This window comes from Watersipora subatra, chromosome 7 (assembly GCF_963576615.1).
Source record: "Watersipora subatra chromosome 7, tzWatSuba1.1, whole genome shotgun sequence".
Taxonomy (NCBI): domain Eukaryota; kingdom Metazoa; phylum Bryozoa; class Gymnolaemata; order Cheilostomatida; family Watersiporidae; genus Watersipora; species Watersipora subatra.
Window position 1 is genome coordinate 11,677,804 of NC_088714.1, and position 72,089 is coordinate 11,749,892.

At 33.6% G+C, this 72,089-nt stretch overlaps 1 long non-coding RNA gene across 1 annotated transcript; it reads right to left on the bottom strand.

Moving 5' to 3' along the window:
• Window positions 1-20,145: 20,145 nt before the first annotated feature.
• LOC137399220 (uncharacterized) lies at window positions 20,146-23,565 on the bottom strand. Its single transcript, XR_010979130.1, has 3 exons — window positions 23,515-23,565; window positions 22,910-23,080; window positions 20,146-20,257 (listed from the first exon to the last, which is right to left on the bottom strand). It is a non-coding gene; the product is annotated as an uncharacterized lncRNA (long non-coding RNA).
• Window positions 23,566-72,089: the final 48,524 nt, after the last annotated feature.

Here is a 72,089-nt window from a genome sequence, read left to right on the forward strand (position 1 = left end):
TAATCTGTAACATTTTTTTGTATAAAAAAAAATTCATTTCTAAGGTTTAATTAAATGAGTGTGGCAATGTTTTCTTGGTAAACGGAAGTAGTACAGCACTTACGTAAACCTCACATAAACATAGATAGCATATAAACATTCAATGCTTGCATAAACATGCATAAACTTGCATAAAAATTTAGTTGTTGCAAAAGCTTACACCAAGTCATAACTGTACTCATATTTGCAGATGCATCAAGTGAGAAATAGTTAGCACAAAAAATTAGTTTTACCAACTCGAAAGCAAAACTTTTAAATAGTTATTTGAGCAAGTATTCAAGTAGTGTATTTAATTAAAAATTGACTCTATACACAAACATTACGATATAATGTGACCGTATAAATATATACAATTTCTAAGGGGTATACCTGCTTCAAACAGCTTTCAAACACAGCCTCGTTGAGTTCAATAAATGAAACAAGTATATCTGCATTGAGCTGTCACCATAAAATTATGCGGCTCATTTCTTTTTCAGTTCCAAGTGAGTATCAGCCTTTCAACAGTAATTTTGATCATTTTCCTAAGCATAAATTTAACTGTCTTGAGCTGCTAACTCTAATAGCGATCTGCATTATAAAGATTTATTATTGAAACAGTATTATCTGCAAAAACAATTTTAAAAGTTGGTTCTTGCAAATCAAATTTGCTCTTTTGTTTCATGAATCATACTATAAATATTGAGAAAAAGTTGAAAGTTTTATGTTGGTTCGGTTTTATTGCCACACAAGCTGTACTACCCAGTGTTGCTCAAGCAATAAAAGAATCTTTGAACAAATTTTTTTTCATGCAACATACCGTATACAACATTTTAAATGTACCATTTTAACTTTTAAACTTCGTATCATGATAAAATATTTTAAGCAGTTCAAATAAATTAAAAGGAAAAGTAAAACAACCTTACTGTAAAGGTTGTCTAGCTTTTTCCAAACTAATTTAATATTTAAATTTCATATCATGAAAAAAGTGTTTTGTTAAAGCAAATTAAGAAAAAATAAAATTGTAAATGGGTTTAACTGTAAATGTGAAACCGCTAGTGAGTAATGGTTAAATATAATCTCTTTAGATATGATTAGCAATGACAAATGATTTGGTATATGATTATATGATTTCAGTTTGTTTCAGTGTTGCCATCATGACCTGAAAATATTGCATAGACGTATAGAGTTGTGTAGAAACTCCTAGCAATTATTTAATGCAATCACTGCCTGTTAAAAATTTTCATCATTAAAAATAGTAATGAAACAATATGTTAATTTTAGCAACTATAGGTACATATATTAACTCTGGTGCCATCTGTAAGTATGATCTGCAAAAATGCAACATTACAAGGTTTTACGTGTTCAGGTTCTCACCTTCAAGACAGAAGCGTAACATAGTGCTGGATCAATCTTATATAAATTTAGCATATTAAAAACATACTTGAGAGAAGCTTTCACATGAATTTTAGAAAACTTTTAACTAGGTTTTCATCATTGTAGATATAATTGCAAAACTGTTATTTCTAGAAAGATTAATTTTCATACCGTTTTGCGGGAAAAAAAAGCTCTAGTACAGCGAAGTCAGAAAAAACATTGTTTCAAAGAGTTGACAGAATTCAAAGAACTTTAATTAGCACGTCATGTAGCTTGAAAATACCTATAAATTATTGTGCCATCAACATAATTAAGAAAGCGTTGTATGACTTGGAAAAAGTCTTCAGAACAGCGGAAATTAATTAGTAGAGCAAATAAGTGTTGATGTGAAATAAATAGCAAGTATCTAGTTTACAAAACAGATGATTTGTAATGACACAAATGATACAAACAGAGAAAACCCTATAAAAATGGTATTTTGGGGTAATCATTACAACTGCCAAATTTTAATTTCTAAAGAATCTATTGTTGATATCGTTTTGCCGCGAACAAAAATAGCCCTAATTCGGTGAGGACGAAAAAGCATCGCATTTGATAGAGCTCAAAGGGTTCATAGAGTTTAAATTGCTACATGAATTTGGTGTGAAAAGGGAAGGGAATGTAGACCTTAATTAGTATAAGCATGCAATAAGTGAATTTCCATGGTCTCGCAATCGAATCGCTGGATTATTTAATTGTGTTCACAATCTTTGTGAATTCAAGTTCAACAAAATGTGGAATTTTAATTCCAAACTTTTAATGGCTATAGCTGGACATACCAAAAAAGACGACAGATGGCGGATAAAACAAACTTTGAGAAATATTTATACAGATTAAATAAACACATGAAGTATTTTTAAAACATAAGTTTAAGTAGCTCATGTCCTATGAGCAGTCACATAGTATTTATTTAGCATACGCATGCAGTTTGCTGAATTATTGAATTAAATTTACCATGCAACTATAAAATTTTACTATTCAGGTAGTACCCTAATTTAATGTCATTTACATGTACTAGTAAAAGAAGATTTTGATAAATTACATAACTTTGGCAGAGATTATAAATTTCTTGCAAGTCCTATAAAAATATGTTAATTCGGAGACATATACCAAACTTCGGAAAATAGTTTACATCACACTCATGACAAACTTGCATTAAACGCATTTTTGAATGACTAAGATGTTTTTATTTTAAACTCAGTTTTTCGTTTGCCTGTTTCAATTATGCTAAGTTTTCAAAAGCTTTGGTACGAAACAAGCTTTGACCCTATACCTACAGTGCTAATTTTACAAAAAAAGCTGTTAGTTGAACCAATGATAAACAGCCCAAGGATAGCCGACAGCTCTCATATGGGCGGAGTTTAGTGATCGAGGTCTGTTGGGATTGCGCTGGCCTGGGTTTCGAAGCTAACGCAATTCTTGCGGGGCAGTCGTGTTGCCTTGTTAGGTTTTGGAAAACACAACTCGCTGTTATCGTTATCATTAGCTCATTCAGTCAGTAGACCTCGTGGTTCACAATAACAAACCTTGAATTTCTACAATGCAGGGGTAATACCTAACCAAAATAATAGATTCATGCAAAAGAAAACACTTCAAACTACCTACTTTTACAAATTTTGAAACTGGTTATGTTTGTAGTATATGCTTAAAGTTGAATCTAATTTTCCCAAACTTACACAAACAACTGCCTTTTTTCCCTAGTTTTTGATTAATATTTTGCTACCACTAATATAAAATGACAAAGTCTTTTATTGTTGTCACATTGTTTTACTTTGCCAATAAGATGAGAGAGCAGGCAAAGCTGTGCAGTGTAGTTTTCATACTCAAAATCTAAATATTAAACCGAATTTGGGCTATTTTACGAATGTGACTATTAATATCACGAATGCTCGTAAATGGCAGCTGACTGATCATAATGGTGACGATATTGGGACACTCTAATTATTTGACAACAAAAATAAATTCAACAGATAAGTAAAATAACTACTATAGTTCATAATATCTGTAAATTTACAAGGGGCTTTATGCAGCATATTTGTTTGTTTGGGTGTCGTGTTCGGGCTCATCCCAACAGCGCTCAATCATTAAACCCCGTTCATATGAGAGCCATTGGCTATCCTTGGGGGGCTGTATATCATTGGTTAAACTCTGTTTTCATTGCAATTATAGTTTGCTGAAACCTTTTTTCTGAGCCTGACAGCATCAACGGTGCAATAAAGATTATGGGCTGTTCCAAGTTATAAATTTGGCAACAATTAATTCTAAATCTTTAATAGAAGCCTCTTAAAAAGAACTAACTTAAATATAGAGCTATAAATATACATCTCAGTGTTTGTTTTTTCGTTAATATTTTTGTTTTCATCTTTGTGTCTAGTTTTAGCAGTTAGAAACTAGCAAGGAAATATCTGCGTTACATGGAATTTTATGTCAGGGCCACGCATTCACACGGTAACAAGTTAACTGCTAGACTATACAAGCTACAATGTATCTACATTGTATCTATCAATATATATACAAGCTTACTCAAATTAGCAATGGTAACTGCATTACGTATCTGTCACTGTTTATTAACTGTTTTTATTCCCGATGCAATGCCGGGCATTCTCCTAGTTTATAAACAAAGATCACGGAATTGCAGTAACATAGTTTGAATCATTACTGTACATTTATTTAAACAAATTAATAATTGTGTCTCTTTTAGTTTTTTCTTTATTAAGTGCTCGATTTGCTTATAAATCAGCTAAGAAAAAAGCTGTGCCATCAACCTAAATCATACTAACTTGTTCGTTACTATTGATGTTGTAAACAACAAAACTTTTTTGCTGGCAAATCAAAACAAACAAGATGCATGTGTTTGCTGAAATTGTGTAAAACTATATAATAATAGTCAGTTTTAGTATATTGCAAAATATTGGCAAAACATTAATTCTAAGATACTGAACAGGAGTTTTTTATTGGGATATCTTAGTCGCACGAAGTAATAAAAAGCAAACAAATATTATAGGTAGCTTATCCACTCATTCGTGGCTAGATCTACACTAAATGTAATGGCGAAATGATTTCACAACCTTTTTTTGGAGTACAAAGCCTGAACTTTAGCTCATTTGCATATTCTGGCCTACTTTGAAAATAGCCTGCTGACAATGCCGTGTTATTTCCGACAGCTTTTGTATAGTAAGCATTCCTTACAACCTAGGCAAACTTTTCACCAATTTAGACTTTATTTGCAAAGATTCTTTAAAAACAGCATATTTGCTCAAAATTCTTACAAATATGATTTATGTGTCAGTAGGTCAATAAGTCTCCATGAATGGCTTAGCACAATATCCTTCAGCAAGTAACACTAGATGGAGCTGCTGGGTATAATTCATTGGTTCATTTAGGAGCCATTGTTAGTAGATTCTGTTTGTAGACATTTCATGTGTGCTTTTTGAGCAAGCCAAGAAAGTTTATATTTAGAGTCATTTATAGAGTTATCTATCTGTCATCAGTCGACTGTTATCTTTATTCTAATTGACTCAAACTGACATGCAGCTAAGTGAGCTTAAAATACATTACTTAGATTTTCTGATTCTGTACAACTGTGAGCGTCATTCTAAACACTAACTCGAGTGTAGCATGCCTTTAGCTAGAGTTCATGTTAAAGCCGGGACCACATCTACACTGCATCATTCTTTTCATCATAATCAAGGGTTTCTCAGATCTTCGGTTTGCTTGGCGTGCCCAAGATCTTCTCTTCTATTGCTCTTATTATATTAAATTTAGGCCAGCTTGCTCAGCCAATTTAGTTTCTTTCAGACAGATAAAAATTAGACAATAAAGTACTAAAGACAAGCTTAAGTAGCAAAGACAAATAACATTGCAGATAAATAATGATTTTTAATATCGGAGAAAGGTTTGTATCAAGATATCATAATTACATGTCGAATCCAAAACCTGTCATGTAACAGGCATTTACACAAGATTTTGTGGTCAAGTGGTTCAGCAGTCTTTCTCTGGAGCGCTGAACCTTGGGTTTTTATAACCAGACTACATGCTTTACAGACTACATGTGTGGTGACTAAAATATCTAGTAGTTTACCTTTGAAGTGGATAGCCATTATATGTTATGGCCAGGCTATCCATTTCATATATTTTAGACAGCTAGCAGGCATTATAGAACAAATTTATAGCTATATTGGTACGACAGAGAAAAATAACTTTTCGATAGAGACATGTTCTTACATGTATATATGTGCATGTGTATTTAAAATGTCATTCATTCACATCAGGCCCATTATTTTCTTTATTATTGTTTGGATAAGAAAACTTTGAACTAGGCACTTCAAAATCTACCCTGTATCTATAAGATGGCTCAAACCTTAAGTGAGACATATGCACTTTCTTCTCTAATGAATATAGCTGTTTCAGACTATCAGTCATTACTTGAATGTTATTCAGGACCACATGCTTCTTTAAATGAATCTAATTTCAAAAAACACTTTATTGCAAAAAACAATACTGCTACATGTAAAATATTGTTATATTAAAACAATTTTTTTTTTAATTCAAAATTAAATGACTTGTACAATTTTATGTACAAATTCATGTAAAAGTTTTCAAATACAATAATTTTTATTTTGCTAACATTTGCCAGTATACATACATGTAAATAATACATGTAGTAGCAGAATTACCAAACTAAGAAAACTTTTGTATGATGAATGTGACCAAAAAGACTTTGTGCAAAAAAACTACAAAGTATGCTAAAACTAATAGATAGAATAGAGCTTTTTTACGACTACAGCAAAAATTGGAAACTAAATAAAATATATATTTTACCACAAACTCTATCACAATATCATTTTAATAAAGGTCGTCTTGTTTCAACATTGTGTTTGCAGTACAAGCATGATATATCGACAAGCAGCAAAGTTCGTTGAAGGCGTTGAAACAGTTCTTATTGCAGAAGCACACTCTCAGTTCAAAATGTCTACAGAAAAGATTTGCCTCACGACACTTCACGCATTCAAACTCTATATACACTATTTCCTCATCAAAATATGAGCCTAAAAGTAGTAAAGCAGCATTATTCTACCAAAAGCCAATCAGTAATAATTCCTACTTGCAAATTAGGATTTTCAGCACAAATCATTCTTTTAAAAGGATAAATGGTAAAATGTGCAAATTATGTAAGCACTCTTCAGAGCAGTGTTTGCAAAACTAGGAGGCTCAAACTAATCCAAATAACAGGAGTAATTGAAACAAATACCACTCGAACAAAATTTTTCACCCCACAGTAATAGCAAAAAACCACATATTGATAAAGCAACCCTCGTTTTTCCATATATGACAATGAACAGTAATAGCTGTTGTTTGTTCAAGATAATGGCTAACCCACAAAGCACATTCATTAGTTCATCTCAAAATGGTCTATATAATAAACATACAAGTTGGTTGTCCAAATAAAATAGTTCTTAAATTTTATTTATTGTAAACTAATATTAAGTACTTCAAGAAAAAACATAAACTTTGTAGTGCAGTATAATTATCTGCAAAAAAAATAAATTGTGGTTGAGAAGCTGCTCTCCACTAAAGATATTATTTAATAAAAAATTACCGGAAAGCATTAAAAAGTAAAATCGGAGTTTAACAATACTATTGCAAGTCTACTTTACTGCACTTTAAAACGAACCAGCTGTGAGATAAAAATTTAAAACTAAAAATTTGCGTAATAAATCTAAAATGGTATCATTAAATATCAAGTGAACTGAATGGTAAAAGTATATAACTGGTTTTATAAGCGTAGTGGTGAGAAAAATTATCAGTAAGATGACATAAGTTATGCTAAAAATATTGAAACAGAAGCTCTAGAGAAGGTGACAAATAAAGCCATAAAATATGAGTGAAAAATTATGTTGTTTATTAATTATTCATATTATGTTTTATTACATTTACAGTAAAACCTCTATTTGAGCGCCACTACGAGAAAAAGGTCAAAAATACAAGCCCCACCCTCTTTATGAATGGGTTGGGCCCTTTTGTCTATTTTGGATTTTCATGAAACCATAATATCAAGTGATCAGTAAAAAAGTGCCCGTAACATCGTGTTAGTAATGGATCAATTATATTAATAACAATTAATTCTACCGTTGTACAACTTTGGAGATTCTGCTTTTTTGTTCAAACTTTGATAGCAACACTTTACAAATAATCAATAATAATAATTATAGTCTCAGGCTAATAGTAGTTCTTTGTTTATCACAGTCTTGATGCTCGAAAGTGCATGTACTTATCCTTTGTTTTGTTTGTGACTTTGTTCTGTCATTGTCGGCCATCTTTGTAGACAACTTTTATCATAGAAAACATGGAGCTTCTGCAATTAATTTTGTGAACGATGCTTTTTTTTTCAATTTTATTATTATAATACCAAAACAACCCCAAAAAATACTACTAAATAAGAAAAATGACGATCGATTTCTACAGATATGGCAGTCTTTTTGCAAACAAACACATGTGCAAAGGGATTGAAGGCGTAAAAAAAGCGATGAATATAAAAAAGTCTAAACTTAGGTTAGTAGATGAACTTGGAAAACAACACCATAAAAACAATTATTATCTGTCTCAGAAGAATAGTAGCTCTTTGTTTAACATGGTCTTAATACTTTGTAGAACATGCATATTATATCAACAGTTTGCAAGTTTTGGGCCAAAAGTTACATTTACGTAGCGAGCAAACCTTTATTAGTTCCATCTCTGTTAAATACAACGGGTAGAAACTTTGGTCTCCTAAAATTGTCAAGACACTTATATTAACTACTTCAGCAGTGCAAAAAAACTTGAGGCAAAGAACTACCCAACTAACAACGACATTCCTTGGATGTTCCGTAACGTTACGCAGAAATAACGTTCCAAACAAACATTGTCATAACGTTCTACAAACGTTATTTGATGATCATTGTAGAATTATGTTCTAACAATGTCGCAGGAACGTTGCATAGAATGTTGTGTAAAAATATTATCATAACGTTCAGCAGAATGTTACAGGAATATAGTTTGCTAACGTTATCATAACGTCGTTAGAGAACATTATTAATGAATGTCCCAGGAATGTCCCAGGAACGTTACTCTGGAATGTTCGAGTGCAAACATTCATGTAACATTGGCTTGCAATGTAACTAGAATATTATGAGGTGACATCATATTTACATTCAAATAATTGTCCCAGAAATGTTTCAGGAAGGTTACTTTTGAATGTTCGAGTGTTAACATTCATATAACATTGGCTTGCAATGTAGTTGGAATATTATGGTGTGACAACATATTTAACTTCAAATGAATGTTCCAGAAATGTCCCAGGAACGTTACTCTGGAATGTCCGAGTGTTAACATTCATATAACATTGGCTTGCAATGTAGTTGGAATATTATGGTGTGACATCATATTTAACTTCAAATGAATGTTCCAGGAATGTCCCAGGAACATTACTCTGGAATGTTCGAGTGAAAACATTCATGTAACATTGGCTTGAGATGTAACTGGAATATTATTGGGTGACATCATATTTACATTCAAATAATTGTCCCAGCAATGTTTCAGGAATGTTACTTTTGAATGTTCGAGGGTTAATGTTCATATAACATTGGCTTGAAATGTAGTTAGAACATTACGGTGTTACATCAATTGTACTTTCAAATGAATGTCCTAGCAATGTTACAGAAATGTTACTTTTGAATGTTCGAGGGTTAACATTCATATATTATTGGCTTGCAATGTAACTAGAATATTATCGTGTGACACCATATTTAACTTCAAATGAATTTTGCAGCAATTTTTCAGGAATGTTACTTTTGAATGTTTGAGTGTTAACATTCATATAAAATTGGCTTGCACTGTAACTAGAATATTATGGTGTGACACCATATTTAACTTCAAATGAATTTTGTAGCAATGTTTCAGGAATGTTACTTTTGAATGTTTGAGTGTTAACAATCATATAACATTGGCTTGCAATGTAACTAGAATATTGTGGTGTGACATCATATTTAACTTCAAATGAATGTTCCAGGAATGTCCCAAGAACGTTACTCTGGATTGTTCGAGCGTTAACATTCATATAACATTGGCTTGCAATGTAGTTGGAATATTATGGTGTGACCTCATATTTAACTTCAAATGAATGTTCCAGGAATGTCCCATGAACGTTACTCTGGAATGTTTGAGTGCAAACATTCATGCAACATTGGCTTGAAATGTAACTGGAATATTATGGGGTGACATCATATTTACATTCAAATAATTGTCCCAGCAATGTTTCAGGAATGTTACTTTTGAATGTTTGAGTGTTAACATTCATGTATTTAGGTTGCTTTGGAGATGTAATGTTGGTGGAATGTTGTATAGCTTAAGGAAAAAATATTGTCGACGGTTATGCTCGGTACATTATAGTAACGTTGTACGCAATTCATTAGAGGATCATTCTGTGAAACACCAAAATGTTAGAAATTGTCTACACAGTTACACCCAACTAATGTTCTGGACGAAAACGTTCCTGGGATGTTAGCTAATATCTTTGAGGCAACATCATGGAAGGCATGCTTGTGGAATATTCTGAAACATATTCTCCCCATGTCGTAGGAATTTTGCACCAGATCATCCGCTCAATGTTACATAATGGTTAAACTCCATACTATTCCGAATATATTAGAAAACAATATTATGTGAATGTTTACACCCAAAAATTTCAAAGTAGCAATACTGTAACATTGCTGGGACATTCAATAACAATGTTTTGTAACAACGTTATAATAACGTTAGCAAACCTTTTCCACTAACTTTCTAGCTAAAATGGTACAAAAACGCATGATTTAATTTTTGGAAGTTTTCACCCTTTCATAACAAAAAATTATTTAAAATGATGCAAATTAAAGATTTTATAGATTTTTTATCACAGATATAGAAACAAACAAAATAATAAAAAAAAAATAATGATAATTTTGAATGATTTATGTAAATGAATTGAAAAGTCACTACAAATTTCAATTTTCGCACTTCATTAGGCGTATCGCGAAAATGACTAGGGTCCATTAAGCTTTCTGGGTGCAGTAAAGTGTCATACCATGACGCGACAGTGTGAGTGCATCGCAACTGACCACATTTTGGGACTTTTTGGGTGGGTTTCAAGTGTTATGTGCTAGTCTATTTTACAGTAGATTAAAGCTATGTCTGACTAGCTAATGAGTATAAAATCATTACTTTCGTTGAGCGAACCCAATGCTCAACCCTGTGTCAACAACTTTTCTGCCTTTAAATTTTGGTTCAGCTCAACGAACCAATGCGGAAAGGAAAGCGATGCGTAATAGCTAAGAATACTACTATATACTACTAAGTTGGAAAATCCCTACGCATTAATGTCCCATCAATGTTCTAGGCGTAACCTTCCTGAGATGTTAGCTAATAGCCTTGAGCCAATATTATGGAAAAAATGTTCGTGGAATATTACGCAATGTTCTCCCAATATTGTGGGAATGTTATGCGAGATCATTTGCTAACATTCCAGCAATGTATTTCCCGCAACGTTGCTGGGATGGTGTGGGAAATACGTTCCAGCAATGTATTTCCCACAACATTGCTGGAACGTTGTGAGAGTTACGTTCCAGCAATGTATTTCCCACAACGTTTCTGGAACGTTGAAAATGTGTCTACAAATAATCTTGTGACAACGTTACGATGAAACGTTTCTGGGACTTTTTGGAACATCCCTGGAACGTTCTGGGAACGTAAAATTGTTAGTTGGGTAGAAGATATTGTGAGAGGCATTAGACATTTACAAGATGTCCACAATGAACAATCGGAACAGGGCTCTCCATACAAACGATAAAAATACTTCAGTTTTAAAAATGCAATTTATTGTTTTTGCTCGTAATATAAGTATGTTTCATTTAGGTCATTTGTTCATGAACATATATTTGTACCATTTTATAGATTATCAATATATAGCTAATAAATATTCATATTTATAGCATGTTGTTTAATGGCATCCTTGCAGCTATCTTACATATAACACAGCTTACAAAGGGTTGATGCCCTTAGCTCCATTTTTGGTGCACATCAAAAGCTAGTTTTGTCTGCAACTGTAGCAAACATATCAATGAGTGCAATGAGCGTTTACGCAACAGTATTAAATATAGATATAAAGTAAAACTGTTTTCAAATGTAAATTTGAATTGAAAATAGAAAACACCAACAAATTGCAAGAAAGACATAGACTATCACATAATTGCAGGTATATTGCCAGCAATAGACATCAATAGGAGGAGATATTTTTCAGTTTTTGATGCACATTTATTAAGAGATCTTTGACAAGTTAGAGGCAAATCCACAGATTTACTGAATCTGGAGGTTTTAACATAGTTTCACGGGAAACAAAGAGCAAAATATAAGCTCGTCCGTAATTATAGGGCTAAATTCATCTTCCAAAAATTCTGACGGGTTGCTTGAAAAATACACTGCCAGCCTCTATTTGAATCCCATCCCTAATTGACAGCCACTAAAAAAGAAGGGTTGAAAAATAGAGCACCATGGTGTTCAATTAGAGGCTTTACGGTACGCACCACAATTACTGTGTGTGTGCGCGCGTGCGTGTTCTTGTGTGCATGTGTGTTTGTGTGCTTGTGTGTATTCATATTTGCATGTGTATTTGTGTGCATGTTCAGGTTTGTGTTCATGAGCGTGTCAGTATGTATGTGTGTGTGTGCGCACGCTCGGGCTCATGCATGCATGTGTGGTGATTAAGCAACCACTTGATTACTATAAAAAAGTTGGTCACATTTTAGATTGTTATCTTGCTTACTAGACAGACTGATAAATTATTACCTACATAATTACTATGCTTGTTGAGGCTTGACTGCAGTTTTCTGTTTTTTGAAAGTCTCTTTTTCTATAAAAGGCTTGATATTTGAATAAAGTTAATCAACCGAAATTTGTTTTTGCGTGATACGTAAATGGATCAAATTACAGACAATGCAAAATGATAAAATCATAATTATTAAAGCGTGAAATTATTAATACTTAAAGATCTGGTTGCGTAAAAAATTTGATTAAATAAATTAAGACCCACAAAAGGCTAAAACACCAGCCACAATTTGATGCTATTTTTGTCTTTGTAGACCAACCTTGTCCAGAGATATATGCGTTTGAATGAGGCCCTCTCTTAAAAAGCTCACGTTCAAGTGGGTGCTTAATTTGTGACGTCACTAGTGATACATCTGAAAAGAAACCCTGAGCAATAAATATGAGGTCACTTCATTAGCCAATCATCAGCGTGAAATCTTTATATAGGTCGTAATAAATGTTATCACTCGTAAAACGCGTAGTCTGTGATCTTAAATTTAGGGATTTTACTCTATTATTAAACTGCATGGACATCGATATTTACTAAATTATTTAACATTGTTACATTGATGAATTACTCAATCGACACGTTTTATTGGCGTACAACATAATTGTAAAAATTGCTATGAAGTTAACACGAAAGTGACTTCGAGTTTTCTGGGCATCAGGTGGTTAAAGTTCTACAGAGGAAGATTGGAGAATGGAGGTAAATTTATCTTTTACTTTGAGTCTCCTATAGCGTTTTCTGTTGAGTTTGCATTCAGATTATATTTTCCTGTTTGAGGCTAAAATGTAATTTCCTGCGCATGCGAGATACAAATATATAATATAAATAGGAATACAAAAGCTTAGATTGATGAATATACTAAAGATAATATTTTAGTACTCATTAATACATGTACTCATTAATAAAATTATAACTCTTGGCTATCACTAATCATTGTTTTATATTTTTTTATCGGTTCGCCTAACTACATTTGCTTCAAATTTTATGTGGCAGTTTTACTTAGTAAATTAGATTTATGATTTGATTTTAGATGTTCACTTCTCACTTGTAGAAAATGAAGAAAATCGATTGATCAATGCAAATCTTTTATTTCCAGAACCAAAGCTTCGAATCGTTGGCTTGGTGTATTTGTGCCTTTGTTAAAAAGTTATTCTTTTTTAAAAGCACACTCGGAACCTATCTAACTTTCAATTTGAAAGCTTTCAGTAGATACACGTTAGATTGACATATCTATGAATGACATATATTTATTGAATTTGTTTTACTGATTACAGGATGTTTATGTTGTCCCACCCGCCGAAGCACCTTTGTCAGTGTGGAAACTGCCATAAATGGGAAAGGGAGACTGGAATGTGTGCTGCATAAACCATGATGTTTTGTTTGAGTTTGTTGCAGTAGATGAATTTGTCTTATTGTATCAGCTAAAACCATGTGAGTGGCCACGACTTGATATTTTTAATAAAAGCTTGGTGCGGAGATGAAAATATTTTTGCTTGCAAAAATTATATAATAAAATTATATTGTTGAAGATAATGCAAAACTTGATTTGCAGATTATTGTGGTGAATTGGATACGGTATATGGATGTTTGCAGACTTGGAGGATGTGAGTTCAAATCCAGTTTGCAGCATATTTCTCATCCATAAAACTCTATCCCTATGTATATTATTTTCAAAGACGCAGCTTGCTTATTTTACTTACGGTAGTAAGAAACTAGTTTTTGGTGAAGACAACGAAATGCAGCCCCGCCTAAATGATGGGCGACGGGCATAACGCGGGCGGGGCTTTTAAGAGGCCGTATATCGTTAGTGTGGGTAACGGCGGAACTGTGCTGATACAAAGACCTTATTCTACATAGTTTGCTTTACAGAATTACCGTAGACCGGTAGAATTGGTAGTCGGTATTCAAATGTTCACACAGCATTTGGAGAATGTGAGTTAGACGAATTTTCAACTTTTGTTATTTGAGGCCTTTGAAACATTCATAATAATCTATCTGTGGCGGAATTCAAAATTTCCTGTTAGTCAACATGAGCAAATACAAAATAAAATATATGCCAATAGAGCTGCGTAGGACTAGACTTTTATCGCAAATTGCCGATGCGAATACGGGATATATTGACAGATATATCACGCGTGACATCATTTTGGGCAAGTCTGGACATGTTTTTTTGGCCCGAGCATTTTTACCGTGATCAGATTTTTTTGATTTTAATCTTCAAATGTCTTGGCAATGAAATTGCATAACACAGCAAACAACACATCAACTTGAAAAGAAAAAAAAATTCTTTCTTTTAAGATCAACTCAATTTTGACGCAACTACATCTTTAAGTACTAACAATCTACATGTACTATGTTGACTCATAGATTATTTTATATGTTTGAAACTATAGCCTGAATGAACTGTTTAAAATAATAATCCTGTCTGGTTTTATTCATTCAGGTATTCTTAAGATATATACCTATGTGTAATAAACTTTCAACATTTTTTTTTGAATCAAAATTAAATTTGTTTCATTTCCATTTCTTAGTGTAAGTATCAACCTCTTATTCTTGTCTACATGCATGAACTACTTATATGCTTCTAGGACCCGCTTATGATTAATCAAACTTTTTCCAAGTTTAATTGCAAAGGTACATATATTGCTTAACGTTTAAATTTAAAATTATCCAAATGAATTGAAAATCTCAGAGAAAACGGTTTGAAGGCGGAAAAAAATCATTCTTGAACATTATATACTAATACTATACTCAAAGTATTATCCTAATATTTTGAGAGCAATATTTTGCTATACATAGTAAAAACTTGTTTGTGTTTTGTGGTTATCTGGTCACTATTATTGGTTAGGATTCAACCCATAACAGCTTTCATGGCACTATCTTTCAACTCTTCATTATGCAATTTTTTGCACTTAATGTACAATTTTTCTCACCTTTATCTTTTTTTTCTTGTTGCTCATAATCAAAACTGCTGTTATAGTAGAGGGTAGCACTGTAGTTTTTAAATAGCCCGTCAGAACTTTAGAAAAATAAATTTAACCTTCTTACAGGCAAAGCAAATATTACTTATATTTAGCACTCTCAGAATTCAAAATGGTCAGTGGCATTGTCCCTTTTAGGTATGATAAATTTACTACACCTTTCATCCAACACGTAGGTCTTTGGATAGGTTTGCATTAGGAAGCTGAGCAATAGCTCTGTTTATCATTAATTATCACTTGCAATTAACTTGCGGTGATCTTGTAGCCTGAATTGCAATTGGTTGAACCTTTAAATTTTGTTATTTTAATTCAGGTTTTTTATTATATAACTTTATTTAATAATATTGGATACAAGCTCATTGCACTTGTTGATACATATAGTCCAGCCCGCAGCCAAAACTAGTTTATTATGTTCAATGGAAGAAAAGTTATGAGCACATCACAGCAGTTCATAAACCAAATCGTAACGTCATAAGGTAAACTTTGATAGCCTGAATTCCTGAGTTTCATCACAGCAAAGTACTCGGTTTAATGGGAGCCAGTTTTGCCAACAAAACTGGCTGAAAAAATCAATGAGCCGAAACGATAAAATGGGTGAAGCTTTATGCCCATGCAAGCCTATGCAAAAAGCTTAGATGAGAGATATACGGCAGAGATAGCAGCGGTTTCTCTGTATGTTGTTCTTTTTAATTTGCACACATTGAAATAATTTATTTACATGTACATATATTGCACAAATATATTCATATTGCTGCTTACACTTGATGTCTCTATTCGTGCAGAGGAGTAAATAGAATGGCAGTTTTCTTGATAATATGTGCAGCTGTGAGATTATGGATCCCAGCTCCAATGAAAACAGAAAATGAGAATCTGAGTGAGAACTTTTAGAGATCAATTATTTGACCTCTATGCACAAGCTGCATACTACCGAGTACCGATATGTTCAACACGAAGCAACAAAAAGGGCAGCAATATTAAATTAAAAAGCACTGAAAGTGTGAGATGATAGCATGTCAATTCACAAGTATACCTGTGGTCATAGCCATTTGGTGGAGGTTCTAGCAAACAATGGAGACGACGAGTCACTCACCAGTAATCGGGGATGTGTGTTGGTAGTTTTATTTGACCGCAACAGACAAGTATATTTAAAAAATTATTTAAGACTTATGGATAAAGTAGATCCAGTCTATAGCCCACTTCTAGTTATCTATTAAGTCCAAACAAGAAAATCAAACAAAAAAGGAGATATAGTTTTTTCCAACAACATAATATCGCATTAGAAAGGAGAAGCATCCGTGATTAGGGTCTAACTTTGTACTCATAGCAAAACTATGATAGTATTGATACAATTGCTAGTATTGATAGCTGTGCTAGCAGTAATAGTATTGCTAGTGGGGATGGTAGTGCTAGTAGTGTTAGTACCGCTAATAGTGCTAAAAATGCTAGTAGTGATAGTAGTAGTGTAGTAGTGATAGTAGCGCTAGTAGTGATAGCAATGCCTGTACTGGTAGTAGTAGTAGTGGTAGTAGTGGTAGCAGTGATAGTAATGCTATTAGTGCTAGTAGTGATAGTAGTGATATTAGTGCAAGCAGTAATAGTAGCGACAGCAGGGATAGTAGTGATAGTAGTCATAGTAGTCATAGTAGTTATAGTAGCGCTAGTAGTGATAGTAGTTATAGTCTTGCTAGCAATGATTTTAGAGATAATAGTGTGAGTAGCGCTAGTAGTGATTTGAGTGATAGTATTGCTGGTACTGATAGTAGTGACAGTAGTGTTAGTAATGCTGGTAGTGCTGGTTGTCATGGTACCACAAGTAAAATCAGTACAGCAAAGTTTTCACTCAAGTTTTCAAATGTCTGTTGAAGATTTCAGTGCAGAACTGGAAAGAACTCTCTTGAATTTACAGAAATTAAGACTATTATAAATACTTTTAGTTTTACAAAGCCCATTATTATAAATTGCTCACCATAAGTCAAGGAGATGCTCAGAATAGACCTAACAAATGCATACACATAAAAAGCGTGAACCGCGTGTAAGATATGGTACTAGGGATATCATAAGATAGATCTAGTTATCTCGTAGATAGATTATGAGTATTTTATGCACAATTTCCTCTTCTTCATTTTTATATTTCTTTTTTCTTGTGGCTCTTCATCAGGAGTGCTGTTAAAGTAGAAGGTAACGTTGTACTTTTCAAAAAGCTTGTCAGAACTTCAGGAAGATGAATTTAACCTTTTTCTGGGCGAAGCAAATTATGCTACTATTTTGCACCATCAGAATTCAAAATGGTCAGGGGCATTGTCCCTTTTAGTTATAAAAAATTTACTACACCTTTCATCCAACTTGTAGGTCTTCAGAAAAATTTGCTTTAGGAACCTGAGTAATATCTCTATTTATCATTTTTTATCACTTGCATTTAACGTATGGCGATCTAGTAGCCAGGATTGCAATAGCAATGCTGAATACAAGCTCATTAGATTTATTGATATATATGCACTAGCGTGCAGCCAAAACTATCTTTTTATGTGCAATAAAAAAGTTATGAGCACAGCACGGCACTTCATAAGAAAAAATGTAATGACTTTAGGTAAACTTTGATAACCTCGATTTTTGGGTTTCATCACAAAAAAGGTACTTGGTTGATTGTGAGTCAGTTGTGCTAATCGAACTGGCTGAACAAAGGATCCATGAGCCGAGACGATAAAATGGGTGAAGCCTTATGCACAAGCTAGCCTATGCTAGAAGCTCAGATGAGTGAGATACAGCAGAAATAGCCGCGGTTTCTTTGTGTGTTGTTCTTTGTAATTTGCACCATTGAAAACATATATTAACAGGTATATATATTGCACAAATAAATTCATACTGTTGCTTACACTTGATGTATCTATTCTTGTGGAGTAGTAAATGGAACCGGCAAATTTCTTCACATTAGTTGCAGCAGTGTGACCGTGGATCCTGATTCCACAAAATTGGGTAACGACAATATGAGCGAGAGCTTTAAGTGATCAATTCTTTGACCTCTATGCACAAGCTGCATAGTTCCGAGTACTGACATGGTCAACATGAAGCAACAAAAAGACCAGCAATATTAAATTGAAAAGCACTGAAAATGTGGGATGATAGCATGTGGAATCACAAGTATACCTGTGGTCGTAGGCATCTAGTGGAGATTCTGGTAAACAATAGAGATAAAGTGCGACTGACCAGTAATATGGGATATGTATATGTTGTTTCATTTGACCGCAACAGATCAGTATAATTAAAAAGTTAATTATGAATAAGGTAGATCCAGTCTATACTCCACCTCGAGATATCTCTAAGTCCAAACAGGAAATGCAAACAAAAATGAAAACATGGTTTTTGCCAACAACCCAATTTAGCTTTACAAAGGAAAACTATTCTTGATTAGGGTCTGACTTTGTACTCATAGCAAAACTGTGATAGTAGTGATAGTAATGCTATTAATGATAGTTATGCTTTCAGTGATAGTAATACTAGTGGTGTTGGTAGTGCTCGAAGCAAAGCAGAGATAGTACCGCCAAAATGCTAGTAGTGGTAGTAGCGCTAGTAGTAGTAGTAGTGATAGTATCGCTAGCAGTGATAGTTAGAATAGTAGTGATGGTAGTGCTAGTAGTGATAATATTGCTAGTAGTGAGAGTAGTTATAGTAGTGCTAGTAGTGCTAGTAGTGATAGTAATGATAGTAGTAATTGTATCGCTAGTAGTGATAGTAGGGATAGTAGTGCTAGCAGTGATAGTAATGATAGTATTGATGAAAGTGCTAATATTGATAGTACTGGTAGTAGTGCTAGTAGTGATAGTATCGATAGTAGTGCTAGTAGTGCTAGTGGTGATAGTAGTGATATCAGTGATAGTAGTGCTAGTAGTAGCTTTAGTGCTAGTAGTGATAGTAGTGTTAGTAGTGATTGTAGCGCTGGTAGTGCTAGTAGTGATAGTACTGATACGAGTGCTAGTAGTGATAGTAGTTATAGTATTGATGGTAGCCATAGTTGCGCTAGTAATGATAGTAGTGCTAGTGGTGAGAGAAGTGCTAGCAGTGCTAGTGGTGATTGTAGTGATAGTAGTGCTAGTAGTGATAATAGTGCTAGTAGTGATAGTAGTGATAGTAGTGCTAGTAGTGCTAGTAGTTATAGTAATGCTAGTGGTGATAATAGTACTAGTAGGGATGGTAGTGATAGTAGTGCTATTATTGCTAGTAGTGATAGTAGTTATAGTAGTGATATTAGTGGTAGTAGTGCTAGTAGTGCTAACAGTTATAGTTGTGCTAGTGGTAATAGTAGCGCTAGTAGTGATAATAATGATAGTAGTGATAGTAGTGCTAGTAGTTATAGTATTGCTAGCAACGATATTATTGATAGTATTGCTATTACTGATAGTAGTCATTGTATCATAGTAGTGTTAGTACTGCTGTTACTAGTAGTTGTCATAGTACCACCAGTAAAATTAGTACTTCAAAGTTTTCACTTAAGTTTTCAAATATCTGTTAAAGAAATCAATGCGGAGCTAGGAAAGAGCCCTATTTGAATTTAAAAAAGTTAAGAATATTTCAAATGCTTTCAGTTTTACAAAGCACATACATATGAATTGCTCACTATAGTCAAGGAGATGCTCAAGATAGACCTAACAATTTTATACACATGCAAAGCATTAACCGTGTGTATAATAACAAAGATTTGTACATGCTTAATATATTTATTTCAGGTATCTATTTATAACTTATAAGTCTAAGTCAATTCCTAGTCTTGTCGCAAATTCTCTCTGTTTTCTTCGCTCTTTCCCTTTTATTCTTTGTTCTTTGTAAACACCCTTGATGACAAAGAATAGAGTACCAATTCCAGCAGCGGCTCCAAAGATAATACCGATCTGCTTCCAGTTACTTATTCCAGTTTTAGCAGTGAACTTATCAATTACTTGAGAAAATTTCATAGCTGCGCTGTCCAGAAGATCTTCAAGAGACCAAAAATGTATGCTTTTAGATGAAAATACACCAACAAATTTACAACACTTCTAGACAGTTCTCCCACTTTAAAACTTCATATGCTAGTGACAATGGTTCAACTTTGGATAAACAAAACAAATCAATAGTTCAAAATGAAGGTTGCTGAAGTTTAGAATCTATCAATAATCTATTATAAGCCCCTGAAGAACACGTAATAGAGAATTTCAAATATTTGTAAAGTTAACTATCTTCTTTACCAAATCAATGAAATAGTTGCACACATTGAATTCATGTGCTGCAAGCTTTAAAAATGAAGTGTTGAGGATAATGATTTATATTTTATATTCTAATTGTACTCTTTACTGTTTAACAATTATTTTGCTGTTATTTAAATATATGTCAATATTTACTATAATAAGAGCCGTGTCTGTTCATCTGTCTGAAGCCTCTCTAAGACCATTAAGAGAAATTTTTTTATGCACAAGAATCAATCTGTGATATGCAGTTTTCTCACCAAATAGGCTACTAACTTTTCCACCTAATCATCTTGCTGCCGCTCGCAATAATTATGCATAGAGTTATTACACATGACAATCTCTGATGGTGGCCGGCACTACCGGCGCATTACTATACTGTACAGATACAAAAAACTTCACACTGCTTTTTGCTATTAAACATTTATATCATCCACTAATTACATGTATGTCTAAAAGAATCATTTTCACCTCCAAAATACTTGGAGTAAGTCATAGTTAGTTTAGAAAATGTCGACCAAAAACACATCTAAATATGCTTATAGCCAGGTTATAAATGGTTAATATTATATAAAATGCTTTAATGTTAGAATAATAGAATAACAAACTTGAAAATAATTGCTATCTTGTGGCTCACTTTTTAGGTTGGACAAAATCTTTACCAAAAAGATTGTTTGCTTGAAATTGAATTAAATTTAAAAAACTACACTAGTTTCTAAACATAAAAATATTTTTCAAATTAGTTTTAAAAGCCTGTTGTTATAAGTTGCTCTTATCACATCACAGCTCTTACTGGTGCGGCATCCCATGTTTTCAGCTATTCCATGTGCCAGGATCGCGCACCGACACTTCCTCACCAGAACATCACAGGTTGTGTTTGCCATGAAGACTCGACACTCAAGATCTGTATCACATTTCACTGCAAATATTGTGAGGTTCCATTGTATATTTTTCATGAGATTTTATACTATAGTATCTTTTATTATATAATGTTGTTTTATATTGTTTATTAGGTATTGTGTGTGAGAGGTTATAAATAAATGTTAAATACCTGTTTGTACCAGTTTTATGTATATTTCATTAAATTAAAGTGTTCTGACTGATTTTGCAACTGCAAATTTACACCAGAATAACATAATAAAAGTAACACAACAAAAAAAAATTACAAAAGTTTGTTCCGTTCAAAAATTTAGAAACAAAAGAGTTGCCAAATGTAATATTTACACCAATAAATGAGAACAAACCAAGAACAGCAAAAGATGAAGAATTGATACAATTTTGAGTGTTTATTATACATTATTCTGGCATAAATATTTTCAAATCATTATTAAAAAAATCAATTTATTCTACAAATCAACCAGATTGAAATAATAACAATTGTTATAATTAATTGATTAGAACTACCATGTTCAATGCTTTTTTCTTGACATTAAATTTAAGTAAAACAATTGTATGCTTCACAGATAAACAAAATAATATATTAGTAGCCCTAAATGATAGAATTTAGCTATTTAGCTCTAAACAATTTCTATGCAACCAGAAATGATATTATTTTTAATTATTGTCTTAATTAGGTTATTGATCTCGCTTACAATAATAATAGACAACAAATACACTAAAGAACTCATTATAGCTTTACCTTCTACACTTTATCAATTGACATTTTACCATTTACAATATATTTTTACCATTTGCTTTTCATATCTAAAATAATTCTGCTACATATTTCTACTAAAAAAGTTATTACAAGTAATGAACATTATGTAACATAGCTTAATAACTCATTTATTTCAAAACCTACTTATGATATATTTTAAAACAAAGAAACTTCCTTTAATAATAAGACATTATATTCATCACAAAGTATTTTCTCTCATCTTTTCCTAAATACATGAGTACTTTTTTAATTGGCAGCTATTAGTTATGCCCATATAATCTGAACCTATTTGACAATGCCATTTTCTACAAATTCAAATGTTTTTCTTGAAGTATACTTTCTATGTATAGCGTAATCCTTTCAAATAAGCACTATAACTAATTTTATATTTCAAAGTTGTTTTATTATTATTGCTTTTCATTTTGAAAACAAAATTTTCAAGCTGAAATATGCGAAACACTCGTTTTCAAAAAGGTTTCCAAAAACATCGTAAACAGTTATTTCAGTTTCATTATCTGAGCTTTAGTAATAATAAAAAAATTATCAGATTTAATTTTAGCTTCTACTGCAGAATCTTTTACCAAAAATATGATGGCTATGGCAGGTTCGATGCAGCATGTTCTCAGACTCAATATTTCATGCACATGTGTAAAAACAAGAGCGTATAGGTATACATGGTAACTAACTAACAACATGTATACAGAAAAATAATGTGGAAAAATTAACAGCTGATAAATTTTTTACTTACTTGAGGACAGATGACATTGGACATTGTCATAAGATATTATGGTACCACGCGGGCATCGACAGTATCCATTCTCACAGATCATGTGATCTGGGCAACGCTTTAATAGATGACATGTTCGTATGTCTCCATGCTTGTCATTGAAAACATAATCCTTGATATTTGTGTTCAAGTCTAAAATATACAAACATCTGCTGTTTGTTACTTAGTTGTCATTAATGTAGCTACAAAGTAAGCTTGACTAGATACAACAGCTTTACAAATGCTCTAATATTTTTATGAATTCTAGTAAGTACTAGCAAAAAGTATTTTGGTCTAAAACGCAGCTGAAGATTTTTTTATAGCTAAAACTTTGAAGGATTCAGTTTCAAAATTTGTTCATTGCTAGCTGTCATGAGACACTTTTTTCAGCAGCAGGTAGTGATTATAAAAAGCAGCCTAAATAAAGGCTGACAGATTAAAAGACTGTAGTTCAAAAATTTGTTTGTCCACTATCAACTATACCCGAATACATTTCAAAAATTTTCCACTTTATTAAATTTACTTTTTTGTTACAAGGATATTGTAATTTCAAGCAAAGGTTATTTATAGCAAACTTAAAAACCTACCAAAGCAGGTTGGAACTCCTTTGAAATCTAAACAAGCTTCCCATGGCAGACAGTTACACCCCTGTGGATCTTGACATCCGTATCCAAAACAAGTATGGTTGCATGTGCATGGATTAGCTCTAAAATATTCAAGCTGTATACTGATCATAATTCAGAATAGTTGGTTAATATGACTGTAGTATAACTGCTATAGCTCACTTTAAATTTGATAAAACATTAAACGCTATTTTCCATCCTACACGGTAACTTGCACATTTCTGTTCAGACATCGGTAAACACCTTTTAAGTAACATACAAGAACTGAACAAACATGTTTGTGACCATTAACATTGGCAAATATGTGAATTCATTTTTAATTATTTCCACAAGTGAGGCATTTTTATCCTAACTACAGTAAATACCAGGTTTAATGTAAAATAAATTAATGCTGACATAGTGCATTTATCTATAACTATGACTTTCTAAGCTCATGGCTGCACTGCTGTTACTTTGGCTATTTAATATTCTCATCTTAACTTATCTGTTTTCAGGTGGTGAATTAATTGGCTACGAAGGTTGATATTCTGTCGTTGCAGATGAAGACTGTTTTTGAGTAGTCTATATCTAGTATCTAGTATCTAGTATCTAATATCTAGTAAGTCTATATCAGTATGTAAAGACTATTTATACTACTTTAACTGTTACCTACATTCACACAGATATATACTTAAAGTTAAATAAAGTACTAGGCGCAATTCTTTACCTACCCTAAGCATAATATATTTTACATACAAGGGTTGCCAACAGAAAGTTTTACTCTTTATCTAAAATAACTTCATTTAAAAATTAATGCATTAAAATAAGAAGTTTTGCATTTATTCAATTTTGTAACAATTACATTACAGCTTAAAAAAATTTTTTATCCTTTGTATTACATGACCATTATGTTGTAAGCACATGTAATTAGCAAATGGTATTTTTGTAAAATAGACTGACAACCTAGATTTTATCCAAACTTTGCATTCTCTGAAGGCTGAGTATAACTTAAACTAAAATGAAAAGTTCCCATTGCCTCAAAGCTAAACAAATTTAATAATTAAACTGTCGTTAAAATTAAAACAGGACATTGAATTGTTTGTCTATAGGTAATAAAGATTTGGAATCATTTGATTTCATATTCAACTACAAAATGGCCACTTATAATAATTTTAGTACACTTTGACATTTACTGGTGTTTTACATTCATATAGAAGTATTATATAAATCAAATATCCATAGAGTTGCTGCACTTGTTTTCTTACCTTTTAGTATGTTACATATACTTCTCATTAAAACATGCAACACACAAAAATATAGAGATTATTTGAAAAGGCTACTTACATCACATCTTCCCATCTGTTGATTAGTTCATAGTCACTGAAATATGTTTTTAAACATTACTAGGTCGTTAAAATTGGGTGCTTTTTTTAAATATTAGCAATATTTTTAAAAACAGATCTACTAACAATGACATCAAGCTGACTGTTATAATCAAAAATTTCTAGTTTTATCGAGTTGTTTAAAACTTTAGATTCTGAAGCAAGCTTATAATAAGTAGCTTGGCAGCTTAGTAGCTTAGAAGCTTGGTTTTTATGTAGTCTTGGTAGAACATAAGATTTTTAGACATTGAGTTCTTAGTGACAGAAACATTCTAAATAATACATGCATTTTAGGAAAATAATTGATTTTCAACTAGATACACAAACCAAAAATGTTTTATATGGATTATAATTAACTGTTTTCTGCAGTAGAGATCAATTTGCCAATCTGTTTAATTCATGTAAATGTTATGCATAAAAATCTGAATTTTCTGATAACAAAATAATTTCCTCTGTTTAACTTTAATGTTAAATGATTTTTTTCAGTCCCAATTTAAATGAAAAATAAATCAATTTGTTTATAGATTGTATTTAAGAGCTTTTTAGTTCAGAAAAATAGTAAAAATTTCTCTCTTCTAAATTTATTTATATCCAATATGTACAGTTAACAAACACTGATATAAGTAATCGTGGAAAGGAAGAACTTAAATCCTTTAGTTGAGTGGAATATTTTTGCCACCAAGAACAAAGTTATGAAACTAAGGATGAAAATAAACAAAGATTTTACCATAACGTGTCACAACTATTTAAATGAGTATTAGCAAAGTAGCCTGATGATTACTTAAATTTCAATATTTTTATCGGATTATTTTTACTGTGATTAAACATTTTACAGTCTAAGATTTTGAATACTTAGAAAATCATAATACATTGAAAAATGTTTGAACAAGAAATTGAATAATTAGTAGCTGTGATTACTTGATGCAATTGAATGACAACTCAAAAATGCTGGCTGTACTTATTGATTTGTAAAATTAAATATGTACTTACTCTCCATAATTAAAGTAAGATCCTTCACTAAAACAAAAAGCAGCACAAAAAACAAGTTATCCATTATAATAACATTAAAATACATCGCAGATTCAAAAGTATAAATATTTGACTATGACAAAAACAAACCAAAAACTTTTGTATGACAAAACAAAATTAGTTAAAAAAAATAGATTATTCAAATATTGAGGAACTTTCAGATATGGTTGCAACCTAAGAAAATTCAGAAAATTGGATGTTAGATACACTAATATCTACATGCATTTACAGAAAGTTATATAGTTTTGTCGAAGTATTGTGATTTAAACATTACCTTTAAAAAACAATTTATTTTTTTATTTACTGCTCTGAAAGCTATCTTTAAATTTGGTAGTGTGATTAAATGATTCATGCATAGGCAGTAGCCAGTTTAATTTGAAAATATTAAAAAAATGTATATGTACTTATGCTGAGCAGCAATTTTTTTGTTAAAAATAATTTATCATTTTTGTCATTAAAAGTATACAATAGTCAAAGGAGGTACTGCAGATAACAAAACAATTTTTTATTTTTTGTTAAAATCAACTCTCTTGATTTGTGGTGATAAAATGAATTTAGGTCTTTTGTGTTGCCGTATTTCTGAATTTGATCATAAAAACTTTGTCTTCATACATTGATACATAAATGTCTTGATACAATGTCTTGATAAATTGTCTTGATACATAAATTGATTGTATTTTATAAAACTGCAAACAGATTATGTATCAGAGCATATTTTGTGAATATGCCAATCTAGTGATATTGAAAAAACTGTATGCAATCTCAGCCTTTTAAATCATAAATAGTGTTTTATGCCAAAATTTGTGTGTTCACCTGCATTGTTTTCCGCAGCAAAAAACTCATTTGTACGATCTGCTTGTTTAAATTTGAAAGTGTAATAGTTCTTAGATGTTTTACCAATTAAAATACAACTATAATTGTTTATTGTATAACACATAGTATTTTGAAGATAAAAGTTTAATAAGAAGGACACCTAATGAATTGATAGTCTTCATGAAGTAAAATTACCATACAGAATTTCAACTGTACTTACTAAATTGGGTGTGATACTCTTGGATCTGGTATCTTGGGCCTAAAATTACATTTCAACTTGCAATAACACTTATCAGTAGAATATCATGTTAATTGCAATTAGTATAGTTAGTATTTAGAATAAAAAATCACTAATTTGTTTTGTATCGCCACAAATTATTTGTGTTAAATCTGTGTAGATTGTTGTCAGGAATTTAGAATTATACATTAGATCGTTAGCATGACCTCTTGTATCAGCCTTCAGTCTACACACCAAATGCATTAACTATTATATGTTGTTTTTATTAGTGTTTTACAAATGCTATGAAGCTAGTGAGGAGCCTAAACAGGTTCATGTTGATGTTTATCAAATTCAAGCAAGAAACAAATCCTTTGGCATAGTTTGCTTTTAACTTATTGGCTTTAGATGGCTAATTAGTTTTATACCAAACCTAAATGGAGCTGCAAAAAATATAACTTGCTTGATAACTTCAGCGAGATGCAGTTTTTGTATTGTTAGATTATACAAAACCAATTTCAAACATTCACAAATGGTTTCATTTATGTGTGACTACATGTAAAAGAAAGTTTGTTCATTAAAAGAAATAGTTCACAACAAAATGTGGTCAAAGATTTTGTAGTTTATGTGCTCAATTGAAATAATTAGAGAGCGCTTTAGTGTAATGATTCATTTATCAGAAGCAGAATTTAAAAATTGACTATTTTGCTGTTGTCATTTTCATTGTAGTATATGAGATATATTCCTCAAAATTTGAAAGCTAGTAAGCGGGTAAGGGAAAGTTACTATTTTACAAATTGTGGAACAACGCTCAACAATGCTCAATAAAATGATACGAAAACTTATTTTGAATAGGCCGACTGACTCGTATAAATAAATATACCAACTAATCCAGCTTAAAAGACAAAAATAGCTTAGTTGTAAATTAGAAGTGAATAGTGAAACAGCACAATGACAAAACAAAGTTCAGATAAAAATATACAAAAAAGTGTCAATCAAAATGGAATGGTGCAAAATGCAAAGCAAGGAAACTCTGACGATAAAAGTGCAGTAAAACTTTGTAAATGATATTCTTAAAGAAACATGTTAGCTTCTGAAAAATTGTTAAACACAGCTACCTTTTCAAAAATTCTAACATATTTTTGTCTAATAATGAGTTCTGTACTATGCTTTTTCCTTGTTCATGTTAAATTGGAATTACAACCACGACCTTAGCATTCTAAATATATATGAATATAAATCATACTTACAATGTAGTAAAATTTATTGCCGGGCTTTTAGCTGGCCATTCTGAACTGCTAAAAATAAAATTGAGACTGTAGTCTGAATTTTATATAAAACTTTAGATTAGACAGACCAAATGTATGAATTTACACAAACTAATGAACAGTCCAAACTTTAATAAAATAAGGTTCTTCATTCATGTACGCTTCTACAAAATGTAGAATTAATGGATATACATAAATGTGCTGAACTATCAGTAAACCCAATAATTATCTAGTTCAATTGTGCATAAAAAATAAATTGAGCCTAAATCGACTTGCATGGTGACATATATTAACTAAAATGTCTCATTGGCATACGAAAATTGTTGATAAAAAGTGTAATAAAAACTTTGCTGGCAATTTAGAAGTTAAATATTTTAAGAACCAAGCTGATTTAGACTAATTGTTTAAATTTTATTAAAACTTCTTAATTAGTTTTTAGCAAATTTTTTGAGTTTTCATCACACTTAAATTGCACATTAAAATTGTTCTAATAGCGCTGTTTCCAGTTCAAGCATTAATGACTTCATTCAGGGCATGTATATTTTATTCATTCAAGCATTCATCTTATTCTAAATTAAAGAATATTTCTATTTTTTAAAACAAAGTACAAAATTTTATAATTGTGTTAGTTATGCATGTAGACATTTATTTTCAGATGTTTTCATCAAGCTTGGTTTTCATTTTGCTAGCATAACCATACGCAAATCTAAGTGAAACAAAGTTGACAACTTTTAGAGCGATTGAACATTTTTTGAAAAAATCACGACCATTATTAGTGATTCTAACACATACATGTACTATAAAAACTAACATATATCACTCATTCATACATTCAATGTTTAATTAAAGAACTAAAAGGGCTACTAAAGCTGTAAGTATTTGATTGTTTTGCTGCTTATTGCATACATACCCTCTGTAAGTATAAACTACTCTGTTAAAATAAACTTGGGTCTGCAAGTACTTGAATTAGCATTTTCAAATCTTAGTTGCTCAATAAATACTAACATTAGAGTGTAGTTTAAATAGCATATATGGGACATAAACTTTTGACATTGAAACACAACTGAAAACAATACATTAGGATAGAGACACTTTGTTTGCCATAGTTTTACTGTACGGAAAAAAACTTTTGAATATTAGCCTGCCAGCTTATGCATTTCAACCTCCTATTAACTACTAGTAGTATAATAGAGACAGATAATATGAAGCCATTAGGAATTAGCTAAGTCAAAATAGAGTGCCTGAAACTTCATTATTGAAGGACTAAAATAAGTGAAATATTATTAAATGTATTATTTAAGGACTACCAAGCTACATTTAAAAATATATATTTCAAAAATGCACAAAATTAGACATTCTAGCTTTGAATATAATTAATTGTAAAAATTGTACCGACATAAGTCAGGTTGTTTGATTGAGTTATTTGGTATTCAGTGTAGAAAATGATTTCGCTAAACAAACTAGTCGGAATGTTGCTAAAGGCTTGCTTCATTCTCTCAGATGCACCATTTCTTTAGAGAATGTGTGATAATTTAGCTAAAAGCTGTCATACACCCTGCCTCCAAAGGTTTCTTGAAGTCAATAGCCACCTGATGCTTTAGCCAGGCTAACTAATAGTCAGCTTTTGATTAATTAGGCCACCAGATGCTAAGAACAGGCAGCCAAATAGTTTACTTCCTGGTGACTAGATGTCAAAGGCATATGTCTATGTCTATGCAGATGTCTAGGGCATTCTGTGAGACCATTTTCTCAAAGCTACTACATGTTAGGAACAGGCTGTTTGCTCCTGGTGGGGCTACCACATGTTATGAAAAAGATGTTTGCTCTTGGTGGGTCACTGCTAAATGCTCTTGCAAGAAACTTAAATGTCTGGTTCAAGGTCAAAGCTTTTGTTGTAATGTTACCGTTTCTTGCAGATAACAACCGCTAAATACACTAAAGTTTCTTATGTAACTATAGTTACTACAATTAACATGATGTTGTGTTACTAATTTTTAATATGTGCAGTATGAATATGAAATTTTGATGATTTATGATAATGAATGTTAGCATTAGATAATTACTATGAGTTTCCATACTAAACTACACAATATTGTCACCTTCAGACTCCCAGGCTGAAATAAAATGATTTAATTGTAAACCAAATCACTTTTCATTTTAATCATTGTAGAAGGTACTTTTTAACTATTACTTACTGATATTATTAAATTTTTCTTTAACACATTTACAGTTTTATTTTTTCTCTAAGTTTTTTTTTATGTACAATAAACTTGTATACTTTTGTCATAAAAAAAATTTAAAAGCTATGGTTGTCTGAATAAGGTTTAAAACTTTTTCAGCTGTTTCATTTTTTTCACCCAATTTATTTGAACTGCACAAAACACTTTTCTCATGGTATGCAGTTGGAAAGTTAGAATGGTAAATTTTGTTGTCCATTAAATAAATATAAAATTTCTTTTTTCAAAAACTGTTTCTTCTGCCAAAGTATATATACATATATTTACATAAAACGTATATATATTTATCTATATGTATATATATTTCAAAGTAGGTATTTTATTACACATTCCGGCTATCGGTCTTAAAATTTGATATTAAAGTCACAAGCTGCAACAGATTTTAACTCACAATAATTTCATGACAAATTTTTAATCTGAACGCTCTACCCCTGAGCTAGAACACCATAGTGGTCGAATTTGTTTTATTATAACGCATGCGCAATGTGCATGTTAATTACTTTAGCCTTCAGCGTTGGCGAGTTTCGATGCCTCTGCTCAGAACTATTTTGGGACCTTAGTATAAGCAACGTGATGTATATTCGTTTTTTTTTGGCTAATTTATTCGCCTCCACGAAAGTTAATCTCAAACTTGAATATGGCGATATACATGTATATACTGATTACATATGTTAATAAGAAATATACGTTGCTGAACTTGCCATTGTGAGTTATATGTTATGAGTTATGTTGTGAGTTATGTTAATAAAAGCATCTCAAAATGATATAACTAATGTTAAAAGTTGAAGGTACAGTATTCTAAAATACATATTAAAACTTATTTCAAATATATGTTTAGTAAACTAAATTCATTCAAGTGAAATTCGGCGTTAATGTTTCACGTTTGTCTCACATGCAAAAACTCTCTATGTAGTAGATTGTAATGTTATATTATCTTGGGCACGCAGACCATAACCACTAGACTCACCGAAATCATTGTAGGTACTTATAGTTACTAAGGTTAGCATAGTATTTTGGCACTAATTTTAATTATGGTGATTAGTACCCTTAATAGATTAATAGCCTGCATGTAAAATTTTGCATGCAATCTCTGAAACGAACTGAAATTGAAAAACTGTATAACAAGTAATTTGTTTGTAATTGAAGCAAAATAGACTATATTTAGCCATTACTTGCTAATAGCTTTACATTTACATTTAAACGCCTTTACAATTTCAATTTCCCTTCTAAATTATTTCAACGGAACACTTCTTTCAGGTTATAAATTTTTTGTTTGTTTATTTCATTAAAAGGAAAAATAAAAATTGAAGTAATGAACACATCACATGGTGATCAATGTAAGAGTAAAAATTTGTTAATTTCTAGTAATAAACAAAACATCTAACAAAAAAAGAGGTGATGATGATGTCTACACGCAACAACAGACCGGTCAAGGCGAGGCCCAGTTAGTCAATAGCAGAAAAAATATGCTCTCACTCCCACTCCAGAAGATGAATTCTTAAATTATTTTTAAATTAGGAATTGGTCCTATGTTTTTATAATATTTAGGTACGCAGTTGGTTTCATAGCACCGATTCTTGGTATTTTTTTATCTTTCATGGCCGGCAGCAGAGCTAGATGGTGGAATGGGTAAATTTATATAACTTTGTTTTGTAATTTTAACAGGCAGAGTGTTTTGAAGATAATCTTGAAATGTTAGAGAAGCGGGAAGCAAAGTGCGATATTTACCTAACCAAAAAGTGTTAAAAGGTTTTAAGGTTTGGAAAAGTTCTTTGGTAGGATATAGGAAATCTTTTTTACAAATAATACAAACTAGCCTTTTATAAAAGAGAAAGAAATGATTCAAGTGCACAGCTGGAACATTTTCCACACTTCAACACAGTAAGTTACTTTTGAGTTTACATAAGAATTGTAAATCAGTAATAAAATATATTTAGGAAAACACCAGGGACATCTAAACAATAACCCTGAAATAAGATGTAGTTTCTGCATGATTGAATAAATATGTTGTGAAAAATCTAAGTGTTTGTCTAATGTTATACTTAATCATTTAATAGTATCATCTTTAGAGATAATTTGCTAGTTTATGTTAAGGATTTTATCAGCAAAATTAAACTTATTTTGAGGGTTTTGCAAAACCACGTATTTGGTTTTGTCCATGTTGATAGTCAATTTGTTTGAGGTGCACCAAGTATATAAATTTTGAAGGTCATTGTTTAGATCATTGGAAATCTTATTAAGTTTTTTTGATTCATAAAACAGAATTGGTATCATCAGCATATAGTATACAAGAGAAATTTTAGTTAGTGAAAAACAGTTAGGTATATCGTTTATATGAAATAAAAACAAGGATGGACCTAAAACAGAGCCTTGAGGAAATCAATGAAGTGATGTTTGCGATGAAAAACTGCTACTTTGAATCTTAGTTGATTGTGTTCGGTTTGTCAGATAACTTTAAAACCATTGACAAGATTTAGTGTCATTTTAAATTTACAGTTGTTTGAAAAACTTTACAGTTGTTTTTAGTTTTTCTCTCAATGTGTTTCAACTACACAAAAAACTTCTCTCATTAAATGTAGTTTGAATGTTAGAGTAGCAAGTTTAGTTATATGTAAAATAAATTATAATTAAATAACTGAAATAAAAATAGCTGTATATAAAAATAAAACAGTCTTTTTTATTACCTTATCTATTAAATAATTTTTTATTGTAATCAAGCTAAACAGATTATACTTAGTTATTACTTGCTAAAGATTTCACATTTTCATTTAAACACATTTAAAGTTTTATTTTTCTTCCTAATTTATTTTAACAAAAAACTCCCTTCATGATATGAAATTTTAAATTTGTAGTTTTTTGAAAAAGCTTGACAACCTTTACAATGGTTTTCTTTTCACTCTTCATTCATTTGAACTGCTTAAAAATGTTTTCTCATGAAAGTTTAAAAGTTAGAATGAAAAATTTTGTATACGGTATGCTATTAAAAATTAACTTTTGTTCAAACACTTTTTTATTACTCTGGAAACATCATGTATTACTGCTGGTAAAAATATGTTCTCCTAGTCTATTACTCTGGTAACACCCTGTAGTACTACTGGTAAATGTATATTCCTCTAGTCTATTACTCTGGTAACATCATGTAGTACTGATGGTAATTATAATGTATATTCCCCTAGTCTATTCCACTAGCCCAGTTCCCTAGCCTATTTTCCTAGCCTATCCACTTTGCCCATTCCCGTAGGCCATTCCTGCCGCCTTTTCCTTAACCTATTACCCTAGCCCATTCCATTAGCCCATTTCCTTAGCCTGTTCTCCTAGCCTACTACGTTTGCCTAATCACCTTGCCTACCACCCTAGCCCTAGCCACCATACATCTGCCTATTCCCGTAGCCTGTTGCCTTATATATACATGTATATATATATATATATATATATATATATATATATATATATATATATATATATATATATATATATACAGAGCAATGAGTCACTATATGACCAGTGCTCAGAAAGGATTTGGGCGCAACACCCGAGGAGCCAAACATCAGTTACTGGTGAATCGGACAGTCTGTCAAGACAGCAGGAGAAGGCATACCAATCTTGCCATGGCTTGGATCAACTACAAAAAGGCCCATGACACAATTCCCCTTAGTTGGATACTTGAGTGTCTCAGTATGTACAATGTCCACCATGCTCCTGTGGCATTCATCAAGATGTCAATGACCAAATGGAAGACGAAACTGGAGCCTAATGGCAAAAAGCTGGCGAGTGTAAAAATTAAACGAGGCCTCTATCAAGGTGACTCCTTATCACCGCTGCTCTTCTGCATATGCCTAAGCCCTCTAAGCAATTTGCTGAAGAAGACTCAATATGGGTACCAGTTTAAGAGTGGCACCAAGATAAACCCCATATTATACATGGATGACATCAAGCTGTACGCTAACAAAGAAAGGGACATTGATTTGCTAATACACCTCACTCAGGTATACAGCAAGGACATCCGGATGACCTTCGGTAGTGAGTAATGTGGAATCCTAATTCTTATGAAAAAGACATTCTATGCTCACAGATGGTCTACGAATGCCAAATGATACTATCAATGATATAGAAAAAGGGTACAAGTACTTGGGGATTATGCAAAGCAACATCAACCACGAAGCCGAGGTACGTCACAAAGCCATTACTGAATACAAGAAACGCCTTCGGCAGGTCCTACGGAGCCAGCTCAATGCCAAGAACCAAGTCATGGCAATAAAAACCTATGCACTGCCAGTAATAAGATATCCAGCAGGCATAATAAAGTGGACTGAGGAAGCCATCGAGAAAACAGATACAGCAACTCGTGAACTGCTGACCATGCATGAAGCATTCCACCCAAAATTCGATACTACTAAATTGTATCTCGATAGGAAAGATGGCGATAGGGGACTCAAAAGTGTACAGCAGACGGTGAAGGCGGAAGACCAAAGCATCAAAGCCTATGCAGCCTCCATGGCCACTTCAGATAATTTGCTAGCTGAATTGCAACCGGCTGCTCTTACAATGGACCTTCGCCCTGATGATGAGGAAATTGACTGGCACACGAAACCTCTTCATGGTGCTTACTACCGATAAATATCTAAGCTTGGCGATCTTCACCAGACTTATATGTCGGTGAACAAAAAAAACCTAACGGCTAATACAGAGTCGCTAATCATGGCAGCCCAGGAGCCTGTGCTTCCAACAAGGCAACTCCAAACAAAAATCTATCACACTAGAGACGATCCTAGATGCAGGCTGTGCAAAGATGCACCTGAGACCATCGAACACATCATCAGTGGATGCAAGCAGCTAGCAGGAAATGCATACACTGAGCGGCATAACCATGTCGCAGGTGTAGTGTATAGAAGTCTATGTGACAAGTATGGCCTGAATAAACCACAACACTGGTGGGAAACTCTTGGTAAGGTCAATGAAAATGACCACGCTAAGATCCTCTGGGACTTCTACATCCAGACTGACAAGCAGGTCCTAGCAAACCCACCAGATATAGTGGTGGTGGACAAGGAGAACAAGAGAGCTACTATATTAAATATAGCAGTACCCAATGACTACAACATAGACCGCAAAAAAAAAGTAAAGGTTGAGAAAGATCTCTTTCTTGGTGAAGAGATTGAAAAATGCTGGGATGTAAGAACAACTGTAATCTCAGTAGTCATTGGAGCACTGGGCGCAATCACACCGGCGCATAACATGTGGCTTGCCCAAATACCAAAAGCAATCAACTCAGGTGAGTTGCAGAAAAGTGCGCTACTGGGAACAGCTAAGATCTTGAGGCGAGTGATCAAGCTCCCAGGTCTCTGGTAGGACACCCAAGTTAGAGCAGAAACTACCACCCATACGGGTTAACCGGGGTGAGGAAACAATTTTTTATAGATATATTTATATATATAGTAACCCAGAATGGTATGCGTACTTCCTCTCACTTGTATAGCCTAATGAGTTAATTAATCTCACGTTGTTTAATGGTTTAGCATATCATCTGGGAACAAAAGGTTCTCAAATTGAATCTTTTGTGATGCAGCTTCTTCATTCCAAGAGTTTATTTGTTATAGCTGTACATGCTTATTCCCATGCACACATTACATACCATGATAATTTCTTACATTCCAGACAGGCAAACAAAACAAACTTTTGAATTTAACTTCAATGAATTTAGCTTATTAATCGCATAATTAAAAGTAAGTTTTAGGATTTATTTCACTAATCTGAACTTAAACTTTTGTTATGGGTTAAAGTTTTTTTAATTATCTGTTTTTTTAATTTGGTTTCACTATAACTTATAACAAATAATGCTGAACTGAGAAAAGAAGAAGATGAGCATCATATATCTTTCATGACTCGTGAGAGAGGTTTCGGCTAATAGCATATCGACGTGCTTGTAGTTTTATTGTAATCGGTACACCAACAGCCATAATGCAATTTTGAGAGAAGTTTTTCTAGAAATCGAACGGATTACTTGACGTTTTAAATGTAATATTTCTAATCCCTGAATCATAACTCAATGAGCTACCATGATATTTATTTTTAATTATTTGATTTTTTTATATAGTTACCCTCGGCCTGTTTCAATACTCATAGGAATATTTATTTTGCTTTTTTTAATGTCTTTGAACTTACCGTGTTTTTTCCGGCAGTTTTGAATTTGCTGCAAATTGGGTTGGATTGGAACTGGAAGATTGGTTTTGAGGACTAGTTGTATTTGCAGGCTTTAAATCTTTAGCTGCAGATATTGTATCATTTTCTGTGACTGTTACTGTCTCTGAGCTGCTGAAAAAGAGTAGTGTTTTAAATCATGTGCTCTGTCCTTTATTCATAGATTAAAGGCAAATTTATTCATTGGCTGAATTTTTATAAACTCTCAATAACAGTATAAAATTTGTTTTTTGGCCACAATCTTTCTCAGTGACTACAACGTTATTTAATGCCTTCTATAGCGGATGTGTATACGCAACTGAAACAATTACATAAAATGCAGTAGATTACTCAAAAGACTCTAGTACAACCTACCCTACAGCGCAATGTTGCAAAAAACATAGGAAAATAAGAAATAAGTGCATTCAAACTGTTGCAGGGCGCTTTCACAAAGGGCACCCTTTACACGGAATATTTCCCAAACACCCACTAAAAATTAGCTACTGATGTATGTCAAATATGAAGAGCATAATAAAGGCACAGAGCAATAAAAATGCCCAAGATAAACAGAAAGAACTAAAAGGCAAATGCAACTGCAAACGAAAAGACATATGTCTCCACACAAAAATTAAGCACCAAAAACAAGGCTTGTTTCTGCCTCATCTGGGAGACTATAGATTTACCAAAAACAAAATTTTATTTACAATCTGTAAACAAGTATAATATATATGCATATATGCTATCCAGTAGGTGTATATCTATTATATCAACAGCAAGAAATCTGGTTTTGTATTTGTGTGTGCACGTGTGTGTTAGGCCACCTTATAGAGCGGTCTTTCTCTTTCTCGAATTGGTCATACGAAGCAAACTGAATTAATAAAAGTCGTAAATAAATTAATAAAATCAAATGAAATTTATGATTCATTAAATAAATTAATTAGTAGGTAGTTACTTTTAATTAATATTTACTACTAAATCTTAATGTTTACGCTTACAGGAAAGGTCTCGTGAATGTTTGTTTCTTTCATCCAATTAGACAACTGTTTTCGCGTTCTACTTATTAAATTTCTAGCTCAAATCAGGAAATACTTCTTATTTAATGTTGTATTGTTTATGAATTGCCAAACCTCCACCACTTAAAAACGTGTGATTTGCCACTGTTTGCAATAGTAAACATGTTCATTTCTTACCAAAGCTGAGTTACTAATTTTTTCTAGATACGAATACCGCAACTTAGTACTACAGATCTTGCACAAGGTACTCCAAGGGTTGCAATAGGCGATAGTGCAAAGAAAGAGAGCAGGGTGTATTAAAAAGCACACCATCTCATTCACTTTTAGAAACGCTTCTAGTTGTGTTTTCTCAGCAGTTTCTGCTTGGCCAAAGGGCTATTATGTTGGCCTTATGTTTTATTATTTTAAGATGCTAATGCTGTATCTGCCTTGAGATCATACTGTCTTTGCTATACACACAATTTTTACTGATAATACGTTTTATCAACACAACCACATTGCTGCCGCGCTGTTTGTATATGCCATATCGAAACACAGGCCTTCGATTCAGAACTGGTGAGCCATGATTAGTGTTTTAAAAAAGTAAAAGTCTACATTCAATAAAGGCCGGTCATACCTCTGTACTGCCATAGTAAATGATTTTCTAGAACTTCTTAACCCTTGCTCTGCCGTAGACAATTTATGCAATTTCTATGTATTTCCCAGCAATTGCGTAACAGCCTAATTTTAGTATTCGTTTATATCGTAACCAAAGATCTTTAGGACTTTTATGGCAGTGACAGTGCTGTCCAAATATTTTTCCATAAAATTAGCTTATAATTTAGTTTTAAATCTACATTTGGGAATTTCTAACTTAAGAACGAATGTTTTTTGTGTAAGTTTTGGAAGTGCCTCCCGAGTTAGAAGAAATTTTTTTATGTTGATGACACTATAACCGATTTAAATTAAGATTTTAGACCGATATTTAAAATAGCAATATTAGCACTGAATCTAATGGTGGTGAAGTAAATATTTTGTAAGAATAAGGAACACGATAGAATATGACTTTAGCTTCGTAGCTTCCCATCGCTTAATAAATGCGCCAAGTATAGATACAATGAATCTTTTGTATGACAGTGTTGGTTAAAATGCTTGCAAATAAAATATATAACCAAAACGTTCTAGATTGAGATTGAAATTGAAAAAAAAATTGTACACGTATAAGCAGTATTGTCAAATACATAAACATTGCATAGGCAGATACATAAGCAGTATCAGCAAAAAGCTCGCAGTAGGCCGATAGCTAAATTTGTACAGAAACGGCAGTGAAAGGGTTAAAGAGTGGAGGTGTGGCAATTCATAGACAATACACCATTGAATTAAAATGTACTTACCCTTTTGAAGTAGAAACTTGGTAGGTAATTTTTGACTCGAAAATAATTGTCTAGGTGGCTAGAAAAAACAATCATTCACATGACCTTCCGTTGGCTTTGTACGACCAAATCGAAAAAAAGGAAAAACCGCTTCATAATTTCTTTACCACTCATTTAAATTCAGTTTGTTTGGTAGGACTAAATCAAAAAAAGGAAAAAACGCTCTATAAGGGCAATAATCCCATACACACACAAATATACAGACAGATTTTTTGTCGTTTGTACAGTAGATATAGATATATCGCTACTAGATGTGTGTTGCTTCGTTGCTTGGGTGAACAAAACAGCTGGTTAACAATGGCAAGAAATCTCATTGCCATCGGCTTATTTGAGAGAGCTAGTATTTTGCTAAATTTACTAAATGAGAGTGGTTGAAGAAAGCATTAGTGATGTTGCGTGTGACACAGTGTCCTTGTACATATTGTAAACGATATAATGACTACTTTATTAATGAATACCGTGTATTTCGTGTAGCCTACTGAGTTAAAATATTGCCTTTTAAGTTGGCAGTTTGAAATTTAAATTCAACATGGTGCAGACTTTAGTTTCTCAATTTTTTTCCACTATAGCTGTACTGGCAATAACAGGCAAACAAGGAACTCCTTGCATTTCCAGATCATAAAAAAGTCTTTACACAGAAAAATAATATTCATTTAACAAACAACAACAAACGTTACCATTCTAACTTTCAAAGTTCAGGTCATGAGAAAAGTGTTTTATACAATTCAGAGAAATTAATCTAAAAATATGACAACCATAGAGGTTTTCAATATTTTTTGATGGCAATAAAATTTTAAGTTCATATTATAAAATGAGCGAATTGTTAAAAAAAAGTGAAAAGATAAAACCACTGTAAATGTTTTTAAATGTAAATATTAAATAATGAGCAAATACTGGCTAACTAAAGCCTGTTTTGTTACAATTAAATTAAAAAATAATTTGGTATAATGTCATAAAGTTTTAATTGGTAGCAGTTTAAGTATGGTAAGGTAAAAGTGCTGTATAAAGAAGAATAGAAACCTATAATAGTACATGTAATTATCTAATGATAAAACCCTCTAGTAATGATCATCAAAATTTTATTTACTTAGTGTAAATATTAAAATTTAACAACAAAACAATAGCTTAACATTAGTAACTATAATTAACTACATGTAAAATAACTTTAGTGGTTTTAGTGGTTACTGTCTGCAAGAAAATGTAACATTACAATGTGCAGGACATACCATGAGAAGTTCTTACATTCTTAAAATAAATATATGTATAAAAATAAACGTTAAATTTAACTTTGATAAAATTAGATTACTGAACACAAACTTAAAGTTAAGTCTAAGCATTTATTTTTACTAAAAATTGATTTTGTCATTGATTAAGCTTTCATCAATTATCTGCTTTTTAAATTGGTTTTACCATAACTTATAACGAATAATGCTGAACTGAGCAAAAGTATTGCGAGCATCATATCTTTTTCATGATTTATGAAAGGAGTTTTGGCTACTGGCATATTAACATTTTCATTATTTTCCTGTAACCGGTACACAGACAGCTGGATTTTAATTTTGATATAAATTGTTTTGGATCTCGAACCGCAAAATAGTTGAAAATGTTTTTCCTTTTACGAGGAAGATTAAAAACACCATGCTCGAAATCGTGAAGCAAAAAATATACTGGTATACATATATCAGGCATACTGCTAACAGCAGTATGCCTGATTAATTTTCTCTCGGACACGAAATAGACCTGTCGCAACCTCAGAGAGACCTGTCGCAACCTCACAACTATATTCACCTAAGGTTAATAACATTTCTTACCTTCCATTCATTTGATCTTCTAGTGAAACTGTAGAGGCAGCAGCTACAATATTTTGAATAGTTGTGTTGATGATTTCAGGCTCGTCGTATGTAGAGCTTATTGATGTCTCATCTGAGAGACTATAAATTAACAAACAAATACAACCTATTCATTGTGCAAAAAAAATCGTATTTTTTATATTTTTAATGTAGAAAATCTAATTTGAAGTTACCTATGAGTCAATAGGCAATATCTCACCTTGTTTCTCTTTGCTCTTCTATAGAAACAGTAGCTAGATCACTTTGAAAGGTAGTGTCTGTCAGCTCATAGTCATTGGAGATGGAGCTTGTCTGTGCCTCATCTGGGAGACTTTAAAGTTCACAGATAAAAAAGGCATACTATTTATGCAATAACCAGTAATCTCTATATCTGTGCTCAATATATTCGTCATTATAAAACCTTAAGCAAACCACGCTAACATAAACTAAATCTATAGCCAACTTATTATAAATAGTTTCAGCAAAAACACCAGTTACCATTACATGAAAGAAATTATACTATTCAAAGCTGCTGTTCACCTTGTCCACGTATCACTAACCATCTCGGTCACTGAGATATCCATAAATGTTTCCTCAGATGTAGACATGTAAAGAAATGACTCAGCTAATTCATTGGTTGTGCTTTCAGTTAATGTAAGTTCTTCTGATGATCTAAAATAGTATTCAAGAATGTTATCATGGCAGTGCTCAATATAGAATATTATAGCTTAGCTCTTCTAACCATTTTGCATCAAAAGTATTATTATTTTAATTCATATGTTTATGCAATTACAATTATTTTCATCCACACCATAGACCTATCAAACTAGATTTTGGGAAGCATGACTTTTTGTGGAACAGTTTAATAAAAAAAACTTTTACCGTGGACAATGATAGATTGTTTAAAAACACTTTTAGTCGCTAGTTTTGCTAGTAGTGGAATACTCCAATTTTTTTTCTTTTGCACTAAATTATTATTTTAATTTTGCCTCACATGTTAAAAATCTGACTTATTTTAACATTGCTAAAGGCTGCTTTGTTGAAAAATATTCTGACAACAGTTTTACACCATACTCATAAGTTAGCCTGTCTGTAAAAATAAAAAGTTTATTACTGTAGTTTGGGAACATATCCTTGGGTGTTTTGTTATGATCACCAATTTGTCTGGTTACAAAGTTTGTATGATTAGGTCTTGGTTACTTGATAATGAGCCACACACTACTTAAAAAATATACAATTGTGCCAAAAATCCATTTTATGATGCAAAAAACTAGATCTGACCTGTGAGGCTTCCTAAAACTAATCACCAGAAATGGAGTAAAATGAGGTGAGTTGGCTAATACAAAAACCACACAAAATTTTTAATGATTATGTAGTTTTTGTATAGACTGCCTAAAAATTAACCACTCTGATCACTAAAAAATCTGCTAATTATGCAGTCTTATAAAAACGATCAGTTTTCAGTGTCATGAATCTAATGTAGCTGGGATAGAAATTTGTTATATAGTTATTTGAGATAGTCATTATATTGCCAAACTTGGAGAAATCGCCAGTCTCAAAAGAACAACTAGGCTTTTACTTCACTAGAGCTGTGTCTACATGAACCATCAATGTTAACCTTTTTTGACCCTGAAAATTAAAAGCAAAACCAAAATAAGTGCAACGCCAGCCAACAGTTGGATTATAATTTAGGACAGAAATCTTGCTGAAAGAATGTAGCAGCACAGCAACTTGACAAAAGAAATGGTTTATGTCACAGAAATTGAAAATAGAAAATATTGAGTTTTGAGAATTCACCTACATACTGAAAAATATAACAGATTTCTGAGAGTGTTTTGGCCTACCTTTCATAAGGTGTTTTAATAAAGTGAGCACAAAGTAGGCAGCACTAGTATTTTATACTAATAACACTTAAAAAACTAATGTATGCTTTGCTGTGATCATCATTACTGCTAGCCTTCTGCCACTAGTCTATTTAATTCATCATAAATTAGAGCAACCTTTAACCAATGTCTGTATTTACTAATTATTGCTTTGTTTTTTCTGATTCTCTGAATACAGCATTGAGGCAGTACATAAACTATTTGGAACAGTTGTGTTGATAAGTCCAATCTCCATGTCTGTTAAACTTGGTAAAACCATATTTGAGAAACTACAAATTTAAAAACAAACTAAAATTTATGAAATACATTCCTATGGCATGTAAGCTTGATATTTCAACATGATTTATTGGCAAAAAAAGAAAGGAAGTTTGGGTATGCTTATTTTCTGTTAGCTTTTTATTTCTATGCATAGCAAACAAATAAAAAAATAGTATAAGATGAATGTGCTAATTTGAATTGTTTTAATACTTCTTACTCCGCTACTGTATCATTCACAAATTCAACAGTAAGGTCCTTAAAAAATTGGAGCTCGAAAGAAAAAAACTACCTTTAAAGTACTGGCAGTGACTGCAATAAACCTCAATTCAAGTTTGTCAGATGCAAGTCATTTTACAATGCTGGTTTTAAAAAAAATGTACTGCTTAGAGAGAGTCTTGACATTATATTTTTCAGAACCACATTCTCTCTCTCTGAAAAGAATGCTACAACGTTAAATCAGCCTATTAGCAAGTGTCAAGAATCTTTATAATTTGTAATTAATATATTTAGTTTACTGATATCCTCTAGAAACAGACAAATAATGAAAGCTGTTTATATGACCGAATCAATGTTTTTGCCTAATGACCAAATAGTACTGCGTAGAGATTTTGGCTAGTGTGATAGACCCTGTTGATCCTCTAACAGAGTGTGTGCTCAATGTCCTGACAAAACGCTTTAAAAATATGTGACTAAGCAAGAAGTCTTACTCCTACTTATAATAAATCTTTCTCTTATAATAGATCACTCTGAGCCAATGCTTCACCGTTAAACTGCCTCAAGTAAATAAGGATGATTCATGCGCTGATTAGCTTATATGAAATAATGAGTTATGAGTTTTGTGTATCTTGCATTGAAAAGAAATAAGTAAGTTAGAGTATTGATGGCTCAACTGCTTGTAGCTATCTGGAAAATGGCTTGCATGTAGGGTGACTACGTGTTTCTCACTTAAATATCTTTTGGGATTATCCCAGAATTAATTCCATCAACTCTTTTTAATGTGACAGGGCAGTTTACAAGGTTAACTCAGTAGATTTCTACCGTGAATATAATGAGAAATATATCTACTATATTTTGCAGTTACCATATTTATGTTTTACCTTGTTTCTTTCTGATTCTCGAGAGAAACTTTAGCCAAGTCATTTTGAGTGGTTGTGTTTATCATTTCATCTTCTCTGTGTGTAAAGCTTGTTTCCGCTTCATCTGAAAAACTATGAAATTCACAGATAAAATAAATCTATTGATGTGAAGCTATTCATAAAATGCAACCTATTCCTGTTTGCAATGAAACCAATTCAACAGTCTTAGATCATTTGAAAGCCTGGTAACAAAAGTTTTAGCCATGAGGCTATTTTAAAGAAACCAATTGAGTTCCTCTACTTGCTCTTCAAAAATCAGGCCAACTGAGCTGTACAAGACACATGATTATATGTTTTGCAACAAGTATATAAGAATACAAATATATGTGTACAAACATAAAATAAACATATGAATAATGGCACAGTGTGAGACTTATTGGTGCTCTGCCCTCAGTCCCTTCAGCTGCATTTATTTAGTTTCTGACTTTATCTTGGCTCAGCCCCTTGGTTACAGAGCCGATTCAACAGACGACCTTTAGCCAAACAAAAATGGTACCCATGACAGTTTCATTTACTGAGTCAAGGCTTGGCTGGATCATCACGTTGGCCATCTCGGCATTGAAGGTCTTCTCACATTTGACCCTGGCTCCGTGCTCCACTGCCATACTCTCTTTTTTTAGTGTATGCTATGGACGCTAACCACTTAACATCGGATGGTAAAATCAGCTGGGACCGGAGCCAATGTTGGCCAACTCCATATTATAGACAGCGGATTTCTACTTCTGCAAAGGCACGGTCCTCATCCCTCATCTTCCAAGATTAAACTAAACTAGTAGTCTGCATTGCCCGCTGCTGCAACTGATGGCTGTCCTCAAGCTGCTGGCGGCCCCACTCCTTCTAGCTGATGGGTAAGAGTTTGTCTGTTTGGAGCATATAAAGATACAAAGCAACTGTTGAAGCTGCCGGGGGTGTTCTTTATTTGTCTCAATGTTTTGGCGTTTGGAATAAAGACGGCTCGATTGACCGGGGCAACTTCAGAATTCCAAAATGGTTCAGCCATAGAAAAGTGATTCTGAATTTTTAGTTAGTTTCAGATCTGGTGACTCTATTAACCTATTGGACTGGTATGGTTCTCAAGGGATGGGCTTGTTTATTTTGATTAGGCTAACTTCCAGCTCTGTGTGAGAGTTGTTGAGAGTGAGATGCAATTACTCAAAATTGAGCAGAATATAAACAGTAGGAAAGGTGATGCAAGTTCTTAACATTGCACAAGAAATATTTGCAAAAAAAACATTGATATAAAAATTGATACCAGAATTTTATAGAATATACAATTAAATCTAAATAATTATTCTTAGCACTTTTACCGTTTGTTCACTTTAGTAGTTTTTTTAAGTTTTTTAACTGATGCCCTCATCATTTAATTTGAAAAGTCTTGGCATGTTTTATTCTAAAGTAATTTCAGGAATAAAATCAAAAGCTTCAAATCAATTGTTAGTTTTGGCAATATTCTAGTGCAGTGTTAAAGCAGTGATGATGATTTGTAAGCTTTAGTAAACAAATTTGCTGAGTAATAGTAAAGTTTACAGCCCTGATGTGTACTTCTTTAATTGTAAAATAAATATTGGTAAATGGTGCCGCCAGTTTTGTAAACAGAGTTTGAAGCGGAAACTCACCATTCTAAATAAAATACAAATTTTGATGTTTTATGAAACTGCTCACACACTTTTTTGGTCTGTGCTGTTAGTCTGGATTAATCTGGCTTTTTAAAATTAAATTAAATCTAACAACAGTTTATAAAAAGTAAGTATTTTTTAAAATTTTCATTTAATAAAATCAGCAAATGCAAAAGCTGATCTCACAGACTACTCTTAAGATTAAAGTTTTAAACAAGCTCTGTGATGCATTTATTCAGCATGATAATAATTGCTACTTGCTTGGCCAGTTAACATTCAGTAAATCACAATTAGCTTGCATTGATGTATAAATTAGACATACATCTCTATGTTTATCACTCTATTAAAAATATTTTTATCACTCTATTAAAAATACTAGGAAGTTTAATTTACAAATGTTTATACCTAACATTTGGTTAAACGTCTTTGTAATTAATTCAATCAATCAGTGAAAAGTGCATGCGATGTTTAATAATTTCAATCAATGTTTTTGTGCGAGTCTATGCCATATAGTTGCTAAAATAACAAAAATAACTGAATAGAAATAAAAAAAATGTTTTTTTTTTCAAATTTAAGATAGCTTTGTAATAGCAGTTTATGTCTATATATTAATGATGTGTAATTATTTTAATTATTACAAAGCAAGCGAAGTGGTAGAGAAGGTAAAGGCAATAATAGAATTAAGGAGTGGCTAAATGTGGCTTCAGTGAAGGTTTTGGAAATTAATTATTTATTATTAGCTATTATAGTATAACACTAAGTTCTAATGGTATATAAAAACTCTTTTAGCTGGTTGTTATTCATAAATTTGTGTAACTCAATGTTATATATGAACAATTGAAGGTTACTACGTGCCACCTTCATAAAAACTTTTTTTGAACTTATGAAACCATTGGCTAACGAAAAATTTAACAAAGGCATAATATATATTATACATTAAAAATATTTAAATTTAGTCCTGAACTGGTGCTAGTTTGAAAAAAATAGTGATCAGGTGCTTTGGTGATTTGCTGTTTGTAGTTGTCATACTACATAATTCTGCCATAGGCAAATATTCAAGAGATAGTAAAATTTCATGTATGTTACGTGGGCATTTTGTTTGAAGATTTTGATTTTTAGGCCTTTACATAAAATAACAACTCAATAATTTATTTCTCTTTTCAGATAATTAAAAACTCTAAAAATATGTGATAATTAAACAAAGGTTGTTTCAATCAATGTTTCAAAGTTTTGAACCCTGCAATAACCTCTATTCAGCAATTTTAGCCATGTTTTAAACTGTTTTTACATCTCTGATGTAATAAAAAGATCTGAGATTGTGGTAGATAACATGAAAAATATTGGATCAAAATCAAGTTTTGTTGACCTAGTGTAATATTCCGCTAGTGTAAACTATATTTAAAACATCTGATTTTTGTAAAACCTAACAGGGACCAGAAAAGCAAGTTTTTAAGCTGGTAAAGATTTACGTAACTGAATGAATGGTACAAGCTAAAGCTTTTTTATTTTGAATATTACAAAATGCAGTTGTCTAACAGAAATAAAAGAGAGATTGTTCATTGTAATTGTATAAAATGCTGTTTAGAAGTTACTGCTTTTCAAAATTGTGATATTTATGTGAGTTTAACTTAAAAACCTCTTTCTGCTGTATAAAAATAACAGATGAAGTTCAGAGTCTGAAAATAAAAAAACATTGAATCTTATAAACTATGAAATGACTGATAAAAAAACCATAGTGAAAATTTTCAATCTAAAACAATATGATCTTTTTACAAAACTGTTAAGTGCATAAATTGTTCAAATAATTATTTTTATAGTACATTAGCGCATACATTTATCTGCATTAAGTTCATCATTTAACTAAAATGCTTCAAACAATGCGCCTAACGCCTACATTTACCATTACCTGGATTTACCGATGTACTCCTTAGTTTTGAATAGTTGTGTTGATGAGTTCAGGCTCATTGTGTCTAGAGCTTATTAGTAGCTCATCTGAGAGACTATAAAGTTAGTAAATAACTAATATCTAATAAATGTGTAACAAAAACATAAAAAACTTTAAGTGTTTTATATCTCAGTACAACAACTAAATTAAAGTTACCTACGAGTTGGTAAACTATACATTACCTTGTCTCTCCTTGATCATATAAAGAAACTGTAGTTAGGTCACTCTGAAGAGTAGCATTTATCAGTTCATTGTCATTGTTTGTAGAGCTAGTCTCTGTTTTATTTGGGAGACTATAAAATTCACAAATAAGAAAGTCGATTGGTATTGCAATAACAAGTAATCTATGCATTTTCACTTAAAATATCAGTCATGATAAGGCACTAAGCAGACTATGCTTTAATTAATCAAATCTATGGTCAAATTGTAACAAATAATTTCAGCAAAACAACAGTGACCACAGGCTGAGATGAGTGCTACTATTCAAAGCCGCCGTTCACCTTGTCCATGTATCGCTAACCAACTCAGTCACTGAGGCATTCATAAATGTTTCCTCAGATGTAGACATGTCATGAAAAGATTCAGCTAAATCATTGGTGGAGCTTTCAATCATAGTACCGTCTTCAGATGATCTAAAATAGTATTCAAGAATCTTATCATGAAACTGTTCAAGCTATAATATTAGACCTTAGATAATATATTATGTATATTAACTTTATATAATTTTTGTCTCTATGCAATTACAATTATGGTCCAACACAAACATTAATAATTAAGATTAAATTTAGGACAACAAAATTTCTTTTTGCAGAAAACTTTCCTTAACAGAGGTTTTATTGTGAATAATTTGATTTTTAAATGTTACTTTTTGTGATTAGATTTGCCAGTATTGGTATGACTGTCATTGTATAACAGCAACTGATTAGGCAGTAGAAATGTTTAAAAATTTTGGAGATTGAAAATAAAACAATCAGCTCTCTAAACTGGCACTGACTAAGAAAAGCTTTCATTAAAACTTGGGAGCTTCACGTTATTATAAAATATATGCTTTTCCTTAAGAAAAGGTAGTGCAAAAAGAGGGTTTTGACATATCGGATTTGTAATCATACTTTATTTGCATGAAAAACACCAGTGTGATGACAGTGTATTAGCTAGTGTCAACAGCTCCTATTATCTTCAAGTAATTTATTTAGTTTACTGATATCATCTAAAACAGACAAATTCTCGAAGTTGTTTATAACTAACAAAGTTAATTTGTTTTGTGTCTAATGACCAAATAGTACTGCGTGGGGACTCCAGCTAGTGTGATATACCCTATTGTTCCTTCAACAGAGTGTGTGCTCAATGCCTTGACAAAACACTAGGAACATATGCTACTAACCAAAAAAATTACTCCTACTTATAATAAATCCTTCTCTCATAATGAACTATACTGAGCCAGTGCCTCACCATTAAACCGCCTCAAGTAAAAAAAAAAGATTCATGTGCTGACTCATTAGCATATACATGCATCATATTATGAGTGCTGAGATTGGTGTATCTTGCACTGAAAATGATTTCGTAACTTAAAGTATTGGTGGTTCAACTACTTGCAGCTAGTGTGTCTACATATCTATCAAACCAAGGCCATTTAGGATAGTCATAGCATAAGCTCCATCAACTTTTTTTAACGCGGCGGTGTATTTTAGAAGGTTTGCTCAATAGATATATTGCCGAGAATATAATGAAAAGTGTGACTACTACATTATTATAAACAGTTACTATATTTAGATCTTACCTTGTTTCTTCTTGATTCTCTAAAGAAATTTTAACTAAGTCACTTTGAGTGATTGTGCCCATCAGCCCAGAGTCTTCAGGTGTAGTCCTTGTATCTGTCTCTTTTAAAAAACTGCAACATTAACATATCAAATCAACCCAATAAAACATTGCATATACAATACAATACACATATAGTGCTAATTTATGTGACAAGTACCTATGATTGAAAGACTAATTTTTTAACAACCTCACAATTTTGCAGAAAGCAAGTTTTGGTGAAACTGTTATCAAATATTGCTTGTTTTTATTTACCTGATTTACCGTCTAGTTTATTTATTAATTTATCAGTTTTTATAAGCAAAGCTCTTTTTTATGAGTTTTTTTTAAATTAATGTTTTGAGCTATTCTGGAAAGTATACAATGATTAACTGTCTTTTGTGGTGCAGCCAGAGTATTGAATCAGCTTTTAAACAATGATAATTTGAGGTACCTGCTACTTGCTATTAGCTTTGTGCGTTGCCAATAAAAAATTTCAGTAAGCTAACTAATAGTACCAAGGGCTTCCAATAATCCTACGTCAGAAGGCAAATACCATGCAACAAACGAAAGTTTTGCAAGCAACAGCAATTCAATTAAAAATTTGATATATGCCAAACTAAAAATACTAAAGCGTTGAAAACCCAAGTTCACCAAATTCAAATAAAAAGTTTCAAGTTTCAGTAGCTCATGATGGAAATTTTTAGCAGCCAAAGTTTTTTACTTTGCATTGTAAACTACTTATGAATCAGAATATAAAGATAAAAAAAATATATGTGAAACAATAACAATTTACGTGTAACCACTATTTGTGTACGATTAGTTCAAATGAAACGTATCAAAACCAACTTTTAGCATGAGAAACAAACAATTAAAAAACTATTATTAATACAAATACAGTGCTTTATACTCAAAAAACGAAGATTGACAAATATCATCAAAATATAATCGGTTGAAATTTTTGTAATTGTAACTTTTTAATTTGTAAATTGCGTACATAGAACTTCAATAACTATTGCTAGAGGATGTTAGCGTCCTAAATAAATTTTCATTGTAAGAAACTCATTGAAAATTATTATAAGTTTCCACAATGCACTGAAAAACCGTTTCGCTTTACGATGCCGAAGCTGAAGTAAATTTAAATTATGTACTTGCATAATAAATAACTTTATGTATTAATCATAGCAAGTTATTCTTGTTTAGCGAATACTTACTGATTATTTCCCTTGTTTAATTGAACTCAATTACTTTTACATGTTTTCTAGTTCAATTCAATGAAAAGCTTTTTTCCATGTCAAATTATTTAAAAGTTATAGTTGTTTGAAAAAGTTTGAAAATTTTTTCAGTTGTTATATTTGTTCTCCTAATTAATTGGTTGCGCAGAACACTTTTCTCACAATATGAAGTTTGAAAGTTAAAATAGAATGGTGTTGTCCGTTGAACAAAAAAATGTGTGTGTGTGCAGAGACTGCTTTTATGACCAAATATTACAAATAAATATGTATGTATATATACATATATATATGTATAAATATATATATATATATATATAAATATATATATTTATACATTTATGTATACAGAAGCAGTTATGGACATCTCAGTCACTGCCATATCCAAAAATGCTTCCTCAGATGTAGGTATGTCATGAAAGGACTCAGCGAACTCATTGCTAGTGCTTTCAATTAATGTCAACTCTTCTGATGATCTAAAATAGTATTCATGAATGCTACCGTGGCACTGCTCAATCTAGAATATTAACCTTTATATTTTTTTAATTTTTGTCTCCTTTTTACCGCAATTATTGTCATACACACAAAAGTTAGTCTGCCAGACTAAACTTTCAAAAGGAATTTTTTTTTGCAGCAAACTTTCATTAACAAAGGTTTTCTTGCGAAATTTCTGATTTGTTAAAATGAAGTTTTGTGGCAGGATTTGCCAGTATTGGTGTTGACGTAATTCTAAAATTCAGCATTAGAGGCATTTAGGATTTTTGAAGCTAGAAAAAGAAAACCATGAGCTTTTCAAACAGGCAGTGACAAAAAAAGCCTTAAATAAAAGTTGCTAGACACAAGTAATTCTAAAATTGAAGCTTTCTTTTTTATAAAAGGTATTGCCAAAAGAGGGTTTTGACATATCTGTTTTTAAATCATACTTTATTTGCTTGAAAAACGCCGGTGTGTATATGAAACTCAAATGATTATTACTAAGGGATGTTAGCATCCCAAAGTAATAATCATTGTAAGAAACTTTAGATAATTACTATATGTTTCCGCAATACACTAAAAATAGTTTTGCTTTACGATGCCAAGGCTGAAGTAGATTTAAATCGAGTACTTGCATACTAACTAACTTTATGTATAAATCATAGCAAGTTATCTTTTTAGCTAATACTGACTAAGTATTTCCCATGTTTAATTGAACTCAATTACTGCTACATTTATTTAGTTTATTTCAAAGAAAAGCTTTTTTCCGCGATAAGTTATTTAAAAGTTATAGTTGTTTGAAAAATTATAATCCGATTAATACGTACGGGTGGTAATTTCTGCTTTAACCCGGGTCTCCTACCAGAAAACTGGGATTTTAAGCACTCACCTCAAGATCTTAGCTGTTCCCAATAGCACAATTTTCCGCAACTCACCTGAGTTGATTGCTGTTGGTAATGGGCAAGCCATATTTTCTGCATGGGTGCTATTGCGCCCAGTGTCGCAATGACTACTGAGATTACTGTTGTTCTTACATCCCAGCATTTTTTCATTAGCTTTCTCCAAAAGGGAGATATTTCCCTATTTCTCTATATAGATATTTCGTTTTTCCACTCAAAATTATTTAAAAGTTATAGTTGTTTGAAAAAGTTTGACACCTTTTTCAGTTGTTAGTTTTGTTCTCCTAATTAATTGGAACTGCACAGAACACTTTTTTCATGATATGAAGTTTGAAAGGTAACACAGAATGGTGTTGTCTATTGAACAAAAAAATTTGTGTGGGCAAAGAAGGCTTTTATTAACAAAGTATATAAATGAACATATATACATATATATAAATATATATATGAATATATATATATATTTATATATATATATACATATATAAATATAATTATATGTAGTATATATTATATTATATATTACATATATATACATATATATGTACACAAATACGCATATATACATATACTTTCTAGAAAGTGTATATAAGTACATATACATATATGTATATACATATATATGTATATATGCATATATACATGTATATATATATGTGTATATATAGATATATTTATATATTAACATGTATATATATATATATGTATATATATATATGTGTATATATATATATATATATATATATATATATATATATATATATATATATATATATATACTAGCTGCATTACCCAAGTTTGAAAACATATTTACATAAAGCATTAGTTTTATTGGGAGTTGTCTTTCATATTGTCGTTCATTTTTCATATATATATGGTGAGTGCTATATATGATGTATGACGTGATATATATGTTTATATTTATATATATATACATATGTGCAATGAAATTTATAACAGATTTCTTTTGGCATAGATGCCATTTAGACCGACTAATGTTAAACCGAAACAGTCATGTTTGGATATATGATTTCTGGATATTATGATGGAAGATACAGTGACAAAATGTCGTCAGTGTTCTTCTATTCATTAGAAATAGCCAACAGCGTTGTAAAGAGATAGGCACTACAAACAAATGTTCAATGATCGACGTAAATAACAGTGAATAAGTTCTCGACTAATATAAAATTTGGTGGTATGCAGGTCATTTTTGAAGCAAAGATTCTTGATTGAGGTTGACAATTGACTCTGAATGTGTAGTCAATCATTGGATTAAATCCTATTCTATAATTCGAAGAAACCAAAAAAGTATTACTCAGTATTATTCAGTATTACTCTTGCTTGGATGCTACTCATTGATTCATTTACCTGCTTAAATAATTTTACCGACGTCTCATTAATCATCATCTATACTAAAATTGATTGGTTATAAATTTTTCCCTGTCGTACGAATCTCACAGAAGGTCATGTTAACGTTTGTTATTTTCGGCCACTGAGACAATTGTTTTTGTGTCGAAAACTACCTACTAAATTTATACTTTAAAAAGGTAAGTACCTATCATTCAATGTGGTATTGTCTATGAATCGTCACATGTCCACTACCTAAATGGTTGCGTTTGCCAACTTTGGTGGTAGTAAACATGTTCTTTTTGCAGGTAAGTAGTATTCAATTTGATTATTGCAATGATTGAGTTACTCGAAGATTAGTTTTTTCATATATAAGTTAGCAAAGCTTTTCAACATAAATTGAAATTGTAGAAAAAGTTTTAAAATGATTAGGCAGTAAAATATTGGACCATGTAATTGATTTTATGTAGCAAACTATCAATAAAAAACATAATTAAAAAAATTCATCTTAAAGGGGGATTCAAAAACATGTTTTCACCCACTATTTGTGTGTTATTAAATCAAGTCAGAATTAAATGCTTGATGCTTTTTACTCAATTTATTCATTGTTTATCAGTGTGAAATTCTAACTATGGCTCAAAACAACAAATAATAAAAAATAACTACCAACCAAAGATTTTACAACTTTATTCTCACTAAATGACATTGCTGCTTTTTCAAGCCTATTCATTTCATGCATAATAAAGTAATGCTATTTTTAAAGCTTTTGAACTTCATTGCGACACTAAAACTAAATTTGGCGTAGTTTAAAAATACTATTTTGTAGTGTTCTGCTAAGTTAAACATGATTTAAATCTATTTATCTGTGTGCATACCATGGTTACATACTTTAGTTTAGTAGCTTCCATTCATCAAAATGTAAAATTGTATTGTAAATTGTAGCTAATCAAGTAAACGATATTATATTAACTTATAGAGAATTTATATTAAGTGTTCAAATGATGCATATACAATAATAACATTTTATATGCATCTGCATGCGAATGAACTGTAAATGAGCCCTTATTCAAAATTTCCAGATTAGTAAAAATTTACCTTTTGGATGTTCCTTGTTTGTTTAGACTGATAACTTTATCTGTTGCTGTCGACATACTTGTAGGTTCATAAACTGAGTTCTGTGAACTCTTTATTGCGCTGGAATTTTGGTGAGTCGTTTTTCCGTAGTTTTCTTTATGAGTATAGTGCTGCACAGTTGTGTCAGAAATAGAATAAGTGACAGAAGATGTAATACTTTCAGTAGATGCTGATTTTGTCACATCTATAAATTCAATTGAACGCAAAATGAACTCATCTATGAAATTCAAATTTTTAAAAACATGTTTGTCATGAGTATTTTGTTTTGCTGATATTTGGTAACAAAATCCCAGATTTAACAAGGACTAACTAAAATACTGTTTAAACTAACAATTTATTTGTTATTCTGAGCTGTTGCTTTTGACTTACCCTACTTCAAGCTTAACTTTAAAGACTTCAGCACACAGTACAATTTATTTAAATTTTTCAAACAAGTACAATGACAAAATAATATTTTAACGATGTTCACGGTTTTTCTCTATAACTTGAATTAAAAAACTAAGTTGTTATGCGTTCCAAATGTTTGTAAGATTTATTTTCACTTTTCTACCACACTCTTTGCTAACCAGAATCACTTTTAAGTTTTACTGGCTGTTAATTGTCGAAGGCTGTTTGTTTATCAGCATACCTATTTGAAAAAAAAATTAAATTTGTTTGGGTATAGCTTGAGAGATAATTTCAAAGTGCTCAATATTTAAAATTAATTTCATTTAAAATGCTTAAATATAAAACCTATCTTTTATACTTTGAAACTAATTATTTTGTCGATAATGTGCACCAGAAAATCTTATTCTGAGTGACTAAAATCGTAAAGTCACAAGTGTTAAAAGCGAGATTATGTTTAACATTTTACAAACATAGAACCCTTCAAATTTTGCATATTTGAAAGGTGCGAAATAGTAAGAATACTTTGACCTGCAATGTACTTGCAAAATTCAAAACAGGGTTCAAGTAAAAAACTGTCTTTTATTGATGACATCATTTGATTTTACTGAAATTAGTTAAACAAAATTTTAGGTTCATGTTTTGTTCATGTGCCTAGTAGCTCATTTATGGTGTCCATTTGTACATAATTTGTATGTAAATAGCTACCAGGGGAATGATTAACTCTCCTGGATTTAAACTAAACAGGCTTATTAATTGTACTGTAAAGGAATTTGCCAGCCTTTACTGGGCACGATCTAGACTATTTTGTACAGAAATAAACTGCGCGTGGTTTTGTTCTATTTTTTATCAGACAAGGAAATCCACTAGCTGAGGAACGTTCACCCATTTGCTCTCCTCAACTAAGTAAGCGCACTGTTTTATATATAATAGCATCACCTGTTCTGGCTAACGGTAAACGGTAAAAATACCGGCTACCAATGTGAATAAACAGGATCGCTAGTGCGTTGGTATGACCACAAGTGACGATAAGTGATAGCATACTGAGTAAAACTACGATATAAGAAAACAGAACATACAATAAAATAAGACAACAACACAAGTTACGACAAGTGACAGCACAACGAGTAAAACAACAATAAAATAAAAAGGACAGCAGACAATAAAATAATAAATGTAACGTCATGGTCCGGCGTCCACCACACACTCCCCTCCATTAGAGGCCTTATCTAATTAAACAACATGGGTGAACCAACCAGCCGGGCCCACGCCTCAAGCTGCTTAACATGGTGTTCCAAGCGGCTAATGTTTTGATTAAGCAAATGTTTGTTGTCGGTAGCTGGCAGATCATGTTTTTGGTACTGCAGGCTTGCTTTTAGAACCGTCTCTTTTCTTCCTGAAGTTATCACGGCACGGCCTGAATATGGGTTACTATCTGGAGGCTGTCCTAATAGAGTGGCCTGGCGGTCTAGACTAGACTCCCAGGTTATCTGGTCTGTGGCTAGAACGTTGTATCCTCTTGTAGTCTAATAGCCCCAATCACCGTACCGTTCCAACTTTTTTCTAGTACGGGTCGAACAGTGATTTAGATCTTGTGTAGCGGCACTGGGGTTTTCCACGGCCTTGGGGACCTCGCAAAGTGTTTGGAGTCCAGGTTCGTAGCTAATATCACCGGGGTTTTCTAGAGAGAGAGAATTTATTTCTTCTCTAACTTCGCTTTGGGAAGGTGCTGCAGGATGTGTGGAGTTTGAACCCTCACGCAAGTTTTCTTTTCCGGCATTGGTCTGTAGAGTCGCCTTTCCTATTTTGTCGAGCTTGTCAGCTGGAGTCATTTGGGAAAAGCACTCTGTTAATTCTTCGTCAGGTTGCAGGCAGCTTTTTCGTGAGCGCCAAGCCTTCCTGGCTCCATTCATATTTGGCTCCCTTCCAGGCTCAAGCGTTGCCGAAGCACGGCCAAAATTATCTGGGCAGGCATGATAGGGTTTCAAATTGGACTCGTGTTGAGTCGAGGTTTGGCCTGGTCTTTCCACAACATAGGTGTAGTTCAGTGTTGTTAAGTGTGGTTTTGTGAGTTAACCCACAAAATTAGCTTGTAGCTTAGCGTTTGCTCTCTATTGCCGCCGCCTGTTTACCAACCGCACCCAATGTTCAGGGGCGAAGAACGGTGGCTCTTCTTGATCTGCCTGCCTAGTCTTTCTTCGCGCCTCCCTGAGGGTTTCATGCGCTTCTTCTAGCCTCTGCTGCCTCTGCAGCACATAGTTGCTGGCTGATTGCATCTCCGTTAGCAGGAGTGACATTTTGACTGGTCGGGCAGACGCAACTCCTAGCCGAACATCATGAAGTTGGCCGTCTCGCCTGTCATGGTGGGGGGGGGGGGTGCCTCGATACGTTTGCATCAGTTGGGGCAGGACCTCATCCTATTCCTCCTAGCCTTGTTCCAACAACATAGTTTTCAGAGAGCCGCCCAGGACTTGATTGTGTCTCTCTTCAATCCCATTGGCTTGGGGATGGTAAGGAGTAGTTCGTGTCTTGCTCACCTTCCAGAGCTGGTAAAGCTCCTCCATCAGTTGGCTCTCAAATTGAGCACCTTGGTCTGTATGGATTTGCTCTGAAAGCCTTAGGTCTCACAATACTTTTTCATCAAGAGCACTGGCCACCACTGGAGCCGTGGCGTCCGGAATGGCAATGGCATCCTGCCACCAGGTGAAGTGGTCCGAGGGCAGTAAGATCTGCTTATTGTCCCTTGGGGTGGTGGGGAAGGAGCCTACCAGGTCGACGGCGACTTTCTGATAGGTTCAGCCAGCTTATAAGAGCTTAGAATAGCTGCCCGCTTTTGGCAGGCTTGGTCCCTATGTGCTTGGTGGCCTGGCACACCTCACAGCTTTGTAGTAATCTGCGGAGGGCGGCTGAGAGTCTGGGCCAGTACCATGTAAGCTGGAAAGGCTTACCGTCCTCCCCACTCCGGAGTGGGTCATGGTATGTGTCTGCCAGATAACTAGATCTCTCACAGCCGGGTGCACAAGGCGCTTCACCGGATTTGATCATTAGAGGTCACTTTGGTTTCCAGCACGCCACCCTGCCTGATTCTCAGATATTCTCTTTTGCTATGCAGAACACAAAGCTCCTGGAACCCCAACTGTAACTGTTCTAGTGGCACTAGGGTGTGGCTCTGAAGTGCTTGGTACATTAAGGCTATGGCACTGTTGCCCTTGCTCTGCAGCCGAGCCAACTGGCTCTGGCTAGTTAGCCGAGCCAATATCTCTGGTCCCATGGTGGCTTCAATCAACCTTGAGCCGGCCTGTGCTCCCGTGGAGGCAGGGGACCGGCCTGTATGGCCGGCCATCTTGCACGCAGTCCTGGCGACTTCTGCCCAGCTCTTATGTGATTTATGGTGGCGACTAGTAGTGCCTCGGGTCATCACCTGCTCGAGGTCAGGGGATCCTAGGATGGCCTCAACCAATCCCGGGTCGACCTTGGTTGTTTCAGTGGGAACAGGCGGTCGCACCCATGCACCGGCTGTCTCACGCGCGGGCCTGGTGTTCCCTGACAGAACATGGTTTTTCCCGATCACCTTAGCTTCATCCTGGTCCTCTTGGTCCAACTGCAGTGAGGTTGGAACCCCATCGCAGTACTCTATCTGTGCACACGGTCGACAGTTTTTTGCAGGTCTGTCTGCGTAAACCATCGGCGTTGCCGTGCTTTAATTTTGCGCGGTATTTCAGCTTATACTTGAACCCAGCTAGCACCTCTAGCCACCGTGTCACCTGGTGTGAGAGCTCCTTTCTGCGGCAGAGCCATCACAGGGAGGCATGGTCCGTGCGAGGCCAAAACTCTTGCCCATATAAGCACGAGCAGAAATGTTTCACCGCTTTGACCCCTTTCAACAGCTCTCTGTGTGTCACACAGTAATTTCACTCCAAGGGGGTGAGTGTTTTGCTGTAGTATGCAATCAATCATTTTTGGTTGCAGTACTTTTGGAGCAGGTGCAGCCCTACGCTGCACCTGCTGGCATCTTTGTCCGGGATATTTTCAGGTATGATATGATTTCATATGATCTCGTAAGATATCATACGAGGATATCATCCAGGTATTTCTCGGATCCGAATACCCCAGCACCGGTGCTGTGGTGAGGCTGTAGCGCAGGGTGTCAAGCGCTGCATGGTCCTCACCTATCCATCCCTAGGGCTTTTCCTTCCCAACTAGCCGGTGGAAGGGTTTTGAAGTAGTAGAAAACTTAGGGATGTACTGCCGGTAGTACCTGACAGTACCATGAACCCTTGCAGTTCCCGGACTCCACACGAAACTGGCTGTCACTCCAGCACCTCCAATTTGAATGAGTTTGTGGCAACATTTTCGCTACTTACGATGTGGCCCAAGTACCGCACTCAAAACTGCAGAAGTTTGCATTTTGTTGGATTAAGCTTCAGTCCAGCTTACTGCAGCCGCTTGAATAATTCATCCAGCCACTGGAGGCGGGTCTCAAAGTCAGGTACAATAACAATCACGTCATCCAGGTTAAATAGTAACGTTTGCCAATGGAGCCCGTGCGACACCCTCTCTATCAATCGCTGGAAGGTGGCTGGGGCAGAAGTCAGTCCGAAAAGAAGGACTCTTCATTTTCACAATCCTGAGCGATTGATGAAAGCTGATTTCTCCCTGGCATCTTCGTCCAGCGAAACCTGCCAGTATCCGCTGACGAAATCGAGGGAACTAAAATATCGGGTTTCAGCCAAAGCATCCAAACTTTTTTCTATCCAGGAGATAGGATAGGCGTATTGTTCTGTTACCGCATTGAGCCTTTGGTAATCCACACAGAACCGCCATTTTGCATACTTTTTTTTACTAACACAAGAGGCAAGCTCCATGCTCCTCCGGCTGGCTCAATCAACCCTCTGGCCAACAGGTCCTGTACTTGTCCTGCGGCCTCCGCTTCCTTTTTAGGTCCTAAGCAATGAGGGGGTTGACAAATAGGTCGGGTCTCATCTTTCACAGGTAGAGAGGTTTCCACGAGCGACGTTCTACTCATATCGTCATCACTAATGCTAAAAATCAACCTATAGTGGATCAGTAGGGTAGCCAGCTTTCTAGCCTACTCTGAATTCTAGCACGAAGGTCTGGTGGCTTGTTAAAATTTCAGGATATTATGGGGGAGCTGTGGCTCGACCTCATCTTGGGATATCGGCGTAGCAGGGCCTCCCTAAGGAGAGGGGTGCCAGCGATAGGAAGATCTGTTCCCATCCGCTTTTCATCTGCTCTAGGCCCATTCAGGCTTGTAGCTAGAGGCGGGCCTTCAGGGTACCCTTCTATTTTCCCGCGTGGGCAGGAATTTTGTGTGTCAACCTACACCTGACCGCAACCTCTGATCTAGCAGGTACAACCAAGTCCCTAATTACCTGGACTTTTGATCTGGAGGAGCTTCCCCGTTTGGTCGGTACAAGCTAATGGCTTCTCATCCACCTTCACCACGGGTCATGAAAACTCCATCGAGCATTGGTGTGCCATAAGAAAAGACATGCCAAAAATTGCGTCTTCACTAATTTGACTGACTATGAAGACTTCTTTGATTGTCACTTCGCGGAGCCTTACTGGGAGCCAGATTACACCGTAACAGGGTAACCTGGTCCCATCAGCGAGCAGGCCATGGGTGTCACTCTCGTCCAATCGTTTTCTTACACTACAAGGAAGTTGGTCGAACACCTGTTTTCCCAGCAGATTATTGGTGCATCCGGTATCCAACAAGAAGTGCACGGCTTGACCTTCGATTTTAACTGGGAGGAAGTGACTGGTAGAGTGTGGGCGCTACATCAAGCGTGACTGCACAGGTTCCCTGTGCTCAAAGTGGCTGCCTGAGGCTGCTGCGTTCCTGCAGGTAGAGAACGTGTCTGGGGGAGTTTCTTTGGATGGCGAGGGGCTGTCCAAAGTGCCTGAGAGGAAGGCATAGGGCTTATTTCAGAAGAACTCATACCTGACTCTTCTTGGTGTAGTGTTTGGAACGTGTTCTAGGTAGCTGTGGGGGTGGCTTGGGATAGAGTTCTTAGTCGGGCTAATTTTTTTGGATAGGTCCATCCGGGTGAGGCCTTAGCTGAATCGGTACTTAATTTCTTCCTGGTTTCCACAGGAGCCATATTGAAGCTAGTAGTGGATGCTACTGCCGCGGCCTTTTTCTGCTTCCCGAATCCTTTTTCATCTGACTCAGGCACTCTTTTCAGAGATGTCCCAAGCTTCCACATCCCCAACAAATGGCGGGCTTACTTTCCGGAGGCTCTGTCGGCTTGTTTTGCAGCTGCTTGACTTGTTCCGCCAGCTGCTTTACGGTGGATAGCAGTACATTTAAGGTGCGTTGTTTGTCACTGCGTACCGCACCACGTCTTGTATTGGCCTCCAAGTTTTTTACAGCCCAGAAGGCTCTGTCCATACTTGATTCTCTATATTTGAACTGAAGAAATTCTCCTTCAGCTCGAACTGCATCCAGGAGGGTCTGCGTTGGTACCGCTAGGAGGTGCCATTGTAAGGCGGGATGGTTTAAGAAGCTTGAGAAGTAATCCTTTGCCATGTTACATTCTTGAACGGTTTGGGCAGTTCAGCGTAGGCTATTTGGACTAGCCATTCAATTTTTGTTGCAAGTTCCTGCAGGGAAGTTTGGGTTTCTTCTTTTCAAACTGCTCGACTCTGCTCTGGCTTGCTGAGGAGATAGTCCAAATCAGGCACGGATGGCTTCAAAGATGGCTGCCACCCCGACTGCCCTTCCTCAGTACTCTGCCTCTTCCTTTAAAGCCTTTTTGAGGTGCAGTGTGCTGGCCTCCTCAGCCCACCTAGTCGGGCCGTTTCCAGGTCTACACTCCTTGCATTCATTTGAGACACGGCTTGCGCTTCTCTCCTAGTGAGGCGGACCGTTATAGACAATTGTGGCCTGACTTGGAGTGCCTAAACATTTTTTAATTTTTTAACAGAGTTTGGGTGGTTGGTGTAGTGCCAGTCATCATCCGTTCTCTGGATTGCTGGATAACTTCCTTATTCTGAAACACCAGGTTTCTCCAAGAATGTTGAAGATAGCAGTACGGCTATCTTAGCAAGATTCTGAACCCCTGGTGTTTGCCATATTACTCCAGTTTTCCTCTACTGAAGCAGCTTTTGCAAGCAGGGCAGGAGGTCTGCCGGTGTTTTATTTCCAAGTTTCTAGATGGTGCCTGTCGGGTTCGGCACAATTCCACTGTTGCCACCAGCGTAAATGAATTTGCCGGCCTTTACTTGGCACAATCTATACAATTTCATACAGAAATAGATAATGCATTGTTTCGTTTTATTTTTAATAGACAAGGAAATCTACTAGCCGAGGAGCGTACGGCCATTTACTGTCCTCAACTAAGTGAACGCACTCTTTATATATAATAGCATCACCCATTTTAACTAACGGCAAATGGTAAGAATACTGGCCATCAAGGTGAATAAACAGGATCGCTAGTGCGTTGGTATGACAACAAATGATGATAAGTGACAGCATAATGAGTAAAACAGCGATATAATAAAAGAAGACATACAATCAAATAAGACAACAGCATGAGTTACAACAAGTGACAGCACAATGAGTAAAACAACAAGAAAATAACAAGAACAATACATACAATAAAATAAGAAATGCAATGTCATGGCCAGGCGTCCACCACAGTACTAACTATTTAATATGAAAACATATTTTTACAAAATTGAAATATATTTGAGCCGAAGTATATTCATGCATTTTGTTAATATGATTGTTTTAGTAGAAAACAAAAAAACTACTGCCTCGCTACTGCTCACCTGTAGCGAAATAAATTTTGTTTTTTGGAACCACTATTATGACGAGTTTGTGTTTTGCAAAAAACTATTTTTTGCATATGATAAAAAGTGTCACGCAAACAATCTGGAAGATCATGGTACTGATATATAGCCATAAAAAGCAAAACATATTTCCATATATATGTACACTTTAATGAGCTTCTATTAAAAATGCTTGTCAATTGTTTTAATGATTACTTTATAAAAAAACATGAACTTTAAATATTTGGCTGAACTGCAACTGAAATAAAGTTTTTGATGTGCACCAATCTGACTCTATTAATCTGTGTAACAAGTAGCCACACCATTCTATATTTCAGCACAATATTTACATACCTTGTAAATATTGTATGATTTATTGCAATTATGGATTACCTTGAAATAGTTTCAAATGTGAAAATTACTCTTTGTCAAATAAGTGCGAGCTTCAGTGGTGCCTAGATAAACAAACTCGAGTGTGGCTGAAGCCGTCTAGTTACACATATAAGTTCACATTTTCTAATACAATATAGAAGAAAAGGAAATAATACAAAAAATAGCACAAACGACAGTGAAAATTACACCTTCAAAAGCGGCTTCTGGCCAGTTATATTACAGGATGTTAAGGACTCAGGCTATATTGGTGTTTGTGTTCAAAGCATTTGCGTTGTTTGTGGCAGATACATTGAGTTAAAAAAGCAAGTTAATTAGGTAGTATTAGGCAGTATTGGGTACTACATAAAAAGTGGAGAAGAAAATAGAGCTTCTTCGTTGCTACCACTTATGTAAATAGACATGTTTGCACAACATTATGCAGCTGACAAAACTTTGGTTTTTGTGTGGTAGCTTAAAAATCAGTGCATGTACTGGTGGTGTGTTGAGTTGCACAATTGATTGCACGTTTTAACAGGTATGCGGGTGATATGTTGTGTATGTGACGATAAAGCGTTGGAAAAAAGATTTCTTAAAGCTGTAAATAGTCATTGTAAAAAATAATGGTGAATCGTTTAAATTTTTTTTTTAAGGAAATGATAATTAAAAATATAAGGAGAAGAATGTAGTACTAAATTGAGTAAGGTGTAAGAAGTACGTATATCATGTTATAACATTATATATGAAGTTCAGATATTCAAAGCAGGTGTCAAGTCAGGTGAGCATGGGGATGGTTCGTGGAAGATATTTGTTGAGAAGCTGATTTTACGTGTTTAAAGTGCAGTTGAAAAGAGAGGTTTTGAAAGTGAAAGTGGTGACGGACAACTTATTATAAAAGGTAGAGCCGGGTTGATACCGTTATTGTAAGGTATGGTTCAAAGTGGTAGATAAGTGTGGAAAAGTGAAAGATTGGTTAAAGATCATGTATATTTCACCTATTAACAGGCTGTCAAGGTTGGCCAAGACCATGGGAGACCGAGGTTTTTTTGAAGGAGCATGAGTTCATGACGGCTACACAGACAGTTGACAAAAGTGACAACGAGCTTTTGGCACAAGGGGATAGTTTAACCAAATATAGTTGGTAATATTGTCGATAATGTAATGTTTGCTCTAAAAGTGACAGCTAGCGGATTGAGAAGTGGAGAAGTAAGACCTAACCAATAATGCTGATTTGACATGTAATATGTTGGACAAAACATTGAGGGCTCATGAGATGGTGAATAATTAGAACAGGTTCTTGAAAGCGAAAGCTGGTAGTGGTGACTTCTGCAGAGATATTTAGAAAGAGGTAGCAAGCTTTTCAGAAAAGCAATAGGCACAGTACTCAAAAGATAGCTATAGGTGGTATAATTCAGCAAGTATATACTTTCTTAGAGATAGTCTTAGAGATAGTAGAGAGTATTATGAAGACAACAGTTGTGATCGATATGGTAGCAGGTATTATACAAAGTCGTAAGAGCATAGTGAAGAAAGGAATAGCAGTAAAAACGTATTGCGGATGATTGCAGAGAGTGGACCTGCACCGTTTAAAGATCAGGCTAATATTGACCGGTTTAAGCCAATAGCAACACCCAGCTCTGTGGCACCGTGTGCTCTCGGGAGCCGGATTAGCCAGTACTGCCTGATTAGCCAGTACTGATTAGCCCATGAAAAAGCATGATTCTATGATTACATGAGGTAACCTCCTGGTTTTTTCTTGACTGCACAGGAGGTACCTCCTGCACAATAGGTACCTCATGTGCAGGAGGTACCTTCTGCACAGGAGGTACCTCCTGCAGGAGGTACCTTCTGCACAGGAGGTGCCTCCTGTGCAGAAGCTTTCTCATGGAATGCCTGCCAAGCCGGCCTCCATTAGCCAGAGTGTGGTGAAAACAACTGAGAGGGAAGACGAGGTCGCGGATCCTATATTGACCCAACCAACAGGCTCCGGGCTAATCAGTACTAGTGACAGTGTAACAGTTGGTAGTGGCAGTGGTCACAATGAAAGTGTCAGTAGTGGCGCTGGTCACTGTGGCAGTAATGCTGGTGGCGGTGGTCAGGGTAAACGAAAAACGAGCACTCACTGGCATTTTACTGGTAGTAAATAATTGAGTATTTTTGGCAGTGGTACAGGTTTGGACAAGTCAGAGGCATAGCCTACAGAGACTTATCTAGCAAAGTCAGCCAACAATCAGTAAGGTTAGTTACCATTTGCACTATGCTAATAAGGGTGTGGCCTGAGAAAAAAGGAGCATGTTGTACTATAGTATTTTTAGGACTCAGATTATATCGACGCCCAAGCTTCAACAGCGCTGTCACGGCAGTTGCGATGAGTGAATAAATCTAGTAAAGCTATAGAATTCAATTATTCGATTCAGTAGTATTGGGCAGTATTGGTAGTAGATACAAAAGTGGAAAAAATATGGTACTCTTCTTTCTTCTTTTTCCAACAACTTCTCCATGGTAGTGCATTGAAATATGTAACAAATACAGTGATGTCATTTGTTACATATTTTACCATTTTGAAGGGCGATATTGCAAGAACATTCATCTACATGTAGCTTAATAACCTACTTTGGGAAGAAGAAAGTTCGCAGTCACAGGAACACCGGTATTGACAAGTGCCATTTTCATGCCAAGTCACAATAAGTTGCTGATGTCCTAAAATAATCAATGCAGTATGATGGAAAACAATGAACACAGACACAGATATAAAATTGTTCAGCTATGCACAAATGTGAACAATTTAATATTTTATTAACACGCCAAAATGGTTATATATGGGAAATCAACTTTTATGACACTGGTTTTTGTATACTTTCATTGTTGGCGAAATACACAAATGTTGTATTTGCAAGATTGTACATGTATAATGACCAGTTGTTTTATTTTGAATTGAATACTTTCTTATCTTTAATATAGCAGTATTTCACATGTAGTAGTATACGTTTTTGAAAAAAAATGATATTTGCAATTAGCTTCGTTTAATAAAGCATGTTGAATAAAAAGCAAACTGAATACCTAAAAGATAAAAATCAATGATGACACAATAATTCATTTGTTTAAATAAATATACAGTAATGATTCAAACTATGTTACTGTTATATCTGATATCAGCCATGTACAAATAGACGTAAAGAAAATTACAAGTTATATCATCATATGGCTCACTAGACAAACTTCTAGAGTTACGACACCCATAAATCTCATCCTTGAGATTAGTACCATCACATGACGACCCACCCATTCCACTGTCTGAACATTGAGAACATTACATTTGAAAATTCAAGACTATGGCAAAAAAGCCAGTAATTAAAATCCTAAAAACGGCATCACACCCCAAGTCAACGACAACACCCAGACGATAACAACTTTCGTCAAGCGGTATGAAGCTCCGCATCTGGTACCAATCTACACCAGACAGGGATTAAAACTAGAAGATTAAATACTATGAAACCCCGCTGACGTAAATACAACAGGGCGTAGCCAGGAACCCCAGAAACTGCAAAACCCAAAATTGGAGATCTGAAACATATAGTTTCACTCTTTGACACCCAGGCTAACTCCTAATCGATATATAAGGACGTATATTCACCTTCATACTTGACTCTTCAATACAACCTTCTTCACAGCGGTCAGACGTGTCAGCAGAAGAAATGGAAGAGTCAACTTTAGGAGAACAAAAGGGGGTGACTATATTCTAAGTCTCTAGAAATTTACTTGTATACTTTTATAAGTTTAGTCTGGAGTGCAACTTATTATATATTTTTCTTGTTCTTAAATAAACATAAGGTATTGTGAATCCCCTCTTTGCATACCTTAGGAATTTCCTTATCTCAGAGCATAGTCCTAGATTCTCACACCTAGGAGGGTCTTTTATAAGATCCTGAATACTTAATCAACGAAACATTGGTTAACAGTCATTAATCAGGATTAGGCCTATCTGAGTTTATTATAATAGTTTAGCAGTGCATCTGCTCGTGACAATAAACCTGAGCTTACTCCCTAACCGTTGTAAGATTGCTTGGTAGGATAATCCAATACTATCAATAATCATCACAACATTTCTGGTGGAGACGCCGGTTTTGAACAAATCTCACACAATTTTTTTAGCAAAGCGTTTACGGATCCTTGATAAATAGTTTGAATCTGTGGAAAAGATTCTATGTAAGACGGGGAAGGACACGTGTCATTATTATTACTATTGAAACTGATTGATTATTGAAATTTATTCCTGCCCATTTCCCCCGCTATTAATTGAAACAGAAAATTTTGAGTTTATTATTTGGCAGAAGATAGCTAGCTGGAGTAGTCAAAAGTGATCGACCTCTCTAGGTCGTACACCGCACATAAAGAAGTGCCACGGTAGCTTTTATTAGTATTAGGTTCTTGTAAAAAGGTACAGTTACAACCCTACACCACCCGTACGACCTATACTGCCCTGGTGGTAGACTAGATCACTTCTCATTCGAGTACCCAATTGACTTTGACTCCCATATACATTTAAGGACAATAGATCCATATTGAACAATTTTATTCGCACATGATTACTTTTCATCCTAACAGGATTAAATACTGAGCTCATTAACAACAAACTGACAAGGCGAAAGCCACGAGAATTTTAGTATAGATAGGTAACTATCAAACCTATAACTAACATTCTAAATATTTTAGGCCTACATTAAGATATTATTGTGCACAATTCCGGAAATAACAAAAAAAAAGAATTCTTTTCACTTCTATGTAGTTGGTTGAGCACCACACATAATACTTAACGCTCACTTAACGATAAACTCTCGTACATTTGCTATTATAGCATAAAAATGTATAAATTAGATTCTTACTAAGAGTTGATTGGATAATACATCCATATGCTTGAGTAATCAGCAGACTTAGTAAATTCCTTACCAAAGTTGGTAAAACGTCTGCCATGCCATATCCTATTATTAACCTAACTATTACTTATACTTGAAAAAAAAAATTTTTTTCAGCAAAAAAACTAATTATGTTAAGAATACATCATTTACATATTGATACATATGATACATTAACCCTTAACACTAAATATAAAAAATACTATATTAGTATTACTACCTAGCGCGCCTAACGATATACTACTGTTAGAGGTATAGTAATAACACTAATCACAGTATTATCTTGATCTGTTAAGGAGAACCATTTGTTTACTATTTGATTACTCCAAACCCTATTAATATGTCCAGTCCTGCATTTTAAATATCTAAAACAAAAATATGTTAAAAATAGTTCTAAAATATAGCTCTTCATTTTAACGAATTTCGTTAACTGAGTTAATTAAAATTAATTAAGTCTTGCAAGTAAACTCAATAAAGTAAATTTATAAGCCTTCTTTACAATTTAATAGAATCTCATTAAAAATTAAACTTGGTGAAATATCTACCATTATTACAGTGTGTGCTAGCAACCACTTAAATGCTATTGAAAGTTTATTATGATTTAGGCTGTCTATCTTGCTTACTGGGCAGACTGACAATACCTAATTGTCAGTTATGGGCGGATTTTATCACGCTATGCTAGCTGAGGCTTGATGATAGTTTCCTATTAATGAGAACCTCTTTATATATGAAAGGGTTGTTATTTAAAAGAATTTAAAGTGTAAATACCTATTTTGTGACAATATATAAAAAATTGATTAATTTGAGACAATGCAAAATGACGGACCCATAATAAACTGTACATTACCTACATGTACAACTCACAAGTTATTTTACAATCTTTGAACAATAGCTAGCCTACAATGAACTGCGCGACAACAACAATCCCATGTCGGATTAATAACAAGGCAGTCATTTCTAAGCTAGAATCAGTTAGATTTTGAGAGCATCATCATACGAAGCTGCACAGAACTCAGCTCCTGCAAAAGTTGAGCGCCTTAATTGATTGCATTCATTTAGCTCATGAGTACTAAATGACTATGCAAATCTGAGACTCAAAAAGTCTTGTCATATCTACTCTTACATGCATCCTATGCTGGTCAGAGAAATGCATTACGCATCATTTCAGATATCAGCAGGAAGATTAATTAGCTCTGGTACCCAGTACGGCTAACTTGGAACCACAAAGCTGATAAAACTTTGTATTTCATCCTTTATGTACTTAATAATGGTAACAAATGGATGTATTCAATACCACATCATTGTAAGCACATTTCTATTAGACACAGAAGGATGTTTATATTAGACACCCAGTTTGATTGACTTATTAATGTGCAATCATTAGTATTTAAGCAGGAAAACGCCAAATGTCTGTCTCAAGATGATGTGTTCCTCTTGTCACTCTAGCAAGAACCAGGTGCTATCATCCTTGGCAAGGCTCAGGTAACGTGTGTCTAAAATTCACAAAGGTCTAAAGCAGAGTTTGTAACCTTTTTTTCGGTAGTAAAATACTCCTTAAAATGCAACATTTACAAAAAAACTGAAGTTGAAGTTTGAAATAAAATCTTTAAATAACGTTTTAGCTCGATTAATAAAACAGACATTTTATTTGTCTATATTCACATTAAATTCTAACAAATAGCTATGATAAACTTGCCAAAACAGCTTTTGATTAAAATTAAAACTCAATTGTTCCGATTAGTAAACACTTTGTTATTTCGAATCACATTTGCTTAACTCTAAAACTTAAAACTTGACAATTTTTCAATATAAAAACCATAAAATAATATCTTTCATATTTGAGAATAAAATAAAAAGATTTACCAAAGTTTTTAATTAAACAGCCATCTTACGTTCTTTTTGTTAAATAGCAACATGTTCATTACTTAGAAAAATTACGGAAGTAAAAATAAAGGTTTCACTTCAACTGCTTAATAATGTACCAGACACTCTTACTACAAATTTATTTAAAACAAATTTCATTATCAAATTGCATATTGATGAGTCAAATATGTTGAAAATAAGTAAGGTGAAGATATTAATTCTCCTGAACATTTGCGTTAGCTTCAGGTCACGCTCAGTTTGTCGTGACAGATCAACTAATCCGGATAGTTGATCTGCCATGCCGCAGCTGCTTGGCTTGATCTCAGTTATTAATATATATAACTTCCATACTGCGCATAATGCTAAGACTAAGCAATCGCCTAAAACTTTAAGCTATAACACAGTAAAACCCCAAATAAAGACTCGTTACTCAGTTGATATTAAAATACATTTCTCCAAAAGAATGTCTATTTTCAATTGAGTATAGTAAATTATGACAATCGTGTTATTAACTTTCAGTTTTATATTAATTTTAACTTGTGAAGTAGAACAAATTTGTTTTGTTTAAAACTCTTTTGCCAAGAAGTCTGTTTACATGAGACTGTTCTGACTTAAAGACAAATAATACTTTTTCAATAGATTGTAAGCCAGCTCTATGTAACTTTTGTACATATGTGGCTGCTGTAAAACAGTGTCACTACTGTTTTGGCTATTATTCGTCTCAATACTTCGCTTCCAATTGACAACTAATGACAGGTATTACACCTTATCAATTTATTCAGTTACACTATTTTTTGATTTTTGACACAAAATTACTTTAATTTTTCAACTTAAAAACTGTTTATCTTTTAACTGTTTAGATACTAAAACAATAATTTCTATTATTTCAAAAGTTATTTTGCTAAAAGTAAAAACCATTACGCTTTGATGCACAATAATAGCAACCCATGGACCCCATTAAATATAAGAAAACTTTCAAACATAAAATATAATGTTGATAAAGGATTTTTAGTGAAAAACTTTGAAATAAAGAAAATTTTTGAACGGAAAATTTAAATGGCAGATTGGTATGTTTTCAAAACTAAAAAAACAATCAAGTATTTTTTTTAAAGCAATGAACCCAGAACCATATATTTTTCAGTTAAAATTAGTGCTGTGCACATACTTCTTTACCATTTTTAAAGCTTTCAGAATCACAAACGATTAAAAACAAAACAGTTAAAAAAAAAAAAACATTGTCACCATGGATAACGGAAACCCAGTCATAAATTACTAGGCTGCCAACTACTATTACAGTTTAATAATACATTTAAAAATAGTTTGAAATGAGTTTTTAGAAAGTAATATGAATCAAGAGAGTTATCTCAATGGTACGGCAAAGTAAACACTCTCGACCAAAATGTACTAACTACTCATACGAAGACAATGATTAATAAATTGCAGTGAACAGAATAATGTTATAATAATTACCTTTATGCTTAAAGGAATGAGTGTGATGTGCGTGTATGAGAGAGAATGTATATCCATGTGTGAAAGTATGCAGAGCAGTGTATGTAAGTGATTGCATGAAGTGAATGATGAATTATGAACATTTCAGTGTACGCACTGCATGATAAGCGCAGTGGATTTAGATTAAAGTTATTAATCAGGCTTAAACATAATCTCAACCCAGTCTTATATATGCTTTCCATATGCTGTGAGCGTGTGGCTATAAAACAGTGATTAATCATGAGTGACAGATCTGAATGAATGAACCAGAATGAGTCAGTATAATGCGTGACAAGCTAGTAGCTTTTACTATATTAACTAGGCTACGTGCGTGATTCGATTGATTGTGTGTATACATGTATGCTCTATTATACAGTTCTGACTGTTAAAAAAAGCAAACTTTTTTTTCTTCCATTACAGTAATTATGCTTAAAAAGCTGAAGATTTAATGATTCTAATACTTCCTTTCCATGATTTGCTTTTCTATATAGCCTTTCACAAATTAAACTTTTAAACTCGATAATTTAAAACCTTGGTTAAATACCTTACCACGGCTACAAAAATCTAACTTTTTGACCTAACCCTTGAAAAACGTAAAATGATTATACTACATGTAATGTACTATCAAACATGAATGATAATTTTTACTAA